Source organism: Schistosoma haematobium, chromosome ZW (genome assembly GCF_000699445.3).
Source record: "Schistosoma haematobium chromosome ZW, whole genome shotgun sequence".
Classification (NCBI taxonomy): domain Eukaryota; kingdom Metazoa; phylum Platyhelminthes; class Trematoda; order Strigeidida; family Schistosomatidae; genus Schistosoma; species Schistosoma haematobium.
The window spans coordinates 19,229,915-19,302,003 of NC_067195.1; the positions used below are offsets into that span (position 1 = coordinate 19,229,915).

A 72,089-nucleotide genomic window follows, 5' to 3' on the forward strand; every position below is an offset into this window, starting at 1 on the left:
GATATTACAGTTGTTTATCCATAATTAAGTGTATCTATGAGTTTAACATCAATCACCACGTAGTTTATACACTGTAAAATACTTGCTATAATTGCAATCAATGTACACTATAAAACGCCTTAGTCTATTTCATGTTTAATCTGCTCACTTAACAAAAAGCAATGACTGGTCTGTTCTATTAAGGAAGGAACCTAACATACACTTCTGTAAAGTTACTTTTAAAGAAACACTTTCTGGTAAGAACAATGCTAGATCTGGCAAATATAAATATGTTGATTCAAGATATTTCACTTTATATCATCAAATATAATGGAAAGTTTGCTGGATAATATTATAAAACACCCGTGAGATGACAATATAGTAAACAAGTGAAATGTATGGGATAACACAATGTCCCAAGCCTAGAATACTCTCGCCTTCCCTACTGCAGTTTATTTTGAACTGCGCTACTCGAAGTTTGCAACTAATAATCATAACTAAGAGCCATATTTATGAAGCCTATACCTCTGTACGTTACTCAAATTAAGAGTCAGTAATTTCATATGCCGACGCTGCGCTACGATTTGGTCACCTTACATATATTCAGCACAACTCAGTATAGTTTGCCACGTTAAAAAGCCGTGGCATGTTTCCCAAATACCCGAGTCGATAAAAATTCACAGCTATACTAATATTACTTAATCAATGTTTCCACTACTTATATATAGTGCTCGAAATTATTCTACTCAAATACTTATAGACTACATGTCTCCCCTGCTTTTCAGAGGATTTCCTCACAGCCGTAATATATAATCTATAGTGAACTTCTATGTAACGAATGGAAGTGACCTTATAGCACGTGATTTCGTCAACTGATTTCCATACTTCCCACCTGTCTTCTGTTCAGGACTTAGACATAAGAAATTTCTGGGTAACCAGATAATGCTTAGAAGTCAGTGTCACATTTTCTTATACCAGACATAGTAAAGAAATAGATGAAAACGAGAATAGGATTCATCAGGTTCAGTGTTGCCGTTCATTTCTTCCAAAACCAGAAGGTCCTACCTTGAATGAACTTATGGGTTCACACTTTCGATTACTTTTGAATTAGTGTCCGTAGTGAAAATCGACTTCAAATTATCTAGAATCTTCATATAATCATTATTCAGATATTAGTGCTAGAAATGCCATCATTGTAGATTAAAACAATACATATGAGCAAACAAAATTGTTTTCACTTAGATCATCATCAAGCCTTAATCTTAAATACATTATTGTTTATTTATATAGATATATAAAATTATTAAACTAATCAAATTAATTTACAAATCAATCATCACAATTAAATAGAGTAGTCGAAAAATTATTAAATCTAGACAATAAACAGTTATAATCACAAGATTAGCCCCATTGGTAAAGTGGGTCGAGCATACGTTTTTCTACAAAGAAAAACGCTTTTTACTTAGTTTCTAGCTCAAAGGATAATTGTTCGATGTGTAAACATCAAGAAATTCTTATTAAAGTTGAGTTAAACTTTATAACAAATTTATGACCAAATGAAAAAAAAATGGTGAGAATCCTCTCAGGATGTATATATGCCAATAGAGACGACGAATTACAGTCACATCAACAACGGGAAAATACATACCGTTACAAATTAGGAACTTCTGACTGGAATTATCAAAATCATTCAAAAACATGTTCCTCTATACTGTTAGCCATTGGGCTTTATGTATTTTGATTAATACCAGTTGTGTATTAAAACTGCTAAGTTTCTCTGTTATATCAAAATGTGATTTATTAAATACAGACCAATTTAAAAGTGCTTTAGGTTATCATTTTTACTACGTGTATCGTACAAATATCTGTGTTCACTAAGTGAATTCTGAATGTCAGAGTACAATTTTCACTGAAGATCTGTTTTCAAACCCTAATATTTACTATATCTTTGATTGTCCTTCAATATGTTGAGCTATATTACACAAAATATGTCCATAAAGTTAAATGCAGACAACTCTAGCCCTTGCCGTAATTGTGTATAGCGAAAGCTGAAAAAGATAACAGTTTAGAATTTAACAATTTCTTTATTTCAAAAAGTAGATTTGACAGTAGATTTTGAGCAACATAGTTATAAAAATAGCATTCTAACATCGTCTGAATTTGAATAAACCTGTCTTTATCTGACTACAAACTGATGAACAAAAGTGGTATATTTATGATGCGAACTGATGATTAATTAATCGTTTAGCTAAGTGCAAAAACAAACATTAAGAATCATTCAGTCCATCGGATAATACTCATTAAATTATAAATGATGATTTGCACAATAAAGTATTTCCTGTAAACACTGTATACCTTATTATGCTAGATTAAAAGTGTGCTAACAGACTGATCATAAACAGGTAAGAAACGATCATTCTTGTTTACAGAGTTACTGACGATATTTTACTTCAAACCATAATCATTTGTAATTTCCAATCACAACCACTATTATATTATTTAATATAAACGATACAATGATGAGGTGAATAATTTCTCAAAACAATCCGATATGAAAAAAACAGATTGTACATTCAAACATGTTAGTTCTTGTTTTTCAGTATACAGTCCAAACTGATCTTAACTAGACAACCATTAAAACCCAGAAAGCGCTGTACGACCGTTTTATATTTTTCCTTGACTCATTACTAGCATGCATCCACTACATTCCTTTAGGTAGGTCCGTAATGTAAGACATTAAAGTCGGAAACCTTTTCTCTGTAGTAATAATGAAAAACTCATTAGTGAATATTTTCGATACGCATTTCCAGTGTTTATCATGAGAGAATGTAACCAGTAAAGTTTAGGCATACTAAAGTTGCACAGATAACAACCAATTCCATTAGTGAGTGGTTGCATAATATCGAGAATCAGTTGAAATTAGATGTGTAGGTCACTAAATCCCGAACCAACAGTTTGATGGATTTGGTACTCACCAGAAAACCCGATTCTCATGAGTATGACCCTTGCTAGGGTAATGGTTGAGAAATGCCGAAGATTACCACTCTAAGACAAATAGCTATCCGTTCCCTACAAATCGCTTTATACCGAATTAAGTTCGTTACTAGTATATATTTAACGATTTTTATTTGCACTATTGATGAGTAGTATAATTAATTTTGAAAAACGTGTGGCCATAGTTCTTCAGTTACCATCAAATACATTCTTACAAACAATTCAGTTATGGCTGGCAGTAACGTATGTTTGATAACGAATAATTTCACCCATACCGTAAACATTTCGAAGTAAATAAACTAAATTAATCTGTCTTTGTTCAACATAATCAAAAATTCATTAAGTGGAGGCATGTTTTAATATTACTCTACATTAACTGCAAATTTATACACGTTTTCTCGAAAATCCAAGTGACGTTTAGTAATCTTTGAAATCTTTAGACGTCATTAGCTTCTTCTGACCTGGATTCAACTATGTTACCCAATAGCTGAGAACATTGATAATAGCTTAGAGACTGAATTAAAGTGGCTTCCTGAATCACTACATTGGTCTCGTTATGTCGAACAAATTGCTCGTTAAGATATCAAAAATGGGCATTACACAATTGATGTTACTTCCATTTGTGTTAAGCAATTTATTTGTTCATGCTGAAGAACAAATTAAAAGAAAAGGAAAGATAGTTGTTATTCGCATTTCAGAGAATGTTCCCCGAAAATCGAGACTAAGAGGTCAATATACTTCTGATGGTGCTATCCTCCATCATTTACTTGATAGTGGACAAAAAGTTGACATTTCAAGATCATTCAAAATTACCAATAAGAAAACAGCTTTGAAATTTTCGCATTTTGCCGAAATCAAAAGGTTTAGACTGGATTAATGTATTCAGAAAGAGATTGCTATCAATCTTTTACTGGTTCAATTACATTTAATTGTGTAATATCTCATTTTGTATTTGTAATTACAAATTTATTTCATCCAGACTTTCTTAAATCTTATCTGAGCTTTATTCGTCTTCATATGGTTAGTTCTGTCATTTTTTTGTTATTGTTATGTAATTTTTGACGTTACTTTTGTCTTCTATAGGAAAATATCTATCCAAATGAACATCACTAAAAATTCTTATAAACTTATCGTATTTCTGTCATTCTTCACTTGATGAGAACTTTTCCAAGTATGTACAGTCCTGTATCTTAGTAACTAATATTAGTAGTTCCAGATTGTAAGCAGATAAAGAGAAATCATGAAATAAATGAATTCGTGTTGTGCTGTTACGTTTGTTCATAATTTACGTAAATTTGACGTCAGCCTATTCATATTTCTTACCTATGAGTGCACGTGATCATGTTCATTGCTACTGATTGGTCTAGAAAGGAACATTTTCTCTTACTTAGGATTCTTGTTCGGATGTCAGCTTCCTCGGGTGAACTCAGGGTACAGACGAATACTAGGCATTTAAACTGGTCTTCTGTCATGGAAGACAACTTGAACCTCTCACATTCTCAATTCCCGATTCCTTCATGTTTCGCCCAGTCATCTCTTGGTTCTTTCGTCATCTCCAAGCATTGGTAACGGATATTAGATAGAGATGACTGTTCTCCAAAGATCTGAGATAAAATTTTAATTGTTTCATCAAAGTCTCATGGGAAGAACAAAGTTACTATAGCAGTCATGTCCCGTTATCCTAAGTGTTCTTAAAAGTATTCAGACTTTTGAGGCGTCATCCAGTCTGCAGAGATCAATATGCAACAGATCTTCATATTTCTTAAACCAAGAGTCAAAAGTAACAACTGCTACACCATCAAAGTCAAATTCATGGATTGCATTAGTGACTGAATCAATAGGGATACTTGTAGTTCACCAGAAGCAGGGTTTTGCTGGGGCAGACACATTTTCTGCATAAGGGCTTCCATGATTCTGATTTGAGACTGTTCAGACTGCTTCTCTTGACCTACATATAGGCTTCTAGGAGCCTCAAAGAAATATTCATTTTAGTTTTCCCCGTCGTCATGATAGATCTTCTAATTGAACGCTAGATTGAGTTCCTAAGCTCTTCTAGTAACCCCTAGGCTAAATTTACATAGCAACTTGAACACGAGAGAAAAGGTGCGAAATATGGAAGAAACACATTATTCCAAAGGTTTTTGTTTATGTACAGAAAATTTATGATTTTTATAGTATTTTTGATGGTCTTGGGTCTCCGGAAAATTCTGGAACGATACTAAACATGGTAGCAGTATGGGTAATCATTCAATCAGAAATTGGACATGTGACTTTTCACTTTCTGAATGTTTCTGGCGAAATTTCTAGTGAATGCTAATTTGATAAGGTGCTTCTCAACGTCTTCAGAGCCTTTTTCGACTTTTTTCGAGTTTTCTTGATCTCCCCAACAAATATTTAAGTCTTTTTGACGGTAGTAGCTTATGATGTTAACATAACCACATATAAAGGCATTGTATAATAGTTTAATATATTGATAGACTCCATTCGTTATTTGCTTATTAGCCATGATAATCAAGGTATGACATTATGATGTATGTAAAAGTTTGATATTAGAATTACTACAATAAACTGGATTGAAAATATACATTATTTGTATAGAAAGCATATAACACTACTTGAATCTTTCAACAATTACTTAGCTAAACATATTATCTCATCATTATATCTACTCCGGAATCATATAAATGACAATAGTCCCCTGTAGAAAACGAAATATCGCGAAAACCTGCTTTTTTAACTTTGATGATCAACGAATTTATGATGGTGTCTAGATTAAAAAAGATCAATATACAAGTCAATTATATAATGAACTAAATGTGTACAATTTAACATTTTCCATTCAATAATTACCTGATTTCTGATGTTCATAGTTTTCATATAAAATCGTAGGATAATTAGTTTAGTGAACGAAAGAGTTCATATTAAGAGTTGTTCAACCATTCATTAATAATAATTGATTGTTTTAACGAACAAACAGTAAATATTTCGGCGAGACTATAATTTATGGACAAACCAATCAGGTTTAAGATGACAGGTCTCGGATTTTGGCATGAAATTCACTCAGTCATTTGGTTAAATAGAGTTTTGGCATTATAGCTGAGGTCAGTTCGCGATGAAAACCCTAAGTCTAGTTCCTAATCTTCACCATTAACTGTAAATCACAATTCTAATTCCTCACGCTGGTTTATAACTTTCGTTTGGTCCTAGTTATTAGGTGGATACTCTCAAGGTCACTTTAGCGTCACTCGAAGGTAGTCCATAAATTATAAACTCACCACTATCTCTTTACTAACATTTTTAATGAAAAGAATTCCAATTAAAAGTTAATTTACATTGAAGAATGACTTTAATTGTAAAATGAAGCGGTTTTTACTTCTTAGTTTCAGACTATTCTATAGTTTTTATTTTAACACATAGATATTGGTACAAGGAGGCACCAAATACATATGCGCTACACAAATCTCATTCAATATGTATGAGGGCTGTGATACTCCCCTATTCTATAGTGTGCATCTGAAGTATCACGAGAGAGTAAAAACCATAATAATTGTGTATCACTGGAGAGTATTATGACCATTTAGTTGGCATTGCACGGTTTTTTTAATTCTTTTGTCTTCCGAACCTCAATCAGAATAAGAAAAAGACATATGATTTGCCAGTTAATTATGTGACTTTAAAACTCACACGATTATATACATAACTTACAAGATTCTAATTCATTACATATAGGGAATCATAGTGTGTACCTATCTAAGACTCGGAAACTATGGGATCTAGTTTTTAACCTTAATGGGAGCACAAGTTTTCTCACAAATGCAAGTGAGCCTTTCTGACAAATACCAAATAGCACGAAACCAAGGTTTAGAACTCTCTTCCAACAATATCCAACCAACTAACATGATTAGTATAAACTTATCTATTAAGATTCTCCTTCCTAAATTCAATCATGTTGCAAACCATACCAACTACCAAAGAATTAGAACTGTATCTCATAAACATACTACTGTAACCTCTTACACAAATATTTTATTTGCTTTCAACCATGTTCTCTAAGACCAAAAAGAAAATAAATAAGCAAACCTGAAACTAATTCACTGATAACTGTGTTTATATTTTAGTAAAGTTAACAAGATTAAATTTCAGTAGTCATCAAAAAAATAAGTTTAGTTATATGTGCATAGATGTATGTGTTAATGTCCTTATGTATTTATGTGTGAATGTGATTTTATTAGTAATTATGTCTCTGAATGATGGTACAATAATTTACAAAGGGATTTTTGTTAAACCATTACCAAGCAAATAACTATTGCCATTATAACAACATAAATAGAAAGTACAGAGATAGCAACCTTAGCTTCTCTTCTTTTTTTTGTACTTTTACGACGTTATTTTTCTTCGTTAGTATAAAAAGTACAATGAATAAAAGTAGATTCGAATCAAGCACTTAACCGTAGATTGTTGATTAAACATTCCATGAAGATCAAATCCCTATTTTCTTCTAATTGTTTACATCAGAGTAATCAATTAAATTCAACGAAAAAGAAACAGTATGCCAGATGCTGCGTCAATGCTCAATATTCAGTGTTGTCATGGTAAAATCACTTGATGATTGTGACCAATTCATAATACGACTATGAAAACAGTTAAGAATGGTTATGCTTAAGTAGAAGTCATCACTGTATGCCATTGATGTTGAATAATAAAATTATTACTTTCAACTGTGAAACTAAGAAGAATAAGGATTACATCTAAATGAACATTACAGAACAACTAATACATTCATTAGAAACCGAAATATAAGTATATCATTTCATAAATTGAAAACTCTATGATGCAAATGGATTCAAATTTGGCGGTGCTACAACACCCATATTTAAATTATTTTCAGAAAATAAATAATCTGAACGACTTAGACATAAATTAGAATGATGACAATCGATATGGCCATTTGATATACAGAAGCTAGTTTTTATACTTTTAAATATGTTATCGTCAGTGCAATTTTTAGAAGACTGATCAAACAAATGGATTTGTTGCTTATCTTGTTGTTGGTTCTTTTCACAATGTGCATGAATGTTTTTTCGTTGACTTAAAATATCACGTACACTTGGTCGCCGTGAAACTGCATGAGGATAAATTTCATTCAGATTGATTTTACAACTTTCAATCTCACTCTGTTTGTTTCTTTTTGAATATTGCTGTGAATAACCATGGACTGGAGAGTTTCTCATGTGAGATTTGCTATTAAATAAACATAGGTGAATATTCTGCTCTCCCACCTAAATAAATTAAAGTAGAAAACAAATTTAACATAAAAGAGAAACTATTCGTCGTAAGATACATTAGTCACTTGCTTTTCTGTCGACCTACTTATAAGTAGTATAAAATTGTAAGCAAAAGTATATCAGGTTGAAGTTACAGGAAGCTTCAGGAAGTCTCCATGTTAGTTTTCAGTATAATTTATAAACGTTTCTCAATAGGATGGATAGAAATTTTATCCTGAATTCTTGTTCCATTCATCATCCTACCATTTGTATATCTATTTCACGGTTTACATAATAAGTTTATAAAAATGGGAAAACTGAATCATAAATACCGTGTATAAGTTTTCAAACTTCTATCCACCAGATAGAACATATCATGTTAAAGTATAAACATATTTATATTCATATAATTTTTTTATCTGAGCTACCCGAAGTTTTAATAAACCTTTAAGTGAACTTATCAAAACGTAACAAACTTTGAAACGAATGCTTCAATTACAACCCTGTGTCTGTGAGTGATTCAGTGTAAAATTAAACTCAGACCTCCTCCTGGTGTTCTGTTGATCGAGGGGCCTCGCCTTATGAACCACCATGAGTGGTCGATGGAGATCAGTCAAGTCAACCACTGTCTTCGTGAAACCACGTTTATCTCGTGATGGACGAACACTGGGTGGAGCATATATGCTTATGTATCCTATTTGAGATTCATGAGGCGATTTGATTTGTATCTTTAAGGTGTGTACATAGTGTGTGTTTCAGGAAAGATCCTCTAAGAAGGACTTTATTTATACTTTCCTGATAGTGCATGTGTCTCTTACCCAGTATTTTACGTATAAATATAATGTGTAGTTACATAACTGTGATTTAGTGCTACACGTTGTCTATCTTTATATGGAAATTGAGTACAATTTATATTTGTCCCAAGGACTAGCTTGTATCTACACCGTTCAACCTCAGTAGCAAATACTATCTGTTGTATTGGAGATCATCTTACTCTATCGAAGTAGCATTTATACCAGTGTTTATTCTGTGGAATACAAAAGTCCATTTAGATTGAATCTTTCAGATGTCCATGAACGTATACTTATCACAAAGAGTGGTTTCCATCTTCTCTCTTGAACACAGTAGTAAATCCTAACAGTCGTCTCTAGGGGTTTCCTGACCAGTTCAGCACCCAAAACATATCTTAACCCGGGTATTTAGGCCCGCGGCAATGCATAAACACTTTCAGAAAATCCAATCGAATTATCCAATGCAGGGTTTACTAAGTTTCCTTGCTGAAAAAGGCACAGCAGTCGTGTGAAATTTATGTAAAGATTTAACTACGTCTCATATCGATTGAAACAGGGACTATCTACAATATTTATTTGTAAAGTTAATTAAATTTAGATATGATAAAAGACTTATCAAAGTTTACTGCACTTAACATTCAGCTTCGACGATAAGTGGATTAGACACGCAAGTTAATTAATAACTGTTCAGTTCAATACAAACGAGGTTTGATAAAACCCCAATTCAGCATAACTGATCGTATCTGAGCAAGTGAAACCAAGAAAAGAGAGGTGAAACTGCTAAACGAAATACTGGCAGGGAATAGGTATCCTCTGAAGTTAATAAACCAATGAATATGCTACAAAAAGTTAACAACTAGTCTGTTTCTGGTATCAGAACGGTCCATCTTCATCAATCTACCATATACAGGATGAATCTGATGCCTAGAAGATATTTCAATTTAACCGTGTGAAATTAACCAGTCTATTTCATCACATTTCCTCAGTTTTACTTTGACCTTAGGTTGTCTTAATGTTATTTGTTCATTGAGTATACATATGAAATCTATGAATTTATTCTAGTAAAGCAGGGACTTCACCTCATCAACTTCGTCATGATTTTCAAGTCAACTGCAATTTTCAGGGCTTGTACAATTACTAGTCAACTTTTTAGTTGATTAAAGCCGGCTAATAAGTCCATTTATCTGGCTTTGAGCTACACGTTTATGTAAAGACTAATAACACTATCCGACTTCCCAAATATACGTAACCAAAGTGGGCTTCAAACTTAGAAACTAGTGGGTTGAATTCAAGTATTTTAATAACCAGGTCACAACTTCATTGTCAAAAAATATTGTATCTCAAGTCTAGTCCATATATATAGACAATTGGTTAGCTAGTAAGTTTTTATTTGCTTATATCTGTGGTTTTTATGTCTTCATCTGTTTGGTTTAGTCTTCTTTTTTTCATACATACACATTTTAACAAAATAATTTGTGGTAAGATTTTTGCTGGAAATGAATTAAGCTAATAAATATCAGATGATTCTGATAAACCGCCTTTCTCATTGGATCATTCAATTTACATACAGGAACATACTGATTTTGGTGGATTCTGATTTTCTAAGCTGAGTGGAGTATTCATAAAGTTTTCACTATTTTTCTAAACAACATTATTAGCACAAACGTCAAATAAAAGTGAGCTATTCAAAATTTTCTACAAATGACTAACACCTTGTTCTGTCAATCTTGAGTTTGATTGTCGATTGTTTACACTCGTCCTATGATTAGCATCAGATTTTATTCTTTTAAACACATAAATAGTCAAAAGGAAAATTTCCTGATTTAATAGATTATTCGGGTAATGTTCCATACTACAAAATACATAAAAATAAACTGTTATGGTGTTCCACTCAAAAAGGATCATGGAATCATTATCCTCGAAACATCTAGCTCAAAGGGAATAAAACATCATCAACATACAGGTAGACTTCAGCCTTCGGAAAAAGAGCTAACTATTAAAGGTGCGTGGAAAGACTTAATGGTGCGGTGTTCGATCTAGGTTGAGGTTGTGAACATGCACTGATGAAAAATTCTATACTAAAATGAACCAGTTGTCCAGTTTCGAATAATACACTAACGATTATCGATCCTTGGCGAGTACAACCTGCAAATGAGACGAAACATCTCAATTAAAACTTGAATACGTCAAGTGATTTTCACTTGTGAATTCTATTTTTTTCTCTTTTTCTCAGTATCCAAAAAAAATAAACATACTAAAGGATAAAAAATAAAAATGTTTACATACTGATAGGCATAATATGACAATTTGTCTGAAATCAGAGACTTCACTCGATCTAAACTCAGTGATTATTCTCACTCTCTCTCTCTCTCTCTCTTCATTAAAATCTGTCTATCTATATGTCAGTGAGTCTGAACAAGATAGAAACGGTGTTTTAATCAAAAGTTCCCTTTATCTTGAAAAGAATAACTTCATTTCATTATTTATTTGTCTAGACATCTAGAAAAAAACGTTAATCAGCTGTATATATATATGTAGAATTAATGTCATGAAAAGAATAATAAAACACAACTGTTTGCTAAAAATCAAGACGGAAAACATTCACAATCATAAAATTAAACTGATCGCAATTTTCTACTACTTTTCATCTAAACATGAATATAAATGAACACTGGCATCTATCTACCTTAACTGTCTCTCTATGTCATTGTAGTACTTTTTATGTCAAGCATATAGGTGTATACTTTTATGATTCACTATATCCTCATTTTCAATCATTCTTATTATATAATCTGAACTTGATATTGAATGGAATTAATTAACTGATTAATCCATTGGTAATTTGAAATATATAAATCACAAAATTATCTTAGATCTTCGTGAATATTATATTGACTTTTTCTGGGTTAAGTAGATTGCAGCTAGCAATAAAATCCATGAAATTCATTTCGTTCTATTTGAGACTCGTCTACTGAATGAATCTTATTGTTGATGTTCTACTGTATGTGACTATCTAACATTATGTAAAATTTGTTATTAAAATGTGATATCGTGGGAATGCGTTTAAGATTCATATATTCTAATAAAGATTGATTAATTGCTGTGTTTTAACAGCAACAGGAAAATGTAAACACTCAAAATTATTGGTTGTTGTTAAACCTGGTTGTCTTTGCAACTCGCGGTTAAGAAATTTTGAAATTCATTGAAAGCTTAGTAATCCATATATTCCTAATATTAAGTCAATATTGTATTTTTATTAAGTTGAGGATAAAAATCACTCCTAAAAGATAAATTGAACGGTTCTTCTTACTCCATTTTTGACAGATTATTATTTGCTTACGTAACAAATGGGATTGAAGTAAGACCCATAGGTCGTTGTAACGACTACGTATACCTCAATGCCACTAAATACGCATTATGTTTTTTTCGATTCACTGGAATTGTATGCTTTTTTTATTTTACTGTTCTGTATATGTCAGTTTGACTTTACTTCAATTCAAAATAGAGATCAGCTTCTTTTTAGAAAAAGCATCATACTATAGACACATAGTAACAAAAAAAACTATTTAAAAACCGATCTGATTTTGTTTAGACAGTTTACTCTTACCTTTATCATTATTCAAGACATTATGATTTTTATCAGTGATAAGCATTCCATTTGGTATTCGTTGGTAAGAAAAACGTCTGATCGTTGTTTTTCTTTTACTCTAAATAAATGTTTGTCAGAGATTAATTCACATTTTGAAAATGGATTTTATTGTGAAATGATATCAGCTGAAAGTTATTTTTTGAAAACTTAGAAACACTAGACAACTTTTGATTCTAGTTGGAGATATTGCAGTACAGCATACTTATGAGTTGATATAATACTAATAGTTACAATAGTTACAATAATTTACGCAAACGAAATCTTCATTATGTCGTTAAGATATGGAAATGACACAGTATGGATATAAAGAGATGTCAGAATTTTATCCTTTCTAATAATTATTATGTTGGTTCAGTAAACTAAAAAAGAATAAGTCATATTTTCTTAGTCCATGTTTAAATCTCAGGTAAATTATGTTTACTAGAAAAATGACTCATTGCTGGTATCTGGTTTTATACATAAAATTGATATGTGGTGTACAGTTGGTTATTCCTCGATACTACTTTACTAATTCCTTGACAACTTGTTCATACTAACAACATGGAAATTAAGTATAATTGTGGAAACATTATTTATGATACTAATAATTGATTGGGAAAAAAGACTACATTGTAGCTTGTTGAAGGAGTTCCAAAAATATGCCTCTTTGAAGTCCCTAGGGGCCCATAAATGTCAGTAAACGTTTGATCCAATGGGTGGTGAATGGAATCTTCGCAGAAATCCTAGAAAATGTAGGATCACGTGTCACGGTTTTGATTGGTTATATATCTATTCCATTGCTGTATTTAGCACGGTTCCATAAATTTTCAGAAGCCCAGTATCGTATGTTACCCTATGAATACTCTCATTTTTCTGTACAGAAGTTAACTTTTGAATAAGACATTCTTTTCGTGCTTCGCCACTTTTCTCTAAAGTTCAGGTCACCCTGTAAAGTTAGTCAGGTATTATTGGTAAGCGGCTAGGAACTCGGATCGAGTTTCATTTACCACAACTTATCGTAATCGTATAAGTTTTTGTTTAGGTGTTTGGAGGGAAATTTTAAACCTAGTTTTCGGGCTACTTGATATTAATCATCAAAACGTAACTGCAATCTAGAGGGACCTGATGCTTCTAATGAAATTCTAATTTAGGCCACCCAGTCTCACATTTTAAGATGTTACGATCAGTCACCTGTTACCACCTAACATAATAACGTGTCACATGCAATGTTGAACCACTCGGATTAGTAACCATACTGCAACTTGATCAACGCTAATGAACTAAGCAAACATGAAATCGATCACTACTCAGTGGCCAATCACGCTTCTGTACTGAACTTGCGTTGACTCAAAGATTGAAAAATCAATGAATACTGACAAACGCATTATAAAAATTTAGGTTTTGCTCTCTAAAGCAGCAATCTAATGTTTATAAATCATTCTACTTTCAATTTGTACGTCACAGATTTATTATTCAAATAGCTTTACTGGATGAAACAGTTGTGTTGTGGGTATCACTATCAAGGTTTGACTTGATAATTTCAAATAATCTGAACACTGGGTAGATTGTTACAAATAAAAATAATATACTTGTAATATCTCAATGAATAGAAAAACTAAATTTTCTGACGTTTCGTGACTCATTGTAAGCCATTTCTTCAGAGAATCCTCTTTTGTTCTCTGAAGAAATGGCTTACAATGAGTCACGAAACGTCAGAAAATTTAGTTTTTCTATTCATTGAGATATTACAAGTATATTATTTTTAATAGTTGAATTCATGAGTCAATTAAAGCTAGACCACCGTGGAAAATCTGGAAGCACTGGATGGCCGTTTCATTCTAGTATGGGACTCCTCAGCATTGCGTATCCATACTATTTTTAGTTATTAATTGTGTCATTTGAAGTTCAGTATATAATTATTTACGTAGTAAATTAGTTGATTCATTATAATATATTGATGAATTACACCTAAGTACTCGTTGGTTAGTTAGCAGTATAAAAGATTTATAGTAACGTCGATAGTCGGTTAAATTCGGTAATTTACCATAGTTTTACTAAAAAGCTATGTTTTAAGTAGGTTTTAAGTGATTGATTCATAAATTTATCCCTCTATATTTAACCGCTAATTTCAATTAGTGTTCTAATTTTAATTTCACCTAAAATATCAGATGTCTCTGAAACATTACAATGCACTGATTTATACTTAAAATCTCATAAAATTACATGGTGATTTGTTCTTCATTCTTTGCCTGGATTATAACTTAAACAAAGAAAGGAAAAATAAACGAATTTTTTAAAGTTTAAAACTGCTCAGAAGTAGATACTCATGATCAAACACGAGATAAAATCTATAAATTGTTACAGGTATCCATAAAATAATGTAAATTAATGACAGTTATTTATTCACTAATGACTTGATTTAACTATAACTTATGGGGTCAAACAAGTTGAGAGTGAAGTAGTTGTCCATTAATAATATTGAATGAAGATCACGGTATATGTTGTAAATTTTGTAAACTTATAAAAAATTATATAAAAAGAATCGTATTCACTGGGGATTCTGAGTGTTACAATCTCAGTGAAGGGGATCCTCACGCTTTGGAAGTCTTAAACGATATTGAAACCATCTTACAGTGATCCTTCAGGAAAAGCATTTACTACTGGACATTACAACAAATTTCATTGAATTACTATTTACGTTAGACTTTATGGGTTTAATACAAGTTCCTATTCAGTTATAGATTTTAATGCATTGGAAATTCAAAGAATAAATGATTTAATTTGTCATTACAATTCAAATGTGGATATCAACTACGAAAAAAGATTTGATTAGTGAAACCGTCACGTAATGATTGTTTCAAAGTAATCAACAACCGAGTGCAAGATCATAGTGTATATATCAATCTAGAATGATGATTATCAAACTAGAATGTTGAGTATGGATAACAATATGGTCAATTTAATTGAAAAAACCATCAGTAAGTACTTACAGGAAGTACATTTGCTGAGTAAAGCGGTCGATTAGTCACAACGTAAAACTTGTACGTAAGTATATTGGTTCAAACTGTCATACTCCATAAGCACACAAAAATGAAGCTGTCCGGCCAAATTCAAGAATAGTGTAGGTGGTAACAGTAAAAATAGTAATAGTAAAAACTAAGCATCAAAGATACAATTCGGAAAGAAAATACGAATTAGTGAGATAAAAAAGAGTTATGAGGAATTTAGACTCTTCAAATTTGGAGGGAAACAAAGAATGAATGCACGTCAGCCATTGAAAATGATTTTGAGCCATTTCATTCTAAGTCTCTAAACATCAGTAATCATAATTACGCGGACCCAAACCAGGTAACCTCTACTCATTAACATGATTGAGTCCAATTGCCAGTGACTTCATCGAATGATGCTATGTTTTGGTTTGGACTCCTCTAACGTTCTCCCATCCTACTCATATATCAGAAATCGCCCATCAAGCTAGAAAATGGTTGGACATACGCAACACATGTCGCAACCATGTTGGTTGATGAAAATCTACTGCCTCTTCATCCGATTTCCCACCTTCACCTAGCACTATATTCCTGATCTAGACACTCCTTACTCTTTGGTCTCAAAATACACAAAAAATTCTTCGTAGACAACTATAATTGAATACCATTAACCTGCAAATATCCTCTACTCTAAATCCTCATGTTTCACATCCATAAAGTAGAACAGAGTGAACTGATGAGCAGTAAACTGGTCCTTTGATTGGCAGACGATATCTGTCCTGAGCCACAAGTGACGCAATTTGGCAGAAGCCGACCAAGCCTTCTGACTCGGTGCCGATATTTAGTCAAATACCAACCCGTCAGGACTGATGAGACTCCGAAGATGAGTAAGGGAGTTGGTACGGCCAACTATCCCATACCGTATCATTAATCCAGGCACTGACGCAGGCCGATTCTGAGGCAACATTTTGCATTTGGAGGGCGAGAAACGTATCCCAAACATACTTGCATTGTTGTTTAGTAGTCAGAAGATTGCATTTTGTCAGTGTTTTCACTAAGCAAAACTATATCATTTGCTTATCTGAAGTCAACAAGTGGATCTCCTGGTAGAAGATCAACCACTGAAAGGTCAAACGATGAGTGTTATCTCCAAAATCAGGTGAAAATAGAGAATGCGGACAACACTGAAGAACACCATTTGAAGTAACCAGTTCTTATGACAATTCACCATAAGTTTTGCCTCAACCACTGGTGTTCGATTAGTGGGCCTGTGCAAGGTTAATGAGAATTTTTGATGCTATTTTGAACAAGTGACACTCCCACAAAGCCTGTCAATCTACGGAGTCGAGCGTTGTCTTAAGGCCAAGGAATGTAACCATAGTCAGACCTTAAAAAGTATATCTATGTCCCGTAACCTAATGATGGGTGAATATTTATGACTTTTGTTCTTTCTTATAGAATGAGACGATCAATGGTTGACACAAGTCACCTGGGATTACGTCCAGTTTCCAGATTTTATCTAGGATCTAATCTAACTGCTAAAACTGGACCAGTATCCTTGAAAATTTCAGGGACTAGTCTACAAGGCCTTACCGCCCTCCTTCGCTTTAGATTCCCTATAGCCTTTGCAACTTCAACAAGAGTTGAAGGACTTGCTTTAATTTATCGTTGAGGTTACTTGGAGATGGTGGCTAAGTGGAATGTGGTTGAAAGCCAGTTGAACTGTTCCCTAAAATGTTCTGTCCATCGGTCCAATCCCCTGGATTGAGAGTGAACAACGGTTTTGTCTTTTTCCAAGATAGTCTAACTAACAGACGGATTTTTAATGCAAGTTTCCTTAAAAAGTCTGAACAGTTGACTATCTACTGTTACCTATTGTGGCTATCTCTTCCATCTCCTTTGCTTCTACTATCTACCACTGTTCACGACCACTACGTAGGCTTTTCATAAGCCCATTTTTAAGCTGTCTCCGCTCCCGATCGTGTTCGGAGCTAGATATTTTCCGAGCATTTATTGACTCAGTAGACGCCGCCGAAATTTGCCGAATTTTTCTTAACCTTTTAGTTCAAGTTATTTGCAGATATCACTGAAATATATTCCTGAATTTTTCACCAAGGTGTTTTCTTGCTGTGACGTTTCTACGTCCCATGAGACTAGAAAATGAACCGAATTGAAAAATCTGCCTCACAATGAGCGACAGTCTTCTATTGAGCTCTTTCAACGATGAATAATGCTAATGTGGTCTATTTGAGTCTATCGATGAATTGATTATGGAGGTCGTTACGTCAGATGATGTTTCTCTTTATGTTTAAAGTTGGTACTTGTCAGAAATGGATGGTTATCTAAGCATAGTTACAACAGATGATCGCCATTATCTGTTCTCTAAACCCTAACACCATAAGATCCACCTGAGGGTAAATCGTGCCAGTTCTTTATATCGACAAGGTGAGGTCGAATGAATGACTGTACTGTATGTGTGTTTGGGAGACGCAAGACGCAAGATTCTAGAGTCCTAGCTAAAGAAGTCTGATGTTCTATCTGATACAAGGTTCGAACATCAGAAGCTGTAACATGTAGTTTAGAGTGTGGCTCCAGGGGTCAAGGAATAACATTTTGTGAACTAGAATAATTAGCAATGGTGAGGTGTGATGATAAAGATATACGAGCAGGGTTAGTCGTGGAGAGGGGAAAATTTTTAGGAGGCCAGAGGAGGGATGTGATCGTAAATGCGATGGTCCCGGATGCCGTTAGAAGTGCAAGGTCATTTCTTACTCCTCAGGTGCTCACACCGTGGAAGGATAATTCTTCTTGAGGGGCATGAAAAGAAATCTCGGTTGTTGGTGGTCTTAGTAACCCGGGAGCGTGTATCATTTTCAGGGTTGACCTTTTCTATCCCTTTCCGTTGTGAGAAGGCAGAATCGCTGCAGGTGCTGGTTGTCTGGCGGAAACACTTCACTGCTGTCACAACCCTTTAAATTTGGAAGTATGACTTCACATTCAGTCCTTAAGTTACTGTTTTAGTTTGACAGTCCTCCAACCAACCTACCTAGTAATGTAAGACCTAAGAGAACATGTGTTCCATACAGTATAGTTCGATCATTTCAGAATTCCGAATTTCTCATGTCCATGAACAAGAAGTTAGCACTCATATCGTCTTCAGTATGATGTGTTCTTCAAGAATTCAAAGAGAGAAATTCTAGTTTAAAAAAACTGATGAATATATATGATTTTTAGATCATTTCACTAATCTAAAATAAAATTTGTGTGATGGGGCATAATTTATGAATTTCAGGAGTAATTCATTTTTCCCAGCTCCAAAAAACTCATTTCAGTATAGCAAAGTGTGATCACAACAATAATAACTAGACTGCTACATCAGAAAAAATGATTGTCAGAATAACTACTACTAAATAAATTTTATAGTGATATTTAGTCTGAATTCATTTAAGGCGTGTATTATTCTACTATAACTTTGAATTTGTGTACGTATAAGTGTATTTTTTCAGTTCCTCATACTTTAATATTTGCCCATTATGCACGTGTGTATGTCTAGTCAAGTCTAGTCTAGTCTTGTCTGAACAATATGACAGATAATTTAAAGCGTCGTCATGGTCGTCTGGTTTATTTTTTCTAAATGTCCTAAATAATTGCTAATCACACGTACGCACACACACACATCTTTTTTGTGCCTTCAGATTCCATTCTGAACTGATATACTAAATGAATACATACAAATTAGGTATATGTACATATAAACAGATGAAATATACCAACAGTTAATTTTGCTCAGAAAGCAAATAAATCAGCAGCTGTCTACAGACGACTACAATCCTAACTACCTGTCTTACCATCTACCTATCTACTTCTCTAACTATCCATTATAGAGAAATTCAATTCAGACACTTATTGTTTTTTTCTCTTTAACTGTCAGCATGAATATACAGGGAAGTAGAGATTCGCAGAAAAATTATATATATATATATATATATATATATATATATATATATATATATATATATATCATGTAATAAACGTGTTATTAGCTGGTATCAATTTTTTTATTCTCTTTTAAACGTTAATAGTATTAGCAAGTCAATACTAAGCTCGCGATATTCATCTAGGAATCAGTTTTGGCTTAATGAATACAGATATTTTCCTCTTAAGGGTAAAATAATTGAGAGTAGTTTACACAAAATAACTGTTTAGTCCTCCTTCATATAAAAGATTAAAGATACTTTTTAATATGAAACCTACAATTGTTCACCCACACGTTTATGCTGTTTGTAATGTTAGAAATTACAATCCTTAATGGATCATTCTTAACTCCGCCTGGAGCCCGTCTGGGGCTACTGCCTGTCCAAAGTCCGGATAAAGAAGGAGGGTTGGACATGGGGTTAGCGACCCCATCTCGTGGAAAAATAACTCGCTAAAAACACGCTAACCAGGAAAAATAATTCAAACAATTTAAACTCTGCCCTTGGAGTTAGAAGGTTTCCATTTAGAAGAGTTATGATGTCACACGGTGAAAGTTGAGTTCCTTCGGAAGTCACGAGGCTAATGCCCCTTCTGACAACCAGAGCAACAATTAATTTAGGTACATGGAATGCTCATACAATGTGGGAGACGGGGAGAGTCATCCAAATTGCTGTAGAATGGATCATTCTGGCTAAGATGCGAAATAACTTTTCTAATAGGTCTTTTAGTTTTATTTCAATTTTATTTTTAATGAAACGAATGTACATTGCAGGATAAACCGAAATGACTTTTTGTTGATCATGTGGATTTCGGTTAACAATATCAAAAACAATAGTGGATGAAATTCACTTAGAACTGTTTTCGATCCTGACAAAGACACTAGTTAACAGGGATCTGTTTCATGTATTCGATCTGCATAATTCTTAATAGAGCAATGCTTGAATTGGAAACCGTATTGAACTATTTTCAATGTAATTTCCTCAGTAATATTTACATATTAAATGGTATTTTGAAACAAAAGATTATTCGTTCATCAACCTGAATAAATGAAATCATGTTGGTCATTTCACATTGACTTAAGAGAAAGGAATAAAAAATTACAATGGTTACTATTTATATGCATTAATAATTGGAATTAATGTTTCACTTTACATAATCCAAGTTTATCATTAATATCTTAATTTTTAGAGAAAATTCATTAATCTGATTTATTCTACAATTAAATCAAAGATGTTCACTGTTGTCACTGAAATATTTATATTAAATTTAAACTCAATTCAAATAGTGATGATTATTCCAACTGTTTGATGTTTAAAAACAAACAACACTTTTGTGATTAATTTGGTATTAATCCATTCAATTAATCTACATCATTTATAGGAATGTTTATTTATTTGAATTGTTTATTTTAATCAATATATGAAGCTTTAGTATCAGAAGGGGTTTTGTGGAGATTGTAGTAATTTCAATAGTTGAGATCATGAGTTAATTAATGCTAGACCACCACGGAAAACCTGGAAGCACTGGATGGCCGTTTCGTCCTACTGTAGGACACTTTAGCAGTGAGCATCCACGACCCCACCTCGTGGGATTCAAACCCAGAGCTTATCAGTCCTTTATTTATCTCTTTTCTTAAGATCAAGATGTTTTGAATTTACTCAAATGTTATTAATGTATGTCCTTATTCATTAACAATAGATGAAAACAATTAGTTGCTTTGATAAATTTCGATAATGCAATAAGAAGACGAAGTTTATCAGAATTATGTGATATATTTACGCAACACATTTCGAAAATTAAATTAGACAGTATCAACTGTTGGAAATGTTATGTGGTAATATAATAAGTAACTTTATTATAGTTTAAAAACTGGCACACATGATTTCGTAAGAAAAAACAATCATTCAAAACAAGTGTTGCATTTTCTCGATGATGGTTTTACTGCTAGCCACCTGAAAACTCTAATAAAAACTCGTGGCTAAATGACAGTATTGGGGAAATTCTTTTTAAAATTTTTATACTTCAACGAAAACTGATCAGTTTCAGTCATTAATATCGACAGTGCGAAGATAAAGACTTGTGAAAATGCAAAGCCTTCTAAGTGAATTAGGTCATACTTTCATTTATTTACATTTTTTAAGGATACTATGTTCCACATCGGAATAGCTTTTTTCTAAATGAAAATGGGATGTTCACTGATTACATCACGTACTGTTCTATATTAAACAACAATCCAGAACTAAAAAGTCCTAGAAGACCTAGTGTGGACCTTCATAGCAGTGTCCATCCACCGAGAACACTCTGTCACGAGAATGGTCACTTAACTTCTAGACCACAGAGCTAGTACCCAATGGTACTGAATTATTGCCAACATTTTATCATACATAAGTAACTCAAACCGATGTTATCTGCAACATGATTGAAGATCGCAGTACATACTATGTTTGATGATTGAATGTTGAAACATAATTAACATAATTTCAGTGTTCGATGTAACGATATACATGAAAATTTCAAGAGTACTTATAAGTTCAATGAAGATCAAAATATGTTTTACTAGTGTACTTTGTCAATGGAGTTCAACAGAGCTGAATGTCAGGCAGTCACTAACCAATGACATAAGATGGTGGAAGAACACTAATAATAGGTTGAAATTAAACCATTGGTTGACGACTCAGTGGTCTGAAACTTTGGATCTCTTCAACAAATCTTAAGGTCTCGGGTTCAATCCCTATTCGAGCTAGGGATGCAGTATGCTGAGGAGTCTCATGTCAAGATGTGACGGTTGTTCAGAGCCTCATGGCTACCAACCCGTCATGTAAATTTTAGCGTTTTGTTTTATCTACTTATAAGTAGTGTAAGTACTGAAGTTTTAAAAAAATGAGTGTTGATATCAGTCAAATAATCATTTAAGTACAAGCCAGTGAATCGGATTTATTTGTATGGATGGAGTCGCAAAATGATTCGGAAATTGAGATATCAAAAATCAGTGACCAGTTACTGTTTGCACAACTTAGTATAGTTCAGAAATCCTCTAAAGTGAAGGATTTTTACAATGGAATGGCCTAAATCTAGGACTATAAGATCTATTTGTCAATAAAAGTTAACTTTCGTTCACTTAGCCAGGGAGTTAAGTGGTTTTCAACTTCTAATCTTCATCAAATACAAAAGTGGAGTCATTCTAGATTTAAAATTGACTGACTCTGTTGATAATCGTTTTCTAACAAGAAAGCTGCTATTATAATTTTTCAGTATAAAACATTTAACTCGTAATATTATTTACCTAAGCACTAGTGGTAAAGATCAAATTTCAATAGTCTGGTGTAAGATGCTTACTTGATTGAAGTAATCGGTACTAGATTCCGATGAGAAAAACAGCAACAGGAACCAATAAAAGTATAAATACTGAATTTTGAACAGGATGAAAAGTGTAACATCAAAAACAGTCATCAAAAATGTTAATAAATAAATGACTGAAATTATCAGTAACTGTCTTTTATGGACATGTTTAGTCTAGCCAAGCTTAATACAACGAATCGAAACACAAATTTATAAAAAAGGGTTTGAAATAAAGTCTTTAAACTAAACTCATTCTCCCATATTCAGCATTTGTTCAGAAAAAATAACCAAAAGAGATGTATACGACACGACTGATGAGGACAACAATGTTGCGAGTAAACTTCGACTAAATCTACTTACCTATGAATTTCACTTGTATTTATGTGCGTGATTAGTATTATTTGAATTAATGGAAAATCATTAATTATGAAAATTGTAATGCTGACAGTAACCAAGAAATAAGGGATGAAGTTAGTGCATATCTGAACTCAGTAGCTCAGTAGATAAAGCTTTCTCGTTTGAAACGAACGCTACCGAGATGCAAGAATAACCAATTGATCAGCTCCGAATAGAATGAAATGTGAGTCCTGGATTATGCTTTCAGCCACAATCTTACTATTTTATAAAGCCTGTGACAAGATGGCTATATTCACTCAGGATGTACACATTCTAACAAGAATAAACGAAAATTAGTCAAGAATACCTACAAAATGGAAATTCATACCCTTTTTGATGATAATATCGGTATGATATTAGCAATAAATAATTTATGAGCATATATATATATATATAATGATAGTTGGATTAGTGAATGACTGAGTGATTGATTGAAATACGTAGAGACTATTAAGTGAGAAAGAATGACACTGTCTGTGTGTTACTATGCTCAGGTTTTTTATTCATATTTCGTGACAGACAACGACAGCTGGTCATGTCTAGACATAATGAGTCAACTATCACCACCACAGGATTTTCAGAAAAAATGACTTAAAATGAAAAACTAAAACAAGCAACAAATAAATATAACGTGGAAAAAAGCAGACTGTTCTGTTTTAGAGAAACGGGAAGACAGAGAGATGATAAGCTTTCTCTCCTTTGTCTTTCCCTATATGTGTGCATTTGCTTGTTTGCCGCATAATCCTTCAGCTTAAATAACCAATTTTCTATCTCATTCTTTTCTTTTCATTCTCATGTTGTACGATTCAACAATGTTATGCCAGTTGAAAAACATAGTAAAACTGGGAAGTTTCGTCTTTCATTCATTCATCTCTTCTTATTCTCTCTTGTGAGAATAGATAATAATTTTCCCTATATATATTACCAATGACTAGCTGAAATGTTTTTCAAATGCCCAATACAATAGTAACATAACTCCACCTGTAGTCCTTCTAGGGTTACTGCTGGTCCCAAGCTCGCATAAAAAAGGAGGGTTGGGCAAAGGGTCAGTAACCAAATCCCATAGAAAACAACTTTACTAAACAAAATGCTAACCAGAACTGGTGGGCGGCCTATGCTCCTCCACTAGGGGTAATAATGATAGTTTCAGCGAGATAAGTTACAAGTATATTAATTTCATATTAAAAGGGTCTTCATTACATGTAAAACCAAGTAATCACGAAACTACAAATGGTTGCTGTTTTGGTATTTACATGTAAATAAGTCGAATACAGATTTTCGAGGTCACACAGTGAGTACCATACACTTAATCTACTGAGACGGAATCTAATGGTTTACAATTTCGTCATCAGTCCATTGAGAACATAGTCTGATTTCCACTCGTTTTCATTGGTGGTGATAACTGTCTTACCTCGTCTACACAGTTGAACATCAATGATCACATCGTTTCATGAAAATTCTGGTACTAGAAGTTAGTCACTAATGAAAATATAATTATCATCAAGATAGGGTGCATGATCCTTAATTGGGTCTTTTAAACGGTTACACATGAGTAGCCACACAAACAAAAATGAAGCATATGTTCAATTTACCGGTGCTGATTTTGATTAGAATAATGAATTGAAGACTACATAATGTTTCGTAACAACTTTCCCGAGATGATGACAAGACGTATTTTAAGAGTTTTAATTAGACTTCAAATTAACAAAAGAAAAATGTGAGGAGCAGGTATTGTTTTAAAAGGTTAATCAACATCACGAAATTTCGAAAACTCTTGAAAATTTAAACGGTACTCGGATTTGTAGACGGTTTTTGTGTTACGAATACATTAATTATCATTCAAAAGCGGATTATCCTCCCGTTTACCTTAATCACTTCGACTTATTTAGGACATAGCAGCTAGATCTGCCTACATCTTAATGTTTGTATCCATCTCAGGACTCAAATACTGTACCTTAAGCTTCACATGCCAGTATATTGTCTACTGAACTTCTGATTTCAGAGCTTTTAAGTACTCAATTATTAATTACAATATATCGCACTCATTAAGTAACCTAAGTTTCTTAGTTGTAGTCATTGGGAGTAGTTGGTCAGCAGTTTCGAGTAACAACTATGTCCTTTTCCTTCAGACACTAGATTGTGATGCGAAAAGTGGCCAAATTTAACACATTTTCACATACACTACTTTAATTATAGAATTTTATTCGAAACCACGTAGACGTTTGCACCAACTTAAAACAGTTCTCTCTTCTTTCTTTTAAACCCCACATGTAAGTATTTGTATTGAGTTATATGCAGTTAAAACATATTTATAACGCGAATTGAATCGAGTTTCATTCTTTTAGAGTGAAATTATTTCTCAGATGTTATCTGTAGCCTATGTAAAGTAATTGTAATACTACTGCATAAGTTTACAAAATTACTGTACTTCAGCACATGATTGAAATACTTTCTCCATTTAGAACGATTATGACTGAGTGTGAATTACACAACAAATAAATCGTTCTCTTTATGAGGTACACAGTAAAAGATTCCTATCCAGTCAATAAGTGTGTATATAATAGCTCCGTACATTAGTACAAAAAAATACTGTTATTCACATTTTTTATCTGTCAAACAGAATCCATTTTACCATTTATGAGTTTTTGTAGAAAGCAACAGATAATAGTAAAACTTTAGTATTTACATAATTTAGACAACTTATAAGATTTTACATAAATAAGACAATAAGGTTATCGTCTTTCACTGATTTTGTAGTTATTGTTGCGATTGAACATAGGATGCTTATTACATTGATTTGCTAGCTGGCTCCTCCTTAAATTCTGTAACGTGAAATCATAATGTAATTTTTCAATGTTCATTTATTGAGAACAATCAAAAACCTGTTTTAACAGCCCCCGAGCATTAAAATAATGTACGATCTTCAGAAGGCGGAAGTTGAAAATATTTAACACTCTTCTTTTTTGGTCAGAATAGGGTTTGTGGAGATCGTAGTGATTTCAGTAGTTGAATTCATGAGTCGACGTAAGCTAGATCGATTTTGAAAACCTGGAACCACTGAACGGCCACTTCGTTCTAGTATGGGACTCTTCAGTAGTGCACATCCACGATCCCGCGTGCGTGACGTGAGCCCAAGGCCTTCGGTTTCGCGTGCAAACGTTTAACCTCTAGACCACTTAGCTGGCATCCAACTGTACTGACGTCTAACATCAATCGCGTGCGAACGCTTAACCTCTAGACCACTTAGCTGGCATCCAACTGTACTAATGTCTAACATCAATTGACCCATGCTATCAGAGATTAGTACAGTTGGATGCCAGCTAAGTGGTCTAGATGTTAAGCGTTCGCACGCTAAACCGAAGGCCTTGGGCTCATGTCACGCACGCGGGATCGTGGATGCGCACTGCTGAGGAGTCCCATACCAGGACGAAACTGCCGTCTAGTGCTTCCAGGTTTCCCATGGTGGTCTAGCTTCAAATGACTCATGATCTCAATTGTTGAAATAACTATTGTTTTGACCTTATATGTAATTATACCTTACCGAATAAAACGAATATTACTCAAATTAATAATGAACTAAGCTATCTGTTGGTTAACATTTTAAGATATGATTTCCTGGAACCTTTTATACCCAGAGATAATCTAAAGATTCTCATGGACTTGAAACCATTTTATTCATACATCTTGCGGAATACCATTCATTAACAATCGTCAAACAAATAAGAAATTTTTAAAACACTCTATTATGTTATAAAATAGTTCAATATTGTTAGTTGAAATTACATTTTCCATGATTGTTTAAAGTTAGAAATGTTACTTTATTTTACAGTCGTATACAGTAAGATCAAAAATATTGGAGTTAGAAACAAGAAATAATCTTATTCACAATTATTTTCACCAATTTCATTAGAGTTGAAATAGTTTTAAGATAATTTTTCAACTATCAACAGATTAAATTGACGATGATCATAACTTTTTATTAAAAAGAGAAAGACAAATATAGATTTATGAACTAAGGTAGAATGAATTTTAATCGATCATTGTGCTAATTATAATGATTGTCAGTATATATCCATGCTACTGTTATAAATATAACAGTATCATTTTTAATGGTTACGTTTGTTTAAAATTATAGACAGTCTTTAAAGTATAGTAACTGATTTTGCTGCGAACTAATGAACAATACGATTAGTTTTGAAATTATTCTAAGTCATAACAAACTATATGAAGCACGGTGAAAAGTTTATATATATATATATATATATATATATATATATATATATATATATATATATATATGCTCTTAACACAATAACTGAAGCGCTGTTGATAACGATGACAGTAATAAATTACATGATCCCAAAATGAAATTGAATGGATGGGTTCTAGGATTTTTGGTAAGATAATTTAAGGCCAATTAATTGGCATTTAAACGCCCAAGATTTCATTTTACTTACGTTAGGTTGTGGTAGTGGGATGATCAAATCTAGTCATCCATGAGTTATTTTATCGATTTGGTCTTGGCCGATTTCAGCGGTCACTATCAACTTCAGATCAAGTTATTAGTGAATTCAGTAACTTTATTTATTGAGGTGTTTGCGAAAAGATTCGGTGATTTAGGTGGTTTTCATAAGCTGAATAACAAACTATGAAAATCCATCTACAAAATAGCTAAGTAAACACATGTTGTAAACAAGTAGTATAGACTAAGAAAAATTTTCGCACATGTGTTTTTATACAACGTCGAAAACTCCAAATTAAGAAGTTAATAATAGTCAAAATTATGCAAATAAAAGTTATTTTTAAAAAGTGTTCAATCATGTAAACTTGACTGTGAAAAACAAACAATTCACATTCTAAGCGACTAAATACACTGGTGTAATTAGCAATCGATCTCCATCATCATTATCAGTTTAGGGGATAATAAAATTAAGTGTAATTCACAGTTGTGTTACATGTAAAATCTTTTGCATTTTAACTCTGATCATCTTTCTAGTACTGATAGATTAATCGATCTATGAACAGCTAAAATTTTACTCGCTCTGTTATCACCGAACATTTTACAACCAGAAAGACATATGCTTAGTTATGAAGATTAAAATAACAACGATGATTCGGTTTTTATTAATCTGTCTAGCTTCAACCATTATTATTGTTTAAAAAAAACACTCAGGTATAGAAGAAGCGTATGATGTATCGAATAATAAAATATAGTAGTTATGGTATTAAATATTAACCAAACCTTAGAAAAGGCTAAAAATCAACTACGTGAAACATGTTAGACAGATAGATAGATAGATAGATAGATGTTGGCACTTCCAACTCTGAAATCCGTTGAATGTATCATAAGAGTCCTGGATAGTTTGAAGAATCAACATTGAAGGTAAACAAAAGAGAAAGCTTTCATGGTCAGCCAACAATGAATAAAATTATTATTTTACGATTTTAAACAAGTTGAACAATCAGTACAATATGATGTACAATGCTTAAATGTTCAGCGTCAGTATTCTATCAAGGGACTTATACGAGTCAGAAGAGGAAGATGATAATTTTAACAATAATAATCATGAAAAAGAAACAACAAGAGTTTGTAAATAATAATATGTATACGTGATAGGTGAACACAGTCGATGAATGATTAGGGTGTATTCTATGGACAAAACTAATCACCTCAAATCTATAACCATCAAATACTAATGTGTTGTGCGGTATTTCATTTTTGCTTTTAACTTTATGCACATAAGCCCCTGATGATAGTTTCCAGAATCCAAACTAAGATGTTTTGATCCTTCATTTACAGTTCGACTTAAAATCTTACAGCTTTGTATGTTATACTATCGTCCATACATTTTCACCGGACAGTAGAAAATTCGTGAGAATTCACAATAGTTCTAATCAAGTAAATGTCATCACCATGGTTTGACTTGATAATTTCGAATAGATAAACATTGGGTGGTTTGTTTATAACGATACAATGATAGTTCATATGTAATATCCAAATGAATGGAAAACTGAATTTTTGACATTTTGAGACTTAGTTTAAGTCGCTTCCTCGGTCTTGAACAAGTCCTAATCGATGTTAATAGACTCTCTAACTGCAAAGACACTTTTAACAGTTGTTTGACTGATATGTAAAAGTGATGAAAATCAGTTTCACATTGAGTGACATGAATAATAAGAATATCATAGTGAGGTAGATGGATAAGGAGACAGGGAACCATAACGCTAGAGAAAATCTTGAACTAAGATTAATCTTGTTTTTGAACCGCTTGTAAATTTTTAGGAATTTTTAAGAGACGACTATGTAAAACTAGACAATAATGAGTTAGCAAAATGTAATGAATTGCCAACAGAAATAACAAATAGCTTCATAATCAGTTTCGTCTTCTATCACTACGAACTATTATACTAAGGACAATTAGTGCCTAAGATTGAAGGGAAGTTATGTGTAACTACTGTGATTGTGAATACTTGAGTCGATTTTTGGCTATTTATATGATTTCGGAAATGATTTTCGGACTTCCGATTAAGATCGGAAAAATCATTGATAAGTATGGATCACTGAATAATTACTTTGTTCTATCTCAAAACTCCTTAGTCTATTTGACAACAGACCTCATACAAGACCAGACTTATAGTATTTAAGTTTCCAGATGTGTTTGATAACATTTAACCAACTTCACAATGAATTTTCCGAACTTCAAAAATGAGATTATAACTTGCGGAAAACAGAAGGTGAGGACTGTACATCACTGGGTTTCAAATCAATGACTTGAAGATATTGCTCTCCTCAGAAACGACCTAGATATTCTAGGTCGTTCTCAATATAGTCACGGGTATGGAATTGTTTGACCTCCAGAACTAAGACCTATTGTACAATAGTTTTTGGTTGGTGATAATTTATTCACATCGAAAGATCTTACGGCATAATTATTGCTATTATCATATCACTTTACTGTAATCGATAGAGTTACAATAGAAGTGAAGTTTTTTGTCTAGCTATACAGACTTTTTATTCTCTTATATCATTACTTGAGAAAAATTATTTTTTTAAAACAAAGGTAAATAAATCAATCCAGTTACTTTTAAGCGGATTATCGAAGGATATAAAATGTTCTATTGATATCATTTTTATAAAGCTAATATGTATGTGGTGGGTCGGCATCAATAATACGATGAATACTAGTGTTGCTTACTTTAAAAGCACTTGTTGTAAAGCATTAGTCAAATTACGTCACTACATAACCATAAACAAAAGACTATAATCAAAACATCCCTAATACAAATAACAGTCTGTCGTATAGTATAAAAAATTTATACTTCTGAAAATATAAGGTAACAAAAAACGTCTATTAGTTCATATCACTCAAAGCATAAATATCATCATTATGTGAAAATGTGTATTAAGGCAGCAACTTTTGCTGATGGAAGTATAGTGGTGGAATGTTTGATGAGCGATTACTCGAACACACTCAAATATATTGCAACTAATTATTCAATTCAATTTTAATACAAACCCAAACATAAATCGATTGGAAGCAGTTCAATGTGCAAAGAAATAAAGATCGCTAGCATATTAATAGTTTTAAACCTCATTTATTGAACTCACTCTGATCAAAACTAACATATGTAAAAGAGGAAGGATTTTGCCAAAGTTTTAACGTGGCACTCACTACAAAATGATATCAACTTATGGACAATTGACCAGCTGAAATTATTCTATAGTTGTTTTCAGAATTATGAAGTGTTTATGAGAGTTGAACAGTTATTAGTCAAATCAAGGTAAATAAGGATTATGAAATATAGAACAGTTTCAAATTGTCACTTTTGAACACGTAAAATTAACTAAACGTCTTACGTACTTTGAATAGGAGTTTCATCACAGTTGATCATTGAGAACTAGGAATCATTGGTCAGCTGCTTTGTTCAATTTTGGGGTTTCATATTTGTGCCCAATCGAACCTGAAACCTTTAAGATACTTTATAGGCACGATGACATCCAGGGAACGACAAATCAGTGTAAATTGTAGATTATGTTTTTTTAGACCATTGGAAACCATCAAAAACTAAGAGAGCTATTCAAAACATCTAAGTTTCGTGAAGGAACTTAAAAACACTATTTGTTATATAGTATCTATAAAAGCGTAATGCTTGCAATTAACGATTTCTTTCTGCCTAGGTCAAGCACCAACCGATCAGGTCAGTAGTAGAAAAAGAATTACAAATTTAGTAAACTCAATTTTGTGTAATTCGTTCGTCATATTAGCCTAGGTTCTTCATAGAGTACGTAAACACTTGAAGGTCTGTTCAACAAGATGTTTTGAAATGATAATTATTGTGAAATCATAATAGTCAAATTTCTGGATGAAAGGCGAACAGTCTAAGATTTGCTCATTCATAAACAGGAATTATGAGATTTAACTAAGTTGATCTAACCATCACATACATAGAAATCCATGAACTGTATTATGAGTTATTATCTCTGATATTATTGTCACACAACTCCTAGTTCGACTAAAAGACGAGTATTATCTCAGATACACTTATTATGATATCGCCCAAAATGGTCAATATAAATTTAAATTGAAGCCTGCTATTACATGACTGATAATTAATCACATTCATTTTTAGGTCAAATCTTTACGATTAATTGTAATTAAATAGTTCCATTTTTTTAAAATAAAGAGATAAATGAATTGAACACTGTCATAAAACTTACAGATTTTTTCGATGAACTATTTTGTTTCTTGTATTCCTCGTCATTAAAATTAACTGGATGATACACAAACAGCTTATCATTAATCTGTTTATTTTCAAGTCCTACATGTTTATTTAAATCGTTTAAAGTTTGACAATGATAAGCTGCGATTTGTTTAAAATTTAAGTTTTCTGCAGTTTCTTCTTCTAGTGATTGAACTGAATTGTTGGAGACTGATGTACAAGTTGAATATGTAAGTGGTGAAGATAAAGGTGACAATAATGACGATGATGATGATGATGAAGAGGAAGAGGAGGACAAGTAGTTAGTGGAACAGAATAGAGGTAATGAACATGAGTCAGAAGACAATGATGATATGGATTCAAGTACACACTTAGTTGGATAAACTTGAAAGGAAGAATCTGAATATGTTACATTTGCCAGTTGATGACAATCTATCTTTGTATGCGACAAAAGATGGCTCAAAAATCTGTTTATTTTACAATTAGAATGACTTTTAATTTTATTATCATTCAGTGTGCAGTTCTGCAATTTTGATTGCTCTAATTTTGTTGAATCATGGTAATGATTACAGTGTTCAATGCTGAATGATGCATTATTGAATTGTTTTATTAATGGCGAATCTATGAAAGATTTCTCACCACATTCGGAACAATTAATTATAGTCCTCAAATATTTTGATCCTTTACTGACAATTTTCTCCGAAAATATATCTATACTAAAATTTACTAAGTTTTTTAACTTATTATCAATATCTTTTTCTAAATGTTTTATTACTGTTTGTAACTGTTCCATAAATAATTTGATCAATTCAAAATGCCTTGAACAAATTTGTTTATCATTTAATAGAAAACCCATTAGATTACAAGTACGTATAATTTTCATTAATCCAAACTTTGTATTTTCAGAATAATTAGAACAGAACTTAATGTCCCGTAATGAGTCTTGTTCACAGTTCATGATACTTGTTGGATAACTTGAATTTATTGTTTTTGAATTTTTGGAATTACTAATATTATCAGTATGATTATTGTTACGCATATTACAACCATAAATACTTCCATTATTACTTTTAGAAATAAGTCTTGATAGTAAATGAATTGAATTCGACCCACATTGTCTTGGATTGAAAAGCTTTTTATGATGATGTAAAGGATTTCTACAATACTGATATGTTTGTTGTGTTGCTTTCCACCCAGTACAATATAAGTATAATGAATTTATTATAGCCATAATTCTCTTTATTTGTTTTACGACTATTTATCTATTTTTGCGTTTTTCCTAGACTTGAGAAAAAAAAGCAGACGCATAACTTTTTTAAACTACCATTTATATTTATCCTTGTTTCAGTACATGTCTTAGTGAATTCAGATTGTTTTTCAATAACCTCAAGGAGGTCATAACGCTTGTGATTTGTTCATTCGACTTATCTATGATTTGATTGGTTGTTTGAAAGCCCAACAATAAATACTTAGTTTAAAATAACCAATTAAAAAAATACACGTGATGGCACAAGCTAATCTGAGCTATAATTTTTATGCAGACGTGATTTCGGCAACTATAAACTACATTCATTACATGAAATAACAAGCGTATATAAGATTGTAGCTAACTAGAAGTGGTTGGAGTAAATTAGTTTCCTTAACTAACGAGCAGCGACCCATGATATAGAAGTTGGTTAATAGTTGAAACATGAAACCTAAGAGGAGACATGGATTGTCTGTGGGAGCGAGTTGATTAAGTAGTTGTCACCTTAGTTTTTATAGCTTTGATTGCTTGACTCTCATCTCTTTAACATTGAAGTCAAATTTTTTTGTCAAATATCTTTTTAGCGTTTTGAATTTCTTATTTGACAAATCCATATGTTGATTATGCTTGGGTTCGTACTGATGATTGTGAACCACCTCAACAGTTTCTGACAATGATGGCAATTTCGAAGCTTATGATTATGTTTGAACAATATAATTTTCGCAAGATTAAAAATTCTGCTGAGCACTGTTTAACTACAACTTAGCTCGAATTTATTAGTATAGTAGTAAACAATGCTATTCTCATTGACATGGATGACAGAATGATAATTTAAAATGATGAATGAAGTTAAAATTAGTCCATTGAAGTTAATGAATTTTCTCAAACCCAGTGATGAGGTGGTTTCGATCATAAAAAGATGTCTGGATTTACATCATAACCATGGAGCACTTTGTTATGGAAATATCATGTTGAATGAATCTTTCATGAAAGGCTTAGAGTGATATTTAAATGCTAGGAAATGCATAAGGTGTGCATCTGTGAGTCAAAAAGTTACTTACACAGTTAAAAAGTTACATTTTACTAATTAGAAATGCTCTTACTTGAAAATTTCAATTTGTGAAAGCTAATGATAGTTATTTATGTTTAGTGAAAGAATTAGGAATTAGACTTATCACCCTTTACTTAACATGGTGTTGGAACCAATTTGCTGGTAGAAGAAAATGAGATTCAGGTTTTATGCGCATGGCCTTTCTTATGTGTACGCATTCCCTAAATCTTAAGCTGAAAAAAATGATATCTGTCTAGCGTAATATCACATGCATCATACAAAAATGTGAATATTTTATTTCAGCATCATAGTTTCACTACATTAACATCTGTTTAAACATAGTATGTTTTCCCAAGTATGGTGCACTTTAGACGCTTTCTGTCTCGGCATTGCTTATATGATTTTAAGTTTTACGTTGCAATTAGTGGATGCATGTCATAAATTTACGTGTGCGACATTATACTCTATTATGCCTTTCTAAAGTTTTTTACCCTTTAAATAAACTGACGCGTTCTGTGACGTGGTTGAAAAGAAGAATATGAAAGTTGTAAATTACCATTATCTGAATAAACAAATGTTTTCAGGAATAGTTTCATAGTTCTAAATTCATTGCTTTGTATCAAATTCGGTATCATGGAAGGACATCATCGTGTTTAACCATCTACACTCTTAGTAGCAAAGCAACCTAAATTTGCTTAAGTATTGTTTAATATTGCATACCTATACGTATTAGAAAAACTACTTGCCTGAACTTTTACACAATTCGTAATTTGGCCTTGTATGCGCAATCATATTAACCTGATACCCGTTTTCTCAGGTGAAATAAGAACGAAGTCTGACACAAATGAGTGCTGAGATATATTAATGATAAATCATAACGTGAATAAATAAAGCTCGATAGTACAGTATTAACTGTTAATGATGTAAGTTGCATAAAAAGTGAAATAACTGGTATCGAGAAAGCGAACAGAAGACTTCTTACAAGTTATAAGTATTGGAATGGATTGTTCATACAGTGGAACAAACTATATTGGTTACCAATCGATTAACAAAATAAATTACAAATGGTTATGCAAAGAATAAGCTGATCATACAATGAAACAGTTATAATAAGCTGAAACGGATTATAAGAAGCGATCCACTTGTAGACTATACTTAGAATGACAGATAAGGTATGATAGTAAACATTTACACAGACACTGGATAACGAGAAAAATTAGCTGATCAGTTTCATTTACTATGGATATGCTGACATTTGGGAATAAGACACTGGGAATTAAAAACTCAATTGCGTAAAAGATTTAAAAAATCCAAATATATCCGGAGAACATGTGTCAGAAAATTGGAAACCTCATGATGATGTAATAAGTTCACATAAGTTTTTCTCATACATAGTTTACAGAGCAACGGTAAATTTAATGTCTCTTCCAGGGTGATCAAAAGTTTGGTCAGTATCGTTGGTTCTCAAACAAGACATACATCCAAAGTATAAAACCGAGACGGATGGAAAATAACCATATATATACTTGTTGAATGATTAGGACAAGTAGATTCACATGTTGATAGTTTCTGTTTCGCTGATAACGATGAGCTTTCAATTTGAGTGTTGAATGCGATTCAGAAATCTTCACACTACCATTCTCAGATCATTCAGAAATCTGTTAAGTCTGAAGAATTTTCATTAAACGATAATTTACCTCATAAGATAATAATTAAACATAACATACTACCAACAGCTTCAGTTTATGTTCAATTCACTTACTACTATTCCTATAATTTCTTCTTGCGACCAACAGGAGAACTTATTCATTTATTCTCATCAACAATGGAAAAGCCTTATAAGTGCATTGTATTATATGAAAATGCAAAAGAATTTCACAAAGCACACCTATTATTGAGTTCAGTAGATTTTGTTTGGAAGCAATATATAGAAATTCCGGAAAATATACAAAAACATGACGGTAAGCAACAACTACAACTTAGCACCTACTTTGACAAACTCCATTTCTACTTTACGTTGTCATTTTGGTTAAGCACCTTTCTATATAGAAGAAGCATAACATCCAACATGAACTTTTCTTCTAATTTCTGCCTTTTAGCACTAATCGCTGCACACATTCCATTTACTTTAGTGAAATTGTCTGGGGACGGCTCCATGTTAATTCTAAAATTTAACTAACCATATTCTTTGGGAAGCCTTAATGCTGAGTAACCTGTCAGTCTTCCTAGTAAAGGTATTAAATCTTTTGAAGCTCTGTATCTTCACAGTCCACATTGAATTCAATAGCCTTTTTATGAATTCTCTGGTTTTCCCACAAATCAGTCCTTTAGATGCATTTGAACAAACTATAATTCTTACGTAATCGCAGTTTTAGCCGTTGTGTAAACTTTCGAAACTATAGTTCGTATTGTTGGTTATTTATGGAATGATATTTTAAAATTATGAGCATATCATTTTAATAACCTACTTTGATAATTGTCAATTAATCCATGTATTTCATTCTCCAAGGATTTACAGTGGAAGATTACAAACTATATATATACAGAGAGAGAGGGAGAGAGAGAGAGAAATACAGGAACATAGTTAATTGGTCTGTTGTTACTGGGTCAGAACACAACATTGTCCCTATAAGGATCATTTTTGGAAGTTGAAAACTCAAACTGAAATGAAATGAGCGGTGCAAGCTTTCTGGAACTTCGAGTTATTAGCGTGAACTACCTATTGAGTTGTTTCCATCTACTTTGGAGGTGCGTTCTCATATATGGATGACTTATTTGTAAAGCTTTAATAGGTTTTCTACATATTATTAGCGTATACTTCGAACTTTGTCCTGATGGTTTTGCTTGAGAAATAAATACTCCATACCACGCCATATTGCTAAATAGCATTTCGCGATAAACAGCTGTCTAATGCAAGCTTTCTCACTCACTCCTGTTACCACTCGATGAGCATAGGCCGCCGACCAGGGCCCTCCAACCAAATCTGGCCTGGGCTATCCTTCCTAATAGTTTTCAAGTCCGAATATATTATTAACATAACTGTATCTAAGGGTATATTAATTTAATAGTTTACATGGGAAAACTTAGTGTTTCGTACAATTTATAATAATACATATTTAAGTCTGTTACGGCAACTGATCTTTGCACTATTAGGTCTTGCACCAGAATATTGATTTAACTCAGTCACATGCTTCATCTAGCTAAAGGACATATCAGTGGTTACTGTTGATTCATAATGATTTATGATTTTTCTGGTGTGTGGAACACTTATTCACAAATCTGGTTTAGTTTGAATCAACTTATTTTTCATGTTTTCTCGTGTGACGATAACTATTCCGTTTCAGTATCAAAAAAAGTGTGATATCTAGCATTTTCAAGCACTTATTCATTCATTTAATGAGTGAATACTTCACTTAAGAGCGTAATTTTTACTAGAAACTTTATTTTAATCACACCATGAATCTCACAGTTAGTGATGATTGCACCATTCATATGTAGACGGGTATTTTTGTCAACCAACTTTCTTTTTATTCATGTTCACTAACAAGTCGTAAGCGCTGAGAAAGTCTGCTCTGAGAATGGGTTGTTTTACTTGCGCAACTGTAAAAATCCAGGTGAATCGTCATCGGATGCCGAGGTCTAAAACTGAAGATTGCTCTCCATAGGTCTCGATGATTGTTTCGCTGGCCGATCGAAGTGACAACTTGGTGCTCGCAGTGTGCCGTCGTCATAAAAGTCCAAGCGGGATAATGCTTATTTCGGCTCCTGTATCGACTAAAAAGTCTGAGTCAGAAATACGGTCCCTGATATGGGAAAGACGGCTTGTGGTGTAGCCAGAAACAGGCGCCCCTAGTACTGTCTGGGTGGCTCGTTTCCCAGATTGTCATTGGTGGTGGTTGTGAATGTGCACGGCCATGTGCGACATCGTGCCTTTGCACCATAGTTTTGGTGATACCAGCAAATTCCGAAGGTTTGCTTAGGTGATTGAGAACGCTGCCTCGAAAATGATCTTTGTCTGGACGGTGATCTTGGTCGCCTGATTTGTACTGTGGCTATCGTCGCTTTTAATGATGCTAGCTGATTTGGCAGTTCCGTTAGCTGTTGTTGGAACATGGCTGTGCTACCTATATCACTTCTTTCAGCAGCTTGTACTGAGTTTACGCTATGGCTATTTGGGTAGATTTCTACCGTTTTGTCAGCAATATCCGCTAAATCATCTAAGGCAACTGAATTTCCTGACACACTAAGGATTTGTCTCACATTATTTGGTGAGCGTTGAAACCACATTTGCTTTAGAAGGGCTTCGTCTAACTTGTATGAACCCGCTAGTTGTTTCATAAGCCGTAAAAACTGTGAGGGTTTCTTGTCTCCAAGTTCGCATGCCCTTAACTGTTGTTATAATCCTTTTTTGTCAGAGACTGAGGTGGCAGCAGCTTTTATTTTACCATATGGCTCGTTCTCCGGCACCTGATTAATTAAATCCCCAACTTCGGCAGCGATTTTGATGAGGAGTGCACTGACTACGTACTCATATTTTGTCGCGTATGAACAGATTCCTCTAGATATATAGATATGGATTTATAAATAAGGCCTCTATTTGAGCAAACCAGACTCTTGGGTTGTTAGCACCGTATGTTGGGAGTCTGAATTCGGCGATAGCATTAACTATACTTAAGATAGGGTCGGACAAGTTTGCTAGTGAATTAGGAACGTTAACATGGGGACCTTCCATATCGCTAAGTTTATTTGGAGAGTATACACTATATGGAAAATAAACTGACGAGTCAGGTAAAACAGACAATATAGCAAATAAAATAAGCACTGGTGGACCAAAAATTATATCAACTCAAAAATGACAATAACGTTATTAAGTCCACAAGTTAATGTTCTAATACATCAATTATAATTTATAAACAGAAAGAAAAGTTATGGGACGTTACTTAAATCAGAAGGCTTTGACGTTTTCGAGCTGCATTTGGTACCATAATCCACAATTATGGGTAGTTAATAATTCCGATAAGGTTGTTGTAATCCAAATCCACCACAAACCTACCAGAGGCTAAACATTGCAAAGAAGACGTGTTCATTTATCAGAGAATGAAAGTAAAACACGATAAAGTTGGATACTAATCAGTAGTAAAATCCATGACATTTATTTCGTCCTATTTGAAACTTATCGGATGGATTCATCTACACCTAGGAATTAATGTTCACTTTGAGACTCAAACTCAGTATCTTCTGCTCCAAACACCTAACGCGTTATCCACCTAGCTACCGCGTCTAGCTAAACACTATCTTGAGCGACAGGTATGAATCTTTATTTGTAAGGGTCACACATAGAAAATTATTCAGATATAACAACAGAGACTAATCATCTCCAACCTTCAACATCAACAACCAGAAAATATAACCATCCACAGATAAAAACATGATAAATATAAATTTTTGTTTTTCTTAGTACGTAATTTTTCGCCTCATCAATAATATAGACTGTGTAGTTAAGACGTTAACAACATGCATGGTGTGATGTGGTGAAATTTAGTATACTTTTTATCAGACAGCTCATTCAATATTTGTTTTGTCTCATATAGAAAAGAGTATAATTTTAATGTTTCAGGTAGAAAGGATGTATGATGAGTTTGTGTTGACTTAATCTACATTATAGAATATGATAACGTCTGTGGAAATTTTTGTGTTCAAATCAAGTTTTAACGAACCAATCAGATACCATAATAACTATCCATTTTATTCAGTTTTACTTGAATAACTACACACACGAACACACAAGTAAACAAGTACTTGTGTGTCTGTACTTATTAAATTAAAATCTCTTATAGTCTAGTACTGAACATGACATCATTTATATTTCAGCTAATTTCATGGTTGTGTACAATCTATGATTGTAGAATCGTTAATAAACTCGAAGATGAAAATGGTGATTATATAGAATGTCTAAACTATTCAGCCTAGATTGTAGAGATAAGGGTAGTGACGTGTTAGGAAATATAGAAATATAAACAAGCATTGATTGGTGTTATGTTACAATGTCATGTCAGTGTATTATATTCATATCGAAGTAGACACTAATGTTTTGTTGAATGTAATATAACTAGATATTTTTAATGTTTTATTTTGAACATATTTGTTGGATGGCAGCTCTTATTTTACCCGTTCACAGAAGCGTTCATACAGATTGTCCATCAAAGACTATAGACATCAGTAGATTAGCTATAACTTCTGTACCAATGTTTAAACAATTTAGTTAAGGAACTCATGTATACATCATTTGATCGTGGCCTGTAGAAATTGATTGACAGATTGCCATGTTCATTAAAATTCCAGTCTTTCTAGATGTTAATAAAAACGACAGAACAGTGTAGCTCCCAATGAACAGTCTTCAAATACAAATATGGACTTTAACAAGAATTATTTAAACAAAAAGTGATTTCACATTGAGTTGTACACATACCGAATAACACAAGTAACGTGTTTCGACAATTTACTTCTAAATTAGCTTCCATTATAGTTCCTAATACTCGATTAGACCTATAGTTCCATTATATACTGTTTTAACTCGAAAACTGTGTGTCGCATGCTATTTCGAATGTACATTACATGCTCATTTGACTGATTTGTCACAACTGAGTTAATTGCTTGTTTAAAAACTATCATTGAAGTTTTCAGAACATAAATAAAGTGGAAAACTTGCAATTCATAATTTTCAACTTAATGTTACAACATGAAAATAGTAAAGATTAAATATTTTCCTTACCATTGAAATATGGAGTTTTCGTTGTGTGAACGTGTTTGATTGTAGCTGTATAACAAATGTCAATTTCTGACAGAACAAAAATCTGTCAAAATCTAATTTATACAGTAAACTTCTAATTACGTAGCGTTAATGTCATTTTGTCTCATTTGTATAACATTCACATTGATACTTTCAGTGTAACAGCCATTCACTTAAATCAATCTAAGAATAGAAAATTTGTCGAAAAGTGTTACTATATCCATTGTAACGTGAGATTGATTTCTGTTTCCGGACATTATAATTTATCCAACATTTACGTCATTAGTAGTATGTATATATGTACACATATTATATAGGCTGTCATGATGTCATAAATTCTGTGTCTGGACATATAATCATGTGAACATCCGATGATATGTACACGTTTTTGTCGACAATTCCAAATTTACGTAATTATTGCTATTCATCAAGGAATGACAACATTCCTTCGTTAATCTTTTTTTCCAAATATTTCAAATCATTGTAAATTTAGATCAGGTAGTAATTAAGAATAGACAATTTAGAATGTAAAACAAATGAATAACGTGCTTCTATTCAAATGTTATACATTTGTCAGTGTGTGCATACTGATGAACTAGTAGTGATCACTTTGTTTAGATGATTTATCTGGCTGCCATTTTACGTTACCATGTGAACAATTCCAAGCTGTTAAAATGACAGTTGTGACTGTGTGACTGAAGTGTGATTATATGTTAAAGGATTTCAGAGATTGCTGAATTCGTAGTTATACATCACTCCTGTAATTTCATTAGTTTTAAATAATATGAAATTTGTCTTTTGACCAAATGGCAGCCTAATTTTAAAAGTTTATTAGTTTTCTGTTCTATGATAACCCGACTTTTGCCTCTTGATAAGAATGTACTATGTATTTTTGTTGTTTCGTGACCATAACTGATATGTTATGGTCATCGTTAAATTGATTATAGATTACCATTCGTGGGAAAACACAAATCTCACGAGGCGAGATCGTGGATGCGCACTGCTGAAGAGTCCCAAAAATGTGACTTAATGTAATCAATCATTCTCATTTGAAATTTCATTTACATTTTGTTATCAAGTTAGAAAATAGTCGAAGTTGGAAATTTATGACCGATGGATTTAAATGGAAATCATATACTCTATGCTGATTTACATTTTTATCAGAATCCCGCAAGCGAGATCGTGGCTGCACACTGCCGAGGAGTCCCATATTAGGACGAAACGGTCGTCCAGTGCTTCCAGGTTTTCCATGGTGGTATAGCTTTAAATGACTCATCAATTCAGCCATTAATTTATGTTTTTATTTGATGAAATAATATTGTTTCTTTTAAAAATTTGTATTGAAATAATGTTTGTTTGAGTGTATCATGTACTATCGACATATTTCTCTTAAATCTTGGATCCAGGTTATTAAATTAATTATTGTTACAGATCACCCAAACACTCGCTGATAGACTAATTCACATCTTATTATTCATATCTTGGGGAACTAAAAATATTATTTTTATGGTAATGCCGTCCTCTTCTAGTGTTTGGTATACCCTAGTTAATGATACTTCGTTTTTCATGTCCTAAATCAGAATAAGAACTGAAAGGGAACAGTATATATTCCAAAGCGCCTGATCAGCAAAGATCCATTAGTAAAAACATTAAAGCTTATATGTAATTCTAATAAGAATATTTTAGTATGTTCTTAATGCTCTCATTAGAGTCAGTAGATTGAGAAATAGCCTGACCAGCGTGTTCCCAATTGATCCTGACCTAAGCATGCAATAGTTAGGACTCTGTTTTTGCTAACGGGTAACATGAAGACAACTATCTTGCTCCTCTCCATCGTAATTATAAGCATTTATGGGGCTAGATTTCACTTGAATTCTCAGAAAATGTTTTACTGTTTGATTTTGAATATTATTGTTAATATTATTACATTGAAAAAGTTCAAAAAACATCAGAGGCTACCTTAGAAAAATGAATCATGAAAACTCTACTGTCCAGTTAAACAAAGATATACTTAATTAAAGCAACCAGACTTTTTCAAAAATTCAGAAGACGAGACAAGAAAATGCAATGCATTGCACTTTGCCACTTAACTTATTGTTATGGAGTAAGACAAAAAAACACAGGTAAGAACAATGAAGATATGAAATTGAAAATTGGAGAAATATTATATCTAATGGGATTCTGGATTAGTCAACATAACTAACTAAGATGAATGAAAGGAATTGGCAACTATGCTCCTCTATAACAATAGGTCATAGAAATGGCCTCAACACAATTTCGGAATCAATGTACATAAATTTTGTGAGATATTACTTTTTAGATTTCTGCAAACCCCAGTTGTTAGAAAATTTGTTCTTAATTCTTACTTGTCTTCATAATTCTCAATCTATTTTTAATTCTAGGTATGCGACGTGAAAATTTGTTATTCCCTTTAATATTACGTCACCAGACTGTGTCTGTCTCTCACATTTGCAATTATCACCTTTTGTTTAGTAACACTTTTCTAGGTTTTGTGTTTAAATATTATAATAAGTAACACTGTGTTCAGATTTTTCGAATTGTACTGAGCAAATACACATAAAATTTATCAAACTAATTTTGTTTTCTGTCCCGAATTTTCCATATTTTCACTCATTTATTCATCTACTTTTGTTTTTTCTGTTTTCCACAGTCTTCTTGTTACCCTAGATAGCAGACATTTTCGGATATCATTAAGAGAATAACAAAATTAAGTAGGAATTGGGTTTTGTTCCTAACATCATATATATTATAGTAATTGGCTTTTACATTTATTAAAATAACCCATTATGTCAATGAATAAAAATAAAGGTTATTCAATGAGGAAAATTTTCTTTTGGACGAAATCATCTACTTAAGCTGTACATTCGTATTTATAGTTATATGGAAAATATTTATCTAGAATTTCCATAGCTGGGTCCCACTGAGTAGAAAGAGTAAATTAATTTACTCTTTATCCTCAAAGATCAGGCGAATATATTCTACTGATACGATGGATGAGGAACTACTTCAACATCGTCAGACTCTCATTAGGAATGGTTTTCCACCTTGATTTGTCGATAGTAAATTAACACCTAGATATCGTCCGGAAAAAGCACTGACAGTACAAAAGAAAACTCTTTTTATGAATATGGAATTTAAAGAAGATATGACTGCTGAAATCTTGAATAAACGGATTCCAAAATAGTTGAATAAAAGATTCTACTTAGCTAAGCTCCGAAATTTTTTCTGGAACCAGCCTACCATTCACCGATGCGTTAAGGATAAACTTCCGCTTTGGGTCACATCAATGTGCATCTATAAATTTACTTGCCCATGTGGGGCAGGTTACATTGGCCATACAAAGCGATTACTTTCTAAATGCATCTCAGAACACAACCCGGCATATCCTTTAAGAGGAGAATGCAAAACAATTACTAGTTCAATACAAGGGCATTTAATCAACTATGGACACATCACTCCAAACGAGTCTTCTTTTAAAGTAATCTACACACTCAAAGGAACTGGATCGAAGGGAAGTGAAATCAAACTCTTATGCACTACTGAGGCATTGGCAATCCACCAACTCTAGGCCGAACTCTGAGTGCAAAATCGATTCGTTCAACCTCTCATCTTTCGTTGGCCCTAATTCCCTTTAGTAGTATGTCTCGGCATTTTTCCTTTCTTTTTTTATTTGATTGTTATTGATTTTTCGGATTATTGTTTTGCAGTTTTAAACTCTAATCACTTATTATTATTACCTTAAGTTTTCTTGATTATTCACTTTTTCAATGGTTAAGATCATGGGTCAATTGAAGCTAAACCACCATGGAAAACCTGGAAGCACTAGACGGCCGTTTCGCCCTACCGTGGGACTCCTCAGAAGTGCGCATCCGTGACCTCGCCCTCTGCAAGACTCGAACCCAGAACCTACTGGTTTCGCGCGCGAGCACTTAACCACTATACCACTGAGCCGGCATCCAACGATGTTAATGTCTAACTTCAACTCATCCACGAAATTGAGTGACACATACACCATTGTTTTCAGTGAGTTACTATCTCACAATAGACCTGGTTGAACTCCACTGGTCACTACTTCTCACTGGAACTTCAGGATATACCTCGTGAAGCCAATCACTTATGATCTTAACCATTGAAATTACTATAATATCTACAAAACCCATCTGATATTATTCACTTTTTATTATTATGACCTTTATGTTAGTCGCTTTTCTTCATATCTGTCAATTGGACAATTATCTGATCCATAAATTATTTTCATCCTTATATTCCTTCCTTACCCTCTAATTATTGCATAACCTCATTTGATAATAAGAGTCTCGAATCAATTTATGATGTGATCTTTTTTATCCTTCTATAGACATATATTTTCTATATAGATGCGAATGTACAGCTTAAGTAAATGATTTCGTCGAAAAGAAAATTTTCTTCGTTGAATTCTCTTTATACTTATTGATTACTTGGGAAATAAGAGGAGGAAGACAGAAAATTTAGTCGAATAATGTTTTTTGTGAAGTGGCTTTTCAGTCAATCGGTAGGTATCTTTTCATTTGTATCCTTTGTTCATTGATAGTTATCTGTAATGGGAAAACTCTATTATTGAAGAAAATCAATCATAAATTAAACAGTACACTTTTCTTGTAGCGGACGAGTTGGTTATAATCAAAATACAGCCTGGCACAAATGTCCGTTAGTCCAAATTCCCATACCATATTGAAGCGACAAAATGAACAGTAAGAAACAAAATAACAGTAATGGTAATGACGAAAAGAAAGAGTAATTGTTGAGAATAGGGTTCGAAAAAACAGATTAAGAAGTTTTGTAAGAAGGAATACTGTAATTCGAAATCTGAAAATGAAGACTGAATGAATCTGCCCCATTATTACCTATTTTAAAACATTTCACCTAACTTCTGTAAACACTGACCACAGTTATCTCCCTAATCTTAACTACGTAGCCAACATCTAACAACATGGCTTAGACCAATATTCAGTGATTTACTTCATAGAGTATTACCAGGTTCTTTTGTTCTGAACAGTGATCAATTTCATTGTGTTTGGTCAACGGTACTGAAATAATTTTAGTGATCATCTCTACTAAACAATTAAGAAGCTAAATAGCTTAGTCTTACGAAATTCTAGGTGTTTAGAGGTGACTAACAGAAAACCCTAGACTTAACATTAATTTCTCAATGAGCCAGAACTGTCTTATTTATATATTGATCATAGTTACTGTCATAGACTGATTTAAAAAAGAATAAGTCAGATAAAAGACACATTTCTTCGGCTGCCCTAAGCTACCGTTTTTATCAGCTGAAATAAAAATAATCTACAAATTCAAGTTTTTCGTTTCTAGTCACACATAAAACACACAAACCTGGATGGTAACAAATTCACACAATGAATAAATCATACATATGAAATGTCTATATATTACCGATGCTGTGTTTTTTTCACATCTACAAAGTATTTTATATCAAACAATAAATAAAAGAGTTCGTTGATAATGTAATTAATAAATAACTATGATAAACAGAAATTTGTTCTTACCAAACGAACCAACGATCAATGTACTATTAAATAATACTTCAAAAGAGGGTGAACTGTCTTCCGCATATAATTTTTCCCAATCTATCTATTCAAACTGAACCATTGAAAAGTGGACAGTACTGGAAGACTATTTCCTTCTAGCTTTGACACTTCAATACTCTAAGACCACAGTCTCCTTTAGAAATCAAACAGAGAACCTTAAATTCTCATTCGTACAGTATAATATTTAGATCATTCAAATGGTTTTTAATGATCAAAATTTTAAAATCTAATCAACTGACAAAGTACAAAATGACAGTTATCCAATATCAACGATGATATATATCTCATTCAAAGTGAAATTCAAATTTACTGATCATTTTACTGGATTTTTATTGTGTCTCGTTTTAAATTATTACACTTTACAATCTGAACTCATTTAAAGCATCTTTGAAGACCAGACAGCATTGGGCACCTCTATCAGTTCGTATAGAGAACTGTCATAAAATTCTAATCTTGACAAATTAGTCAAATAATATAAACGCATTGTTTATCTTTACTTTTATTGTTTAAAACTTATTGTGATAATTAGAAGTATTTGAATTATGGTATGAAATAAGAGTTCCAGAGATAGCGTAATCGGATCAAGTAGTACTAGATAACCACAAACGAATGTACTGTATTTAGAATTTGAAATCAAGCATTCAACAAGTACAAAAGAATCATTAGTTCATTCAAATACCACACTTCTTATGCAGAGTTTTCTTCACTGTTTTATACATCATTCATAATATTTTTCAACTTTTCGTGAAATTTTCGCCATTAATTTTGAATAAATCATTGTTTGTATGAAACAAACAGACAAAAACAAGCAAAACAAAATAAATTTAGTTTTCCAATCCAATTTAGCATCAATTTTTAGTTGATTTTTATCTTACAAAATTTTGTACTTGTAATAAATTCATTCCCATTATCTGTTATTATTTTGTTCTCATTCTAGATACATTTACAGAAAAATTCATTCTTTCTACTTTTTAAAAAAAAAATAAATAATCACCTTAATAAAACAAACAAATAACATTTACCATCCTAAATCATACTGTTTGTTTTTTGTTTGTTTTTTTTGTTTAAAGAAATAAATAAAACTGCATTGAAACGTCATTAATCCATGATCATGTTGTTGTTCAATGATCAAGAATTATTGTTATTATTTGTTGTTTCGTTTCGTTTCGTTTTTTTTTTGGTCTTATTCTGAGTGATTTTCGACAGTGGATTTAAATGAGCAATTTTTTTCACACTTGACCTTGATTTAAGACATCATGTCTAGACAACATATTTTTATATTGCAAGGAAAAATAAGCGAACAAAATGTCTGTTGATGAAAAAATAATAACGTGTTTGGCGCATACTTAAATATACATTTATATTTATATATATATATATATATATATATATATATATATATATATATATATATGTATTTCAGTTGCCGAAACCAAGAGAAATATTGAATATGCTTTTTTAAAGTGATTGATTGTTAATAAAACATTTGATGAGTTCTACAATGTAATTTGTTTCTTATAATATTTCACACCTAGACAGGTAAATATGTAAAGAATTTCGAAAATTGATAAAGATATTTAAAACAAAAATTATTTATTCATAACTCTACTTTATTGATTATCATTTCGTATTAAAGATCTTGGTAATTCATCTAAAAATAAGATACACCTAATGAGCGTACGAATAAGTTTTTTTCTGGTTAGCGTTTTTTTTAGCGAGTTAATTTTCTACGGGATTGGATTGTTAACCCTATGCCACAACTGAAGAACATCTGGAACTCAAAACAATTGTCAACCAACATCAAGGTCAGAATTTCCAATGCACATGTCAAGACAATTCTACTGTATGAGGTAGAAACTTAGAGAACTACGAAAGCTATCATCCAGTTGTCTACACAAAATACTTCGGATTCGTTGGTCGGACACTATTAGCAACAACCTACTGTGGGAGAGAACAAACTATATCCCAGTGGAGGAAGAAATCAGGAAGAAGTACTGGAAGTGGATAGGACACACATTGAGGAAAGCACCCAACTTTGTCAGAAGGCGAGCCCTCACATGGAACCCTTAAGGCCAAAGAAAAAGAGGAAGACCAAAGAACATATTACGTTGAGAAATGGAGACAGACATGAGAAAAATGAACAAAAATTGGATAGAACTGGAAAGGAAGGCCCAGGACAGAGTGGGTTGGAGAATGCTGGTCGGAGACCTATGCCACATTGGGAGTAACAAGCGTAAGTAAGTAAGTAGGTAACTGAGCATACGAGAATCTTTTCGATATGTATATATGACAATGAAGATTGATTAGTTACATTCTTGAGCATTACAAAAGGGGAAATTACAAACCCTTACCTTCATACACGTTGAAGAAGTTATCAGTCATCCAAGGTTAGTAGACCAATGTATAATGCACCATGTATTTAGAGTGAAAGGTATTGGTCTCATAAGTATTGTAAAACCGAAAATCTTAGGAAACCTTGTTTTAAACAGATCAGTTATTTAGAAACAATTAAAAACACAGAGTAATATTTGAAAACAGACAAAAAGTATAATGTAGTCCTCGTTCATTGCCTGTGGTGGATAACTATTTCGCAGCTCAAATAGTTGAACTCCCCTTGTCACAGCTTTCCACTAGAACCCAAGGAATCGAATCACCAAAAAGCATATGATTATTAGTATGGGGCGATATGTGAAGATTTTGGCATTTTCATGGTTTGAATAGCGAACTAATCTTAGCTAGACATTGACTGAAAACCTGGGAGCAGAGGACAGCGTTTAGTCTTAGTAGGGGACATCTTAGTAATCTCCATTCACGACTTCACCACGGGAAATCGAACCCAGAGCCTTCGGTCATGCAGCGAACTCTTTATTTTCAGACTACTGAGATGGTATCCAAAGATGTGGATTTCTAACTTCATGCATTCTCCTATACTAATCATAATCACATACTAACTAGTAACTATCTTCAAGACACGATTCTTGAGGTTCTAATGAGAAACCTCGGTCAATGTAGTTCACCCATGTAGAGTGTGAGACAGTTATTCACAAAAGGTAATGGAAGATGATCACACAGTATAGCGGTTTGATTGAAATTACACATTTGCACATTAGACCACGGATCCTGGTTTCTAGTGGTGGTCTAGTTAAAAACCAGTTCGTGATATAAACTACGAAAACTCTACAATCTCTAGAAATCCTCCCACACAAATGACATTGTGTTTATTCACAGTATTAGGTGTATACGCAGTTAAACTAGAAAATCTGTTCTAAATAACTATAAAATATATGGGGTATATGACACTTTACCATTTGGATGGATAGTTGCGAAAATGAGTTATGATGAATGACATACAACTGAAAAATTGTGAACAGGCCCAAATAATTACTCAGACATTGATTATATATCAAGACAGTTGGATATATTGTCTGTTAACTACTGAGGCGATCAGTTAGCATATTTGTTATTGGACGGATAGTTGTAACTCTAAATCATTTAATCAAATGTTTTGATACAAATTTTGACCCATTTACCACTGTTGATAAATACGTTACAACATATTAGTAAAGATCAGTATTCTTCGTAACATCGTGCACATAGATGATAAATGGAAGTTCAATTAATGAGATTATCTTCATAAAACTACGAAAGCTTAAGTTTAGTTGACTTAATTTACAAATAAATCTTTACTAAACTCTTAGTGGCTATCAAAATGATTTCATGGTCAGTATTTAGTCAATCAGATGACTGCCATGAAAATATAAGTTATATTACAAAACAGAAAAATTTGGAAGCCTATAATATTTACACGACAAACAAAGTCTATTTATGTTCATTTTTTCTATTAAGCATTTATGCAGACCCAAATAGGTTTTCTTAATCCCCACATTCTCTTCACGGTATAAGCATGAATGTTTGCTAAATTGAGTAGCAAACTCGGTAGTTGTCCAATCTGAATACTAAAAAATGATCCATCGTTCTCTGAAATTCCAATGGAAATTTCTGTAAGATCATTGACTGGTCGAGATATTTTCAGAGATTCTTTTGTTACTAAAGAATTTTTCGAACATTTAATAATGTCTCTAAACAGTTCTGATACTACTGTTGATTCACTTAGGAACATTGTGTTCAGTTTTGAACAGTTATCATACAAATTTCATGAAAGATAGTTTGGTCTTTTCGTTTCTAGTGTAGTGTTTTAGCAAATGTAATCCGTTAGATGACCTTGTGATTAAATAGATGTAGCTATTCCACAGAACAAAAACGTATACGTCATAGTGATCAGTATTCAGATGAAGTTCCTGAGTTACATGTAATAAGCCGTAAGTAATTTTGTCAACCAACTAGAAAATTAGAAATATTGACAGGAAGATGTGAAGATAGAATATAAAATATCATACTTTGGCTGAAACCCAAAAGTATTGACGAATAAATTTCGATATTAAAGTAGCTACAATACCTAAAAGTCATATACTGGATTTCATGAATGGTTGACGTTGCTTAAATTAGAATTGTTTAAGTATATTGGCGATATAGTTGTGAACGAGAACACAGGTGGGAACAACTGGCTGTGTTTCTATACAAAATTACAGAATCTCTTGCTAAGATATGAGAACCATACACTGATTACTTCATTTAAAAACTTTCACCATTTATCTGTCGACATAAGTAGTATACACCACAATATGTAAGTAATATACATCAAAGCTTGACCTCATTTAAAATAACTCTGAAGATCGACGGTTATCTGATAGCTTTTTCGTCCTAATATAGGACCTCATGTAGGATCATGTGTTCATGTTGTCGTGGTGTTCGACACTAGGATGAAACAAACAAGGTTTCTTTGGGTCCCAACATAACTCCAAGTTAAGTCATTTTGTAACTAATACAAACAACAAACTAAGCCAATCTCTACACAGCTCATACAATCCAATTTCAGAGTTAAAAATTCATTCACAAAAAATCAGCATAACACAAACTAAATTAGCTAGCAAATTGTTAAAATATAATTTTGAACCAATTAGTCCCTTTGATAAACTCGGATCACAGTTCATACTTATATTAATGACATTTATACATGGAAATTATAAAACGTGAACATGATAAATGGAAGTTATGAAGAAATAATGGTCATAAAATAATGTTAAGAATAATTTGAAATTCAACACACTGGATAATAAAACAACAGGATAGGTTTAGAATGAGAAGAAATTACTTTTAAATATGTAAGGGGGGTTTGAATTTTAGATGGTCAAGCCTTCAAGAAACCTTAGTATACGTCCAAGACAACTTGTGAACAGAACCATAAAGGCTGAGTTAAGGCCAATTTTATGACAATCAACATAAATGAATTAATCTTATGACCTGTTTCAACGATAGTTTGAACGATAGAGGAAGGTGAATGTTTATCAACGACTTTTATTGAGTCAATTGATTTTATTAGTTTCTGTAGCCATTTTGGTACATAGTCAAAGATATTAACTTGGAAAACACGATTACTCCTTCCTAGGTATGTGTGGCAACACACATATGTATATAAACTGATAAATACAGTGCAATTCGATGCAACCGTTTACACGTCATTTAGGTATTTGGCGAAGACGACCTCCATTTTCCAGTGATACTGACCTTTACTTGATGGTACCTTCTAATAACAGCTGACTTGAGCCTTTGTTTCAACACAATCCCATTTGACTCACCTCTGAGCGGTGGAGTGATATACTCATATTTTTTCGGTACCAAAAGTGTAGTAGGTCTCACCATACTATGACCTTTTAATCGATTTATGAGTATTAAAGGGTAACCATTCTCCATTAATATTTGTTCAGTGCTCTCACCTCGTCCTCAATAGTATCATTTGTACAAATAAAACCAATCTTATTGAATAAACCACTTATCAAACCAGGTTTATATTAAACTGGACAGTAACTATGCGAGTGACGATACTGGTCCTTCAAAGTTGGGTTTCCAAAAACTGGTCGTTTTACTGAACTATCTTTTCTTTTACTTATAAGCATATCTAGGATAGAAGGATAATTGTTCTTCTCTTCACATGAAAGACTGATGTAGTTTTGGTGTGTTAAGTTTATTCAATCAACAATTCCTATCTTCTGTTTTATTACAGATAACTAAGATTTTGTCCAAGTATCTCTTATAAAGGTATATATTTTCACTTAAGTTTTCAGTCGTATTCGAAACATGTACCACAAACATGTAAGCTAATAATGGTCCCAACGGACTAGCCATAGCAACCCCATCAATCTGGAGAAAGGATTCACTATTAAACATGAACTGAACTTTGTCTGAGCATAATAGTAATAAATTCTTAGAAATTATTAAAGGAAAAGTTAATATAAGATTGTTCAGAGATATATAGTCATAAAATACCAATAGTATTTTTCAAAGGTACATGTGTGGACAAGTAATTCACATCAAAAGAACACACCATATTTCCTTTAATATTAATATTACCTGAATAATCTAACAAACTCAAAAGATTCCTTCAGAGAATACTTATATAAACGCCCACGGATAAGATTCATCTGTTTCGTCAGCCATTTGGTCAGATTATGTGTAGGTGACTGACCAAAATAGTATTTATCAGTGCAAAGAATTTTTGATTACAAGCAAACGCAATCAGTATAACCTTTGAAAGTAAAGACGGGAAAATGTTTTAGAACATGAATAGTATTGAATCATGGAATCAAAAATATGTTCATTTTGACTAATATTACGATCGAAATCATTGTCATTACTTGTATGGTTTAAATTCGATCAGCTCACAATATTGCTTAACCATTAGATGGTGGCCCAGTGGTCTAAGGATTGACAACCTTCCAAAAGACCCAAGGATTTCGTGTCCTATCCTTGATGGAAACGTGGATGATAACTGATAGAAAGTTCCATAATAAGACGAAACAATTGTCTAGTACTTCCTGGTTTCCAATGTTTATTTAACAAAGATCAATCGATGAGTCTAACTAGGGAATTGAATAATCTCTGTAAATTTCCCATACAATAATCATGTCAATATCTAATCTGTTTTAAAGCGATTAACTCTTTTGATAACAAGATGTCTTTTTCACTCTGACATTATAAACCAAGTTTTATTTATTCATCATTCTTTATCAGAAGGGGTTTTGTGGAGATTGTAATAATTTCAATAGTTGAGATCATGAGTCAATTGAAGCTAGACCACCATGCGGCCGTCCAGTGCTTCCAGATTTTCCATGGTGGTCTAGCTTCAATTGACTCATGATCTCAACCGTCATCATTTTTTCATTATCTAATTTGCATAACTGATATAAATTTATTATGTTTTAAGACAATCCTTTCAAATCAGTTTCTGAACTTTTATTTTCATGTCTTGAAATACTTACATGAATGTATCATAATAATAATAATAATGATCAACTATGTGAATTATCATAAAAATAATGGTTATTTCACTTTTATGATTTCGCAATAATATATTTGTTACGTTGCATCTCAGACACTTTATGTTACATATTCAAACCACAACTATTCTTTTTGAAACATTTTTCATTACTATTGTCCTAGAATTTAAGCAGCTGAGGATAATTTCATTAAGTAATTAAATTATTAGTTTTTAACTGTAACATCTGTTTTGTTGTTTTTCATTTTGTTTAACAAGTATCTGTGAATTGATTTTAACTGAAATTGACAACCTACTTTAATTTTGTAAGTAGTTGAAGTGAATACTTAGTATTGAAAGAAATGTCGAGGTGTTTTTTTTGTGTCAATCGCTTTAATTTTTCAACTGTTTTAACTTAAAACATATTCGCCTTTAAGGATAAGATTGGGTTCTTATCGTATATCAAATGACAAAACATATGTTAGTCGATAGTTAATGTACAAATGTTTTGCGGACCACTATGGTTATGTGAACAACAGACAACAGGAAGGGGGAGAGTAAGCAACCCTTTATGACTCCGGTCCTCACGTGGAATGCGTCTGTCAGCTGTCCTCTATACACGACTTTGCATTGTAGTCCGTCGTATGAATTTTGGATGGTATTGACGATCATCTCACGTACACCATAGTGTCGAAGAAGTTTCCGTAATGTTCTCCTATCCACACTGTCAAATGCTTTCTCATAATCGAGGAAATTGATGTATAGTGACGGATTTCATTCAATTGATTACTCAACGATGGTCCGTAGTGTCGCGATTTGGTCTATGCACGATCGATTCTCACGGAATTCTGTCTGTTCGTATCGACGTTAAGTGTTTATCATGTCTTTTATTAGGCTCAATAACACTATGTTGAAAACGTTTCCTGGTACTAACAGTAGTGTGATGCCTCTGTAGTTCACACATGTTCTCAGATCTCCTTTCTTTAGTATTTTGATGAGACATCCTTTTTTCCAATCTGTCTGTAGGTACTTTTTCTTCCTCTCAAATCTTCCTGAATACAGAGAGTGTGAATCATGTTTGCAGTTGCTTTTATGTCTGAACTCGGTGCTTCAGCTGGTATATTGTCAGGTTCTTCTGCTTTTCCGCTTTTGATTTGTCTGATGGTTACGCTGACTTCTTCGATCGTTGGTTTAGTGACATCTATAGGAATGTCTGTAGGTGCTGCTTCGGTATCCGGTGGATTCAATGGAGCTGGTCTATTCAACAGTTCCTCGAAATGTTCCACCCATCTGTTCCTCTGTTCTTGAATTTCAGTGATTGGTTTGCTTTCTTTGTCATTGACCGGTCTCTCTGGTTTACTATATTTCCCTGCTAGTTTCTTCGTTGTGTCATATATTCGTTTTATATTTCCTTCTCTTGCAGCTTTTTCCGTTGTCGTTCTTCCACGTATTTCTGCTTGTTAGCTCTAATGCTTTTCCTCACTTGCTTGTTTGCTTCTGTATATTCAGTTTGTGTCTTGACTTTCTCTGTTCTTGTTCGGTTGTTGTTAATTGTTGTCTTCCTGTTCTTCCTTTCTTGAATCTTGTCCAGGGTTTCGATGGAGATTTTTCCTTCTGATGATGCTTGTCGCAGTTCAGAACCTCATGACACGTTGCAGTTAGTGCTCCATTGGTCCCTTTCCAGATGTCCTCCATAGTAATTTCTTCTTCTTTCAGTAAATCCCGTAAGGCTTGAAACTTGTTGTTGAGAGTTATCTTAAATTCGTTGGGTTTATCAGTGTCTCGTAGGAAGGCTGTATTGAACCTCTGTAATACTGTTTGTCCAGTTGTCCAATGCTTCTTTGACTTCATTTTCATCTTGGCAACCACCAGGTGGTGATCTGAAGCTATGTCAGCTCCTCTCCTGGTTCTCACGTCTTTTGTTAACCTTCTGAATCCATTACTGATACAAATATGACCTATCTGGTTCTCCGTGGTGTGATCACGTGAGACCTAAGTAGCTTTGTGTATGCGTTTGTGTGGGAATATTGTTCTGCCCATAACCATTTTGTTGAACGCAAATAAATTTGCAAATCTGTCACCGTTTTCGTTTCTTTCTCTCAGTCCATATCATCCCACGATATCTTCATACCCGGTATTGTCCGTTCCAACTTTTCCTTTAGGTCCCCCATCAGGATGGTCAGGTCATTTTCTGACTACTTCGCTATGATCGATTTCAACCTCTCGTAAAACTGATCTTTATCCTCGTCGTTGCTATCATTTTTGGGTGAATAACATTGGATAACATTCATTATGGTTCCTTCCTTCTTTGCTTTGTGAGATGCTTTGATGATTCTACATCGATGAGTTTCCCATCTTATACGTGCTTTGTTTGAAAGCTTCAGAGCAACTCCCTGAGTGTGCCGAGTATTATCCTCTTTATGACCGGAGTACAGCAGTATCTCTCCTGAATCTATCCTTTTATATCCGGGTTGGGTTCAATGTGTTTCACTTATCTCGAGAACCGCCATGTCGTATCTCCTAATTTCCGTAGCTATTTGACTAGTCCTCCTGGGCTCTCACATTGTCGGAACATTCCATGTACCTACATTAATTGTTACTCTGATTGTGATAAGTATCGGACTCATGGATTCCGAAAAATATCGGCTTTCGCCATGAGGCGTTATAATCCTTCGGAATGACGATCTTTCAACTCGAAGGGCAGAGTTTAAATGGTTTAATCTGTTTATTCTAGTTAGCTTTTTTTAAAGCAAGGTTGTTTTCTACGAAATGTGGTTGATGACCCCATTCCAAACCCCCTCCTTTGTGTGGGCTTGGGACCGGCAGTAACCCTAGAAGAGCTACAGGCGGAGTTTATATATATATAAACCACGTATGTGTGAAATATATGATTCACATAATGGAGGCTGATGTTTGTATTCTGAACCGAGCAGAGTGGGTTAGGCGAGAAGCTACTATACGTAGGACCAATTAGGATTAAGAGTCGACTCAAGGCTGGTAGTGTTGTTTGACGTGTCATTAGTTTAGTGCAAGGATGAGGTCACAGTAGCTGATATTCTGAATGGCAATACTGTCACGTAATAGTTGACGGGAGCATAGGTTATAACAGTTAATAACTCATACTTTGAAGGTACCTTCAGTTTAGTATTCGATAGTGTGGTAATTGGTGAGTACTTCAGTCACTGCACTATCAAACTAAACACTTGGTGACAAACCTACCTTACACAAGTCACATCATTTATATCCTTGTAGCTTTTATAGTAAAGATATTTGTGACCCAATGAACTAAATGTCTAAAATTAATCGAACCGAGGCTACTACGATTGTTCCTTATATTCTGAATCGTTATTAATACTTAAATTTCGGTCAAGGAAAATGTTACGAATTCCTGCTTGGTTTAATAAGATAGGAAGATTAACTGAGATTACCGAACTGATGATTTGCTTACCGAACTGATCCACATTCACATAATTTTCCGATTGTTGACTGTCTGTTACATTTTACTATTTTTTTTTGGATATCAGTTACTATTATTTATTGACCTATTTTTGATATGATAATGATGAATCATTGGTGGGTAATCTTATGACCTGCCCTTCCTGACTAACTACCAAACCAATTATGCTGACGTACAAGACGAATAATGGTTACGAAGCTGTGTTCCGAGAAAGCTAGATTAAATACTTATGGCTCATGTACATTTGTTGATAAAATGAACTTATCATTGAAAAAATAGCTGTCAAAAAATCTTTTGAAAACCATAAAATGTGATTACATGTTACAAACGATTAATTTCATGTCTGTCACACTCCAACTGATTAAGTCACTGCTCGCTACATCAACACCCTCTCGAAATTATGTGGGATTCTTTGGTGACATTGGTAGATCGGTGACACCACTAACTTGTTTAGTATACGTTTCTGTCTTGGTGAAAATCATTTTTATTTTTCGTTTACAGACTGCAGCTTCACTATTGACGTTATGTTTAAGGTAATTCTTTAACATTCTTTGATTATTAGTAAAGCATAAATTTTTAATATAGCTTCCTCCCTCCTCCTCAGGCCAAAAATTTGTCCCATGAACCGACTTTTAACAACTTTAGCAACTATGTGCTGTTGGAACATCCGAATATTGTGGAGCTGAAAATGAAGGTTCTAAATCGAAGAAGTTTCTTGGGCCTTTGACCGAAACTTTATGGGGGAAATCTGAATTGGTATTGACTTTTAGGCTACCCACAGATTGTTGCTCACTCCCTACCTTCAGAGCATTGTTTCATGAACTAAGATTTGAATCTATAGTGCCTTGTTTCACTTTGACGTATTTTCTTCATGTTTATTGAAAATTTGATCAGAAATAAATGAATTGATAGAACAATCGACCTCTTTTAAAATAACATCGGAACTGTGTTCAGGAACCCATTCATTTGAAATACTTGTCTCACAATCATTCTTCCGATCATTAGATAAGTGACCACTGTTGTATATGACGTTGTTATATTACTTACGCTTTGGTGATTATTACACGTGATAAGCACAAATCAAGCTTTTCAAAAATGGCATGATAAAGGCTTATCCAGTAAAAAAAATTAATCTTTAGTATGAAAAATTCTTACTAGGTGATTTTCACTCCACTATTAGTTCTAACTATTTTGATGCACGTAAATGTTTAAAATACCACTTTCTGCATAAATGAATCTTTAAATGTTTAGATTTTCCAGTTGTTAACTTAGGTTTCATAGATTACTGATTTCCTCCATAACAGAAACTGAACTCTTCAATTTCACTATACGTTAAGTGGACGGGTGAGTAGGAGTCAGTAGATTGATTCTCCCTCTCTCTCTCTATATATATATATATATATATATATATATATATATATATATATACAATTTACAGACTCCTATATAACGGCTCGTTTTGATTGTGTTGACATTTGATTGGAAGTTTTCGTAGAATAAATTCACTAAAATTTGATGATTTCGACATCGGAATAAACCATCTTCCTTCTAAAAATTTATTACCACTGCTATCAACAGTATTTAGTTGAAAATGTCACTGACATAGTTAAATGTAGACATAACTTCTTGAACATATTTCAATTACTGATCTATTTGAATACGAATAATACTTAATATGCTTAACTCATTTCGCTGTAATTTAGTGGTTTCAAAGAACTGCTTTATACTTCAGTCATGTGATTATATGATTTCTCATAATGGTTATTTCCATATCATTTGTTTCGTTAAGTCATATATTTTCTTAAAAATACTTCGTTTAAAAATAAAAATTCTATTACAAATTCATCATGTACAATTATTTACAATCTTAAATTTATTACTTTTGTACTATTGCACATACAGTTTCCGTTGTGCTTAGTCAATTTTTTTATATTTCAACCACCAGGATAAAAGTTACCTCATTTGTTAAACAGCTTACATGAGATAACAAGCACATAACCAATCAAGCAAGCCAAATACTTAGGGGCAGAAAGATTTAAATTTTGGCACACATAGTATTCCGGTATACTGTTGTTCAGCTATTTCAGTTCTTTTCTGACAAATGTTAATCATTGGAAAACATGAATTAAAAAATAGCTAATAAATCAAACTCTTCTGAATCTGGAATATAAATCAACTAAACTTTAATTAAAAATACAAAATCGGTTACATTAGAATACTGTGCTATGAATCCATTTACTTTAATCAAAATAATACTATGAGGAATTACTTGAAATAAGAAATGTGAAGAAAATAAAAGATGAAAGGTTACAAAAATAATCAATAAATAATCTCCTCCTCCTCCTCCTCATTCACGAAACACAAAGTTATATCTAAAATTGTTATATAATTAATTCACATTGAATTGTCAACAGCATGAATGATCGTGTTATCTTTATCATCATTATTATTACCATTATTATTAAGAAAACGTTTGAAACGTCTATAAAATAAAAATGTAATATTCAAATAACATTGAAGTAATAATTCAGTTAACGGTTTAAAATAAATAGCATAGATAATAAAATTCGTAATTTCCCGTACTGAATTTAATGACCACATTAAATGGGCTATGTCATAGGCTATCCCCCTATGAATTCTTGTGATACCGGCTATTGGTATTCTGGCCAATAAATAACATATAGCTTGTGGTAATGAGATAGCAATGTAAAATGAGGATAGAATTAGATTTAATAAACAGATTCGAATCTCTCTACGACTCATTGTTTTTGTATTATTTGTGCATTGCTGAAGAAATCGGTTTCTCAAATACTTTCGAGTGCATAATAGGAATGTTAAATTTAAAAATAACAAAATGATAGTTTGTATTGGTCCAAAATTTGAAAATAATGTATGATAAACATGCAGAACTTCATTTGCTGGTATAATCCAACAAAAGCGTTCATTTTTTATACGATGCCACGTGACGAGTATTCCAAATGGTAACATCATTAAGAAACTGACGACATATATTATACCACAAGCCCACCAAGCATGATGTGGCTGTACTTTTGAGAACTTTATAGGTGCTTTAATTGCTAAACATCGATCCACTGCAGATATAACAAGAAGATTAACAATCGATGTTGAAGTAAATGAATGCAAAAATCTATAGAATCGACATGAAGCCGATGATAGAAAAATCAGTGAAAAGTATATTCTACCTTTCGTTGCATACGGTAATCCTCTACTTGGAAATAGCCATAACCAGCCGACAATGAAATCAGTTAATATACTCGATACTGAAACACATAACATGTATATCATATGCCTTGGGATACTTGATCTTTTCCTGAAAAATACATAAATGAACACTGAATCGGTTGTTAGGGCTATGATAGAGAATATAGGAAATATAAAGGCTGAAAATACTCCAAGTGTCGTGCCTGTGATACATTTTGTCAAATATAATAGGCTCCATTCTTTTTTTAGTAAAGCGCAAAATTCAAAAGTGACGTTTCTTAGATCGCTGACTATAGAAATATTTTTGATGGTAGACATTGAAAATTAATTTGACTACTGAACGTTTTGAGTTATGCATATATATATGCATATATATATATAGCATGTGCTATTATTTTCATGAACAAGTACTTTTCTGAGTTTAATTTGCGAATAGTTTGAGTATTAATTGAATGTTTATATTCAAGTAAATTGTTTACAAATTAAAACTGTAAATAAACGTTTTTATAATAATGATGAAAATACATATGGAGCCTTAAAACTAAAAAAAAAGTATTTATTTGAGGTAACCTGTTTCAGTAAATTTGGATAATGGCTAAAAATGGAATCCAAGACACGTGCTTCTTTCGTTTTGGTACATCCAGCTTGGGGAGTTACAAACAAGGTGTAACGTGAGTCCCGAACGACTCCACCCCCGCTAACTACAATCTGTCTAGTCTGAGTATCATGTGTTGTTTACTAAATCGACTGAAGTTAAAAATCTGAAACATTAAATACCAATAGTTTAGGGCTACCCACAAGAAGAGAATGTCCAGAGTTGGATCCTCGATGTTTTCATGAGCGAATATGGCTATAGAGTTTCAATGCGTACTAGTTTTTTAGAGGTATTCTAATTGAGGTCACTTTCTAACGAATGCCAACTTTAAATAAAACTCACCTCCACGGAACCAACTCAATAATATTTAAACAAAATTTTTAATTACATTTTCTTGTTCTTTAATCCATAACGACACATTACACACGTATAGTGTGTGTAAATAAAGTAAGGATCTTTAGTGGCCCGTGGTTCTCGACTCCATTTTAGATTGTATGGTTGTTTGTCATCGCCTTTTCTCGTATATCATCGTCGACTTAAATCGCGTTATCCAATAACGGAATTAAATAAGTCGAATAACGAGAATTGACTTGAGAATACATATATTTCGTACATGAAGCGAATGAAATATAGCAAAGCAAAAATGACACGTATGGAAGACGGCTGGGAAGCCAACTCCATTTCAAGCCGGGCATTACTCAATATTTATAGGCAGACAAAATAAACTACAGACATGTGTGAGTCATGGGACATGAAGTGTACACACATATACGCTCATATGAAAACAGTCAAGGCTAATAAGCGAATAATTAACAAGGTCAAAATATGACTTAAGTAGAATGAATAGAATGGAATGTCCGAAAACTAGAATAAGATATATTATGGGCTAAAACTAATGACTAACACTACAGATCTACTTATTTTTCTGAGTCAACAGAGGTTCTGTTTTCAACTATAATTTATGTAATTTCAGTGGTTGAGATCATGAGTCAGTTGAAGCTAGATCACTATGGAAAACCTGGCAACACTGGACGGCCGTTTCGTCCTGGAGTTCTAGTGAGAAGCAATGACCAGTGGAGTTCAAGCAGGTCTATTGTGGGATAGTAACTCAATGATGACAATGGTGGATGTATTGCTTAATTTCGTGGATTAGTTGAAGTTAGACATTAACATCCGCTGGATGCTGGCTCAGTGATCTAGTGGTTAAGCGCCTGGTGCGAGACTGATAGGTCCTGGGTTCGAATCTCGCGAGGGGCGAGATCGTGGATGCGCACTTCTGAGGAGTCCCACTGTAAAATGCTATCAATAAACAAACCCACCAATAATAAAGTGAAACGCCCACCACCACACTAACTTTCCTTGGCCTTGCACGACTGTGTCTTGTTTATTCACCAATCACAATTTGATGTTCATTATAGAACAATATTTGCTTTGTTGACTCATTGTTCTTATCCTCTAGCTACTGTTCGGTATGTTATTGATGTCTCTGTTTTTCTCTGTGTTAATACACTGTACTGTTTGTTTTGTACACTAATGGTGTTAATTTATGTTTTAGAAACAGATAAAGTTTATCCAGCGAAATAGCTTACTTGTTCTGACTTTGGCTGAACCAAGACTCTGTGTTCGACAGTTTAGGGAATAGCTTAGAGTTGAACCTGTAGGAAATTGCTTCCTACACCCACAATGGGACGAAACGGCCGTCCAATGCTTCCAAGTTTTCCACGGTGATCTAGCTTCAATTGACTCATGATCTCAAACATTGAAATTACTGTAATATTCACAAACCCCCTTCTGATATAATTTATGTGTGTAACTATTTATTTTAACAGGGCTTTACAAGGTAGATGCATTTTATTTTGAACAGTTAAACATAAAGAGATAAAAACCAGGTTTATTTTTAGTGTTTCGTAGTTAGAACTATTTAAATTTCAGTGGACATACTTCTGTTTATTACATTTTCATTATTATTATTATTATTATTATTATTATTATTATTATTATTATTATCGTCATCAGACCGTTAATTACACTTTTATGTTTATTTATTCAGTCACGAAATCGTTCAGCAAGATCACTGAACCTCATTTTAATTATTCTAGTTTGTTAAAATACGTTTCTTTTTTTCCTTTACGAATTAAAATCATGATAAGAAAGAATTTAACAAATAATCATAACAATTATTTATTCAAGTTTTATTATGCTTAATTTAGGATGAATATAGTTTAACTAATAGAGCACATTGTTCATGTTGTTAGTGTTGTGTTTGTTATTCACTTTATTACATTATACATTGAGATCATTTAAACACGCTTGTTTATCTGCATAGTTTTTTTTGGTTCATTTGTTTTCACTCTTTTTTTTTTAAAAAAAAAAAAGTATGGTAATTAAGCAGTATCAGCTTCATTGGATTATTTTGAAAATTCGAGGAAAATAAACATGATAACGAGTTTTTTTAATTTTTCATCTGTCTGTTATTTGTTATCAACACACCCTAATTTGATATTTTTAGAAGGAAAACAAACAAACAGACAAACAAAGTATACATCCTCAAATGATGTTAACAAAGTTGATGATTTACGATTTATTAATTTACCCTTTATTGTATTTATACATGCAGTTTGACTGAAAGAATTAAAATATTACGATGGGAAACTATAAAATATTCAATAATGATTGATATGTATAAAGTATGAAGATGACAAATATTCAAGTTTACTAATCTATTGTATGTCATAAGTATATACGAACGAAAAGGTATGGTTCTGTTTGACAAGTAAACTTAACCAACTGAATTATGAATCAATTGAAATTTACTAACATGTAGGTTATAAAGACATGTGACAGTTTATATTGGTTGATCAGGGATTGGTGACTTACCAATGTAAATATTTCAACCCCAAAAGGAGTTCAACCGTTATGTGAATTACTCAATAAAACTGGCTGACGCGGATTTGAATCCACTAGAGGTTATCAGTTCTCTCAAGACTACATGTACTGAAAACTGGCGAGGTCAACTAGCACAAAACCCAACCACCTAATATCACATGATAATTTATTGCTCAGCTATCTTATCACAAATGAGTGAGTTGGATATGTAAGTTATTACTCCTTAATATTGAATATATTTGAAATACATTTTCTTAATCTAAAAAAGTGAACTTCTGGATTGAATCTTGATGTAGTACAATCATTTTCTTAAAAATAGTTTTCAACACCATGTTTTCATTAGATATATTTATTCACTTGCAAACCGTACTTAGTAAACTGGATAATTAAAAACATATCCTGCTAATGTTTCAAATAAATTTTAATTTAATACAGACTGGAGCAGAATTAGGAAAGCTCCTCGGAATTTACCAATTCATCCATTATCTGCATTTCATATATACGCATTCCCCATTTAGTCTACCGAAGATTATCAAGATTACTACTTGTTGATAAGATAAAATACACTCATCATAGCCAATGCAAATTAAAGGGACACACAATATATGTCTCAAAAGTTGCAAATCAGTTGAATCGTAAAACTATACATGAGTGATAGTGGGGCTGAGTTTTACAGCTGTGTGAACTTATTACAGGTATTCGCATTAGTCCTTGTGAATCCGACAGTTATTCGGGAGTTGCTTTGTCTTAAATATAAGTTAATGCGTTTGTTCAAGGACCGTAAGACTGCTGGAATCGGGTAATCATTTGGGTGGTTACGGCATAAAGTTTATAAAACTAAGATTTAGGATATTGATGAAAGGACAATGGTTCAAGACAAATGAAATTAATTAAACAAACACAATAAATAAATAGATGAATACCTAACAACAATAAACTAATGGGAATGATAAGAGATAAAAATAAAGTTGGATAGTGTGTTGTTTGCGTAAAATCGTAACTGCTTCGAAAAATAGTTATGCGTTTCATTCTGAATATAATACAACAACTTAACGCGCGTACATGCCGCGCTGCTTTATTTGTACACCCGTTGATTCTAAACCACTGCAGTACATTTTGGACAGATCTAAGATTTTCTAGTGCATACACTGTATTCAGTACCATTTTTTTTAAGTTAACAACAATAATAGATGAATCAACAGATATTTTCCAGGTAAGAATAAAGAATGCATAAACATTTTTCTTTGTTAGTGAGAATTACAACTTCGCCTACACTAAACAATCGAGTGGTGACAGCTCAAAGTTGATAGTGCTTTGGTAACTCATATACTTCCCTGAATATAAAATGCTCTTTCGAAATTTTTCATTAGTTGATTGCAAATAGAACAGATTGACCTCTGATGTTTTACTAATGAGCATAGTTTTTGACTGCATATATGTGTGTGGTTTATATTTCTATGTAGTTTTAGAAAGAATAATTCTAGTTCACGGCAATAAAGCGAATCTTCTTTGTCAAATTACTATGCAAAGTTAAATATTCCGTACAATTCTTCTGCTTTATAAATTTCACTGCACTAATTGTAGAAGAATAATGCGAATTCAATTAATTTCACTTCTACTACCCACACCCTAAAATTCATGAAGACTAGAATTTTCTAAGAATGGGAAACTAAGGTTACTGACTACGTGACATCATTTACAAAACTTGTTGTCAATGTTACGATCAACAGAGCTTAAATAAGAAGAATAAGAGGTTACTTAACAAATTGCTAGGAAGTGAGGTCTTTTTAGATGCATAACTTAGTTTAAAATCTTTTGCTGACCTCATAACTTCGAATAATTCTTTTTTTTGCACATTTCAAAATATTGAAAAAATCCACTGTCATGTCCATTTCCAAGTAAATAACGGAGAACTGTATTGTTCAAGATATATAGTCATTTTACTCTCAATGTTTGTGGGGTGTGTCTAAAGATGTAAACTCTAACACTTCCTTCTGTTTTATAAATTCACGTGCTCTTGCAATGGGCGTTTCAACTCGTAGGAACATTTGGAATCAAAGAAACAAAGGTATTCTTTTTTAATTGTGTTAACGAGTAGCGAGTGGATATAATTTCTGAAGCAGATGATTGATGTTTCGGATACATAAAAGAGCAGGAAACACATAACTCTTCCTAATCTATCCTTGTGTGAAATATACTCATTGAATTTCGGAATATCTGTCACGTTCTTTTTTGTGCTTGATTTGTTTATCTTCACTCCTGAAAAATTCCACTTCATTCTTACCTAAATCCCGTATAACCACAATTCTGAAAGTTTGGAATGATTTATATTTTCAGAGAATGCCTTAAGAAACACGTTTTGTGAGGTTCAACCTCAATTAGGGTTTATGGTTGTCAGCTTGCTGAGTTGTACCCTCTCTACCGAAATTCTAGATATTTGGATTTAACACGGAAACGAGATTTTTTGTCAGAAATAATTGAGGCTTGTCCATCGAGAATATAGTAACAAAAAAAACTTAGTAATCTGGTAACTTTGATAAAATACCACAAGTTCTTCCATTTTTGTGACATTTAAGGTTAAACAAGCTGTTATTGTCATTCGGAAGGTATAAAAGCATCTCCATGTCAACGATGTTTGTACATTGCAGCACTTAAGAACCCAATTGTATGACTTCAGACCCATCAGACTCAACAATCAGAGAAGTCTTACAACAGTGGGCACATGAAGCTTGTCAGTCCTTGAAATTTTCCTGGGTACGGTCATAAGAGATTAGATAGAAGTGTATTGATACACATTCTCTCCCTGAGATTCGTGCTAGTCAAACTACATTTCATAGTTTACTTCACACATATAGAATATATTATTTATTATTATTATTATTATTATTATTATTATTATTATTATTATTATTCACAAACATCGTATGGGTACATAAGTGTTGTGAAGAAACCATTTCAGGTTTCTTCAAAAATTCAATAATACACAAGTTTCAATTATGTTAGCATTATACTTGCCATATTTGAAAAAAGAAAGTAATGATAATAGAATAATAATAATAATAATAATAATAATAATAATAATAATAATAATAATAATAAATTAAGTCTGTGTAATTGGGAAGAATATTGAATTGAGTTTAAATAAGGAAATGGAGAAAATAAGGGAATAGAGATAAAGGAGACGTAAAATACGCAAATAGTTTAATAGGCCTGTTTATGAGCACAGAACATGAATAAACGACTATATATATATCGTCAAATTAGTAACAAAAAATAATTAAGAAAAAATAACTTATTATTGCAGTAAGATATTACTCTAGAATAAGTGTTTGTGCAGTCATAGTTTGGAGTGATGCTATGAAAGTTTCAATTAAGTGCAATGGATTACCAAATATCGACATATATGAGTCATATATGCATAGTGAAGATAAAACGAGTCTGAGAAGTTAATTTAAATGTAACACAAGTTATTGTCTTAATTACAAACTTCGTAATCTTAAGAATAATATTTATTTAGGAGGGAAAAAGAGAGAGAAAAGAGGTGGACACCTAGTGAAAAGGTTCAACCATGATAATAATAATTGTGTAATAAATATCGACCTCTGATGTAAACCAACAATTTAGAAAAATAAAATAAATCCTTTAGTGCAATTCGATAAATACATGCAGATTTATGTAATAGTATACAGAGTGAAACGGATATTAGTATAAACATTTGTGCAATAATAATTAAGAATGATGCTATGAAAGTTAATGTAATTTAAAACGACTACACTTATAGTTTAAACTGAATGAATTTTAGTAACTTATACTATCAAAACAGACATGAATCGTATGCGTGCGATTACTAATTCCAGTAATTTATTGAAAGGGTTGAAGTCTTACCTATTGAATGTAAAAGTGAAAAGTTGAAAAGAGAAGAAAGTTCTCTAATAGTTCTTAAAGCTGTGTTTTTGGTTATGTTTTAGCTTATCCAACTACAAGATGTTTTGATAAGTCGTATGTTATGTAATAGCATCTCTGATATGATGGGAAGAAAAAAAAAAATCAATTTTCGATTGATTTATTCATTATGAGTTTTATTCAACATTACATCCATTCTAATTCAATGTGATCATTCACGGTAGTATTTGTTTTCTTTTGTCGTATGATATTTTCTTCTGTATAATATACGATATTCTTGTACTCCATTGACATGAACTATACTCAGTAAGTGATATATTATAACTCTAAGTATTTTTTCATATATGTGATTTCATCCACATTAATAATCAAAATGGATGTACAATCAATATATAAACCAGTGTATTTTAGACTATTTTGATCATCGTTCGTCGTCGTGTTTAGGGGCTAATAAATCATCACTTATACCAGTTTTGTGTTCTTACTTTCTCATCACGGGAATTGCAGGGATCTCTCGTTCCGAGTATAAGTGATCAGCGGTTTTTTCCGGCACAGCAATCAGCGACGACTTAAATATAACATAATAATTAAGAATGATGCTATGAAAGTCACAATTAATTTCAAACGACAATCAGAAATTAAATATGTTTAGAAGGATAAGGAGAGATAAAAAGAATATCTAATATGTCAGGACAATGTTACTGTCGACGTTTTGTGACAGTTAAATTCTGTGAACAGTCTTCAATGAGACCCATCTGCAAACTCTTCTCTCTAGCTTCAAAAAGAAGACACATATCATCAACATGAGTCACTGTCAAAAACCCCAGAACTACAAATATAACAAAGTGGTACAGGCAAGGACACTTACCATGTGACACACTATCGTTGTTACTCACAAACAACTTATTAACAGCCGAGAAGAATCCTTTTCTGGTTTCTCCATAGATAAAATTACTAGATAGGTCTCATTGATGTTTTCATAACGTTCGTAATATTGAGACAGGTTTTGTAGTACTTAGGAGAATGTCGAAAAGAAAAAAAAGCGGGGGAAAGAAAACAAAAATGCGTAAATAATTTGGTATATTTGTGAAACACAATAAGTGTAAACGATATGATAAATTGTTAATATAATACAATTTGGTAGTAGAATAAGGGTTTATCCAGTAATATCTTAGTCGATTGCAAGAAACGATCGTGTAATATGAATTGGCATGGATTATATATACATAGTAGAGAAAAAATGAATTGATAACCCAATTCATTTATATAAGCCTAATACAAGATAGTGTGTTTTTAGCTAAAAACTCTGGATGAGCAGGAACAAAATCTATGTAGAAAGGAGAGAGCGAAAAAAAATCTGATGTGTCTGGGCACCATTCATAATAATAATAGTAAATATGAACACAAACGGATACTTGCAAGTAAAAAATGAGATAGTGAATAATTAAGCGAGTAAACAGAAGTTCCAAGGTTCTATTTTATTTAACAGCCGATTATGTAAATAACAGACCTTGTTTGTATAAGTCGTTGGCAATCACACTGATATTTATTAGGTGACAAAAACAACATTTGGAGAGTAAATCATCAACTAGAATTTTGGACCGGTTTATAGCGTTACTGCACTTGCCGGGAATCTGTTCCTCATAGTTTGATGGCGAATAACAAAGAAGTTTCGATGTAGGCTTGCGTAAGCTCTCGGCACTTACTGAATATTCTTTTTATTGTTCAGGTTAGGGGATGATATGACAGAAAACGAAGGGGTGAATGCTGAAGAGTAAGAGATACTATTTATAAGCCAGTTGATAAATACAAGGTTTAATTTAACGCTCATGATCTACAGAGACTGAAAACTGAGGCAGGGGTGATCCAATTCAAACAGAACATTGTCGTCACAACATCTTCAGTATGCTACACAACCTGCATCATCTGATTTTTTAACGGACCATCAAGTTCATTGCTTAGCAATACTTCTTCCAATATAAATAAATATATGAGTGAATGGCTATGCTCCCTCTAGAATCAAGGAGACGTTCTTATCTCTTGACATGTATGAAATAATGCACTTCCACCTGTCTCACCAGGAGTTTATGGCAGGGTGGAAAAAACGCCAGTTGGACCCAGATTCGTTTGAAGCATACCCTCGGACTTCCAGGGACATTCACATTCACTGAATATGGACCTAAACTCCTGTCTAAAACAGCTTACAAACTTTTCGAGTTCGCCAATTAAATCTTTCGTTAGACATAAATCCATTGAAATCTTCATTTTATTTGTCTTGCGTAACAGTAAAAATTCCTTTAGGTAATTATTAACCACTCGACGAAAACTCTAAAGAATCCTATAAATTTTCTAGGTCAGAGTTTTATATGATCGACAAGGACGCAACAATATTAATATCATCATCGAAACTCTGAAAGTCAGCACCTTTTTCACAACAGCATCCAACAAATATACAACAAGAATCACAAATATTATTCAACAATGATCATAGTGTCTGCAAACCGCTTAAAATCAACATGTTTTAGCAAGAGCATGAGGATTGAAAACTAAATCAACTGTGGAATTATCTACGTAAGAAATCATCCGTTAGTGCAGATGCCACGACCTTCAAAGCCTACTTGATTTCTGTAATATCTTATACGTCTTTTCTGTAGCTCCACAATGTATCCGTATGGCTGTTTGATATATAGACTCTATATTCTCTAGAATATAGTCGTTAGCATTAGAATCAATAACGGAAGTCGAGACGAATTCACTTGGTTTTTGTTATTGTATTTGATTATTATTTGTGTGTACTGAAATCATTGGCATCTAGAATTTGAAAGATGGAGTTTCTAATATTCGTCGACTTAATCCCCATAGATAACTGATGATCATTTACCTGATAATACATGACTTCTGAAGACTCTAAACGCTTCTTAGCCGAACGAAGAATTCCCCCTTTAGTCGTTTTGATACAATCACTTTCGTTATAAAATGATTAGCACTGCTATATCGTAGCATATTCATCGGACTCCCGGGTAAGTACTAAAAACACTCAAATCTTTACGTCCATCCACAACCACCCTGTAGCCCTATAGTAATAAGTGAAAGCCATTAGTCCACTGGTATGTGACATGTTCAGGAAATCACTAAAGTCATAGCAACTTCCAAAATAATGGAGACAGTCTGCTCCCGCTGAGTTCTTCACGGAAGGAGTTAGGGAAGAACAAGACTGCTACAAACTATCCGCATTACATTTAGAGGACCAATACATGATTGATGAGGTAACACATGGACAGAACACAATCACGAGGACCAACACAGGATCAGAGAACCAGGGTCCTGGATATCCAGCCCTCTTTTTGTATGAAAAAGCTGGAAAACCTGTAGAAAACAAGAGGTACCAGTCCACAAGACATTTCTTGACATCATCAAGGCATTTTACACAGTGCCACATGCACCCCTTAAAGCAAAGGTCGCAGAGAAGGGTTTCACCTGCTCATTCCTTTTACGGCTTCGAAACGACCTAAAAACCGGATTTTCCGTATCTAGCTGCACGCTAGCTAGAAGGTCTCAACATCGAGGGCTTCACAGGGGGTCATTTTTAGACCTTTCCTCTCTCTAACTTTTATTAAGGAACTCGTAAATGAAACTAGGTCATCCACCGTCACACAAGCTGACGATACTGAGACTTGGAGGTCCATATGAAGGGATTTGGGTTCGTCTGGACTACCAGAGGACCCCGAAAAAAATTTAACATGTTAAAATGTTACATTATGGTTTAACCCTACAAAATGCAAACAACTTACACATACCATGGAAATTTACTCGTAACCAGCCCTGTGACGCACGACCCAAGATTGCAAACCAGAGATCTTGCACTACAGCTCAAACTTCACCAA

General features: G+C 33.0%; 2 protein-coding genes across 2 annotated transcripts; both read right to left on the reverse strand.

The window, feature by feature from the left end:
* Positions 1-6,644: 6,644 nt before the first annotated feature.
* MS3_00002950 (uncharacterized protein) lies at positions 6,645-33,570 on the reverse strand. The gene is made up of 2 exons (XM_051210615.1): positions 32,073-33,570; positions 6,645-8,252 (listed from the first exon to the last, which is right to left on the reverse strand). Exons 1-2 carry the CDS (start codon positions 33,303-33,305, stop codon positions 7,800-7,802), a joined length of 1,686 nt encoding a protein of 561 aa, XP_051070623.1. The 5' UTR covers positions 33,306-33,570; the 3' UTR covers positions 6,645-7,799.
* A 26,423-nt stretch (positions 33,571-59,993) lies between these two features.
* Positions 59,994-60,896, reverse strand: MS3_00010319 (uncharacterized protein; the record flags this gene model as incomplete). Its single annotated transcript, XM_051218681.1, has 1 exon — positions 59,994-60,896. One exon carries the CDS (start codon positions 60,894-60,896, stop codon positions 59,994-59,996), a length of 903 nt encoding a protein of 300 aa, XP_051070624.1.
* Positions 60,897-72,089: the final 11,193 nt, after the last annotated feature.

Bases quoted from the DNA above. Each gene is read 5' to 3' on its own strand.
- MS3_00002950 (XM_051210615.1), bottom strand. From the start codon at position 33,305: ATGGCTATAATAAATTCATTATACTTATATTGTACTGGGTGGAAAGCA. The intron at 8,253-32,072 runs GTAAGTTTTATG...TAATTTATTTAG, and splicing joins ATAGTTCATCGAAAAAATCT to GTGGGAGAGCAGAATATTCA.